Below are 58,805 nucleotides of genomic sequence, written 5' to 3'. Positions count from 1 at the left end.
CCCTGAATTGGCAGGCAGATTCTTAACCACTGTGCCACCAGGGAAGCCTGTAAGTACGTAAATTTTTTTTAAGAATTTAAGTGACTGCTTCAAGGTCACTAGAGGAAGATTTTCTAATGAGGTAGATTTTCTCTCTCTGAGTTCTATGCCCTGTTCTCTACACTCTGCTCTCATCTCATCAACCACCACTGTGTGTGTACGGCTTTGAGGGTAAAAGAGAGAGAACCAAGGTGACATCACCGAGATGATGACATAGAAGGCTCCTGACTTTCCTTCCTCCCATAGATATACTAAATATACAGCTACATATGGACCGATTCCCTCTGAAAGAAATCCAGAAACTAGTTGAATGACTCCTACACATTGGGCAGCTGAGAAAATACCCATATCGAAATGGGTTCAGAAGGCTGAGACACTCTCTCATCATAAACCCCACCCTTGGCATAGTGCCTTGTAATCAGGAGGGAGACCCCAACTACCAGCTTCCCCCAAAGGAACAAAGGGTTTGGAGCACACATCTAGTACTCCAACTTTTAAGGCTGCCATCTGAGGCACAGCCCCTCCCCAAATCACCTGGTTCTGAGGGCTAATGTGACTTGCATTCATAAGTCCCACAGGACAGCAGCAAACAAGGCAGTTGTTAAATGGTCACACAAGCACTCCCCCAGCTCTCTCTGGGCTCAGGGCAGAGGGAGCCTTTTCAATAAATGGTGCTGTGAAAACTGGATAGACACACGCAAAAGAATTAAGCTGGATCCCTATCTTACACCATACACAAAAGTCAACACACTGAGCCCACGTGCTGCAACTACTGAAGCCCTCGCACTTAGAGCCCGTGCTCCGCAACAAGAGAAGCCACCGCAATGAGAAGCCCACGCACCACAGCGAAGAGTAGCTCCTGCTCACCACAACTAGAGAAAGCCCGCGCACAGCAATGAAGACCCAATGCAGCCAAAAAAAAAATAGAGAGAGATGACAAATGCTGGCAAGGATGTGGAGAAAAGGGAACCCCCGTACATTGTTGGTGGAAACTGACACAGCCACTATGAAAAAGTGTGTAGATTCCTCAAGAATTTAAAAATAGGACTACCATATGATCCAGCAATCCCACTTCTGGGTATATATCCAAAGTAAATTAAATCATTGACTCGAAGAGATACCTGTACTCTCATGTTCATTGCAGGCTATTCACAATAGCCAAGGTATGGAAACAACCTGAGCATCCGTTGATGGATGAATGAATAAAGCAAATATGATATAGATATAAAGATATATATATGTATATATATACATAAATACACAATGGAATATTATTCAGCCTTTTAAAAAAAGAAATCCTGCTATTTGCAACAACATGGATGAAACTGAAGGGCATTTTGCTAACTGAAATAAGCCAGACAGAAAAGGACAAATACTGTGTGATCTCATATGTGTGATCTCACAGGCGTGTGGGGCTTCAGTAGTTGCAGCACGTGGGCTCAGTGGGTTGACTTTTGTGTATGGTGTAAGATAGGGATCCAGTTTAATTCTTTTGCATGTGTCTATCCAGTTTTCACAACACTACTTATTGAAAAGGCTCCCTCTGCCCTGAGCCCAGAGAGAGCTGGGGGAGTGCTTGCGTGACCATTTAACAGCTGCACATCTTTAAAAAAAAGGTTGAATTTGTAGAAACAGAGAGTAGAGTGGTAGTTGCCAGGGGTTGGGGGGTGGGTTAAATGGGGAGAGGTTGATAATAATACAGACTTTCCAGTATAAAATTAATAAGCTCTGTAACATAAAACACAGTGATTACACTCAATAATACTGCACTGTATAATTGAAATTTGCTAAGAGAGTAGAACTTAAGTATTCTCATAAAAAAAGGTAAATATGAAGTGAGATATGTGTTAATTAACTTGATTATGGGAATCCTTTCACAATGTATATGTATATCAAATCATCATGTTGTACGCTATATATATATATATATATATAATAATTTTATTTCTCAATTATACCTCAATAAAGCTAAAAAAAGACTGGAGTCAATCAAAAACTAACTATGAATGTTAACTAAGAAGGGTAGAACACAATATGATGTTTTTTAACTATTATATTACCATTCAAATATATATGTCTATGACAGGATGAATGGAAACAAGGATAAATAAACACATAATCTGCAATTATAAGAAAGAGAGGGAGAGAAACAATGATACTTTTGATACAAAATAGAACAGTCAGAATAAATATCCCCAAGTGGCAGAGTCAGCAAATATGGTCTCTAGGACAGTCTTAGAGGATATAACATTGTCTATAGTGGCTAAAAACAGTAAATGTGAAGTCAAGACACGTGAAAGCATGCTCCTTGGGACATAAAAGTATAATGCCAAAAAACACTGGCTGAGATTCTAGGTAGAACGGACCCATGATTCCCTCTCTGAAGAAAGGAAATGGAACATTTAGAATTTCATCACAATGTAGATTGCAAAACAAAGAACAAAAGATATGATAATACTTCCTGCAATAAAACATTCAGAATCTTTGCCTTTTCAGACTGTCCTGCTGTGTTCTAGGAAGTGAGAGCACCACTGTGATGGAATAATTAGGAAACAACATCACCAAGTTCACTGTGTCCTAGTTCATTTAAAATCACTGTAATGGGCTTCCCTGGTGGCCCAGTGGTTGGGAGTCTGCCTGCCAGTGCGGGGGACGCGGGTTCGGGCCCTGGTCTGGGAAGATCCCGCGTGCTGCGGAGCGGCTGGGCCCGTGAGCCACGGCTACTGAAGCTGTGCTCCGCGGCGGGAGGGGCCGCAGTAGTGAGAGGCCCGCGCACCGCGATGAGGAGTGGCCCCCGCTTGCCACAACTGGAGAAAGCCCTCGCACAGAAACGAAGACCCAACACAGCCATAAATAAATAAATAATTAAGTTAAAAAAAAAAAATTTAAAAAATAAATAAATAAAATCACTGTAAAAGATTTATAATAAAAACATGCTTATTTGGCTAAGTTACTGAATAAAATATTTTTACTCCTAAGCTTTATTGTTTTTCATGTTTCATGCCATACTTTCCACAAAATATGTGGGTATCCTAGAAAACTGCCCTCTATGAAAAGAGATGATGATTCCTTATGAGAAATTAATGATTGTTTTGCTCATTATTCATCATTTTGTATTTTGCATGCTTTTTCACTTATAAATTTCAAAGTATCTTTCAATACTTATTTAAAGGCTTATGTCTGTAATTGCATAAAAGAGATGTATTCATAATACATCAAAATATAAATTATTATCCCAATTTTATAAAAAATCATTTAAATGTCTGATATTAGCATTATTTATTTCTATGGATGCATATATATATATATATATATATATATATATAAATACAATTTTATGTGAGAAAAAAATGTCTGGAAGAAATAATGAGTGATAATGGTGGTTATCTTCAGATAATGAAAGTTGGAGTGATTTTGGAACTTCTTTACAATAGTCTATATTTTCCAAGTTTCCTAGAATAATCATAAATTATCAAAAAAGAATATTAACATTTTAAAACTAATAAACCACTTGTGATATATTTAAGTAAGGGAGACTAAATAACTATACTTTGTCTTCAACATTAACCTTGGCCTACAAGACCCTTTGATTTGAAACTAGTTAAGAATTGATTGATCTGGCATAGGGCAAGGGAAGGGAAGGTAGGATAGAACTGGTACCAGTATTCAAGGTCTCATTATTATGCAGAGTTGTATATTAATCTTCTGAAGACTGGCTTACCATTGCTTAGTTCATAGACTTATTATTCTCCTATGAACAATGGCCAAAAGGTGGAAGCAACCCAAGTGTCCATCAACAAAATGAATGGATAGGGCTTCCCTGGTAGCGCAGTGGTTGAGAATCTGCCTGCTAATGCAGGGGACACGGGTTCGAGCCCTGGTCTGGGAGGATCCCACATGCCGCGGAGCAACTAGGCCCGTGAGCCACAACTACTGAGCCTGCACGTCTGGAGCCTGTGCTACTCAACAAGAGAGGCCGCAATAGTGAGAGGCCCGCGCACCGCGATCAAGAGTGGCCCCCGCTTGCCACAACTAGAGAAAGCCCTTGCACAGAAACGAAGACCCAACACGGCAAAAATAAATTAATAAATTAATAAACTCTTACCCCCAACATCTTTTAAAAAAAAAAGAATGGATAAACAAAATGTGGCATATACAGGCAATGGAATATTGTTCCACCTTGATAAAGAAGAAAATTCTGACACATGCTACAACATGGATGAACCTTGATGACATCTGGGTAAGTGATATTAGTCAGTCACAAAAGGACAAATACTATATGATTCCACTTATGGGAGGTACCTAAAGCAATCAAATTCATAGAGACAGAAAGTAGAATGGTGGGTGCCAGGGGCTGGGAGGGAGAGGGAAACGGGGAGTTATTGTTTAATGAGTTATTGTTTAATGGATACAGACTTTCAGTTGGAGAGGGTGAAAAAGTTCTTGGGAATGGATGGTGACAATGGCAGCATAACAATGGGAATGTACTTAATGCCACAGAACTGTATACTTTAAAATGGTTGAAAGGGCAAATTTTATGTTATGTGTATTTTACCATAATAAAAACAAAAGTATTTTCTCAAAGAATATTTTCTGGGCACAGCATAGGTCTTAATCTTTTAAATTCGTGCTTCAATGTCAGATGTTGCTCTCGGTCTACTAGAAAGTATGCTGTTCCCTTAAAGAACAAAGACTGTCTTCTCCAGCGCCCAACACCTCCCACACAGTGGGCACTAAGGAAATATCTGTTGAATGAGCTTGATTGCTTCTCCTTTTTAAAATAATCTTTGTGTCACCCTTATACAAATTGCATTACTGACATGTTGTTACAGATGTTTTCAATATCTGGTTATTTGAGGAGACTGAGTTAGCAAGACTTTATATAAATGCTGTGATAATAGAAGCAGTAATGCTTGTATCTAGCTTGGAAATGCTGAGAAGAAACATGTATGCTGTACATACAAAAATGTTTTCAGTATTACTTGTTACAGCCCTGAAAGTCTGGTCTTGCTACTAAAGGTTGGTGATGATATAATAACAGATTAGTAAAAACTCAACCACAGTAATACATGTAACAAAAAATTTCAAACACAGATAAGGTAAAGTATGTCATTCACTCACATAAATACAGTCATTGGCTTTAACTTGAGAAATGCAGCTTTCCCCCTAGCTTCCTCATGGATTTCTCTATTCAGTACAGAGGAGTCCAAATGTAAATGCTTTCCAATTCTAAATCTTTGAACCAGATATTTTCCTTCTCCATTTGAAACTTTCCCGCAGTAAGATCAACAGTCTCCTTGAATCTGATCCCTACAGGATTGAATGGATCCTACTTTTGGTGCTGACCCAAACCTCAGGGCTCCCAACGAGTTTGTCAGCAGGGTAGGAAGCTACCAACCTCAAAAACGTAGTCCTAATCCCTTATTTTATGGAAACTATAGTTCTCCCTGAAGGCAGAATTTCCATGTTACTCTCAAAAATTATTGCACTTTAGTTCTGATGTGATATAACAATCTGATGACACAGGAGTCATTTAAAAAAAAACTGTCTTGAGAAAAACAGAGAATGAATACTATTATGTAAATAGTGTATTTTAAATAGTTAATTCAACCTCTTCTTAAAAACAGTTTAATTTTATTGAAAGAAAAATAAAAGTCCTAAAAAAAAACAAAACTGCCACCACCCCCACCCTGGCCTTGAGTTTCCATCACTGTAGTCCAGGACAAGTATTATTTATAGTTAAAAGATGCGTCAGTCAGCTTAGCCTACTGAAGTTCAAAAGGCATTCAGCTGCCCACTGCTAAAGCCCAGCTTCAAAAGCTTTTATCTGTTACTAAGGCCAACCATCCAAACCATTGGAACTTAGATTCATTATAAGCCTGTGACAGAGGCCTGCCCCGTGAGCAGCCACCAGAAGCCACATCCTGGCTCACTCCTGCTTCACAACTCTGATCTGATTTCAGGATTCATTTCCCCTCACAACTCTCCTCCCATGTGGGCCCTTGTTCTTGTGACTTTTTTAAATATCAAGATTATTGCCCTTCACCTGAGTGAATCACACAAGAGTGGCCAATGATACAGGCTATAATTCTATAGGAATTCAGAAAAGGAGGCCATTGGTGATATTAAGAAAAGTCAAAATCAAACAGATTGGGCTTCCCTGGTGGCGCAGTGGTTGGGAGTCCACCTGCCGATGCAGGGGACATGGGTTCGTGCCCTGGTCTGGGAGGATACCACGTGCCGCGGAGCGGCTGGGCCCGTGAGCCATGGCCGCTGGGCCTGTGCATTCGGGGCCTGTGCTCTGCAACGGGAGAGGCTGCAGTGGTGAGACGCCCGCGTACCGCAAAAAAAAAACAAAAACAGACTATTATCAAAGATAGATGGAAACTCCCTAATATCATGTATTTGAGACATATAAAATTTGCAGCGAAACATTTTAAATAATGTTAGACAACTGTGTCTGATTAATTTTCATTTTAGAATTCTCTCTACTGAAAACTCACTCTCTCTCTCTTTACTATATGAACTATTAGTACTTGACAATGGTCACTAGCTCTTAACTGTTCTATATTCCTCTAACTGGTTTAGTATGCTACATGGTAGACTTCTTGAATGTTTAAATCCTGCTTTCATATCCCCATTGCACTTAGCAAGGAGATCTATACCTAGACATCCATGTCTAGATGATCAATAAATTCTTGTTCAAATGTAAAGGAAGCATGGCAGCAATTACCTATAACAACAACTGCAGAAAATATGAAGACTGAGTATTACATTGGTGAACCAGCAAAAATCACTGAAGTGTCTGAATTTATAAGAGAATGCCCGTTGATGATCCATTCTCTAGCAGCCATAGTTACTTCTACAGGCACAGAAATAATGAAACTTTGCATTAATAAAGTAATCTAGGTAATTATAATAAAATAAGGCATTCATGTGTTCAACAAATATTTATTGTTTACCATTTGCCAGTGGGGAACAAAATAGACACAAATCCCTGTCCTTATGAAGTTTACATTAGATTGAGGGAAACAAATGATAAAAAAAATAAGTAAAATAATAATAACGTTAAAGAGAGAAAGCAGAGCAAGGAATAGTCTTATGGAGGATTGCAATTTGGAGTGGCAATGACAATGCCAGAAATAAGAGAGGGAGTGAGCCATGCCCATATCTGGCGAAGAGCATTCCAACCAGAGATCACCAAAGGCAGAGGCTCTGGGGAAGCATCTGCCTAGCAGTCAAGGAACATCAAGGAAGCCAAAGTGGCTAGGGCAGTGTGAGAGGATGGCAGAATTGCAGGAGACAGCTTCAGAGGTGTGAGGTGGAGGACAAAATCACAAAGGGCATTTTCGTTCGTCATGAAAACTTGGGCTTTTTACTCTAGGTTGAAAAGCAGGTGGAGAATCATGAAAGAGATGTGACATATTTTTAAAGGATCCTGTTAGCTGCTGTATTGAAAATAGACCAAAGGCAAACAAAAGCAGAAGCTGCAAAACCCATTAGGACACCATTGCAGTAAACCAAGAAAGAGATAATAGTGGCTTGCACTAAGTGGTAGCAATGAAGGTGGTGGTAAGTGGTAGAATTACAAGTTCATTTGGAAAGTTGAGTTAACAACTCTAACCCTAATTTTTTCAAACCCTATTGTCAAGGGCGGACTTTTAATAGATTGCAGTGAAGGAGATGCTTGTTGCATATGAAACCTCAACCCAAAAGCAGTTTATCTAAATATGGTTTAATGAAAAAATCCACAAATAATAAATGCTGGAGAGGGTGTGGGGAGAAGGGAACCCTCCTACACTGTTGGTGGGAATGTAAACTGGTACAGCCACTATGGAGAACAGTATGGAGGTTCCTTACAAAACTAAAAATACAACTACCATATGATTCTGCAATCCCACTCTTGAGCATATATCCAGAGAAAAACATGTTCCTAAAGGATACATGGACCCCAATGTTCATTGCAGCACTGTTTACAACAGCCAGACATGGAAGCAACCTAATGTCCATTGACAGAGAATGGATAAAGAAAATGTGGTATATATATACAATGGAATATTACTCAACCATTAAAAGGAATGAAATAATGCCATTTGCAGCAACATGGATGGACCTAGAGATTGTCATACTAAGTGAAGTCAGTCAGACAGAGAAAGAGAAATATCAAATAATATCACTTATATGCAGAATCTAAAAAGAAATGATACAAATGAACTTATTTACAAAACAGAGACAGACTCACAGACTTAGAGAGCAAACTTATGGTTACCAGGGGGGAAGGGATAGTTAGGAAGTTTGGGATTGACATGTACACACTGCTATATTTAAAATAGATAACCAACAAGGACCTACTGTATAGCACACGGAACAATGCTCAATGTTATGTGACAGCCTGGATGGGAGGGGAGTCTGGGGGAGAATGGATACATGTATATGTATGGCTGAGTCGCTTTGCTGTGCATCTGAAACTATCACAACATTGTCAATCAGCTACACTCCAATATAAAATAAAAAGTTTAAAAAACAATAAAAATGGTTTAGCTACAAGTCAAGTGGCTTAGCATCAGAATTGCTGCATGATTGGAATGTAAAATGTTTTGTCCAGAGCAACTAGAAGAATGGCCGCATCCTGAAACATGAAAAATAGTAACAGAAGCATACTGAAGTGAGAAGATGTCAGGGGTTCAGTTTTGCATATGATAACTTTGAAATGCCTGTTATACATCCATGTAGACTTTCAAGAAGCGTTATACAAATATAGATCAGAGAGATACAATCTGAAGATCAGACCACTTAGATCAAGCTCTCTAGAATCAGAGCCTATAATGGAGGTTCTTGTGCAAGTGATTTTTTGAGGAATTCCTTTCAGGAGAAAGCTATAGAAAATTAAGAGACACAAGATAGGACAGGGACTGCTGGTGGGAATGTAAATTGATACAGCCACGATGGAGAATAGTATGGAGGTTCCTTAAAAAAGAATAGAACTACCATACGACCCAGCAATCCCATTCCTGGGCATATACCCTGAGAAAACCATAATTCAAAAAGAGTCATGTACCACAATGTTCATTGCAGTTCTATTTACAATAGCCAGGACATGGAAGCAACCTAAGTGTCCATCGACAGATGAATGGATAAAGATGTGGCACATGTATACAATGGAATATTACTCAGCCATAAAAAGAAACGAAGTTGAGTTATTTGTAGTGAAGTGGATGTACCTAGAGTCTGTCATACAGAGTGAAGTAAGTCAGAAAAACAAATACCGTATGCTAACACATATATACGGGATCTAAAAAAAAAAAAAAGGTTATGAAGAACCTAGGGGCAGGACAGGAATAAAGACGCAGATGTAGAGAATGGACTTGAGGATATGGGGAGGGGGAAGGGTAAGCTGGGACGAAGTGAGAGAGTGGCATGGACATATATACACTACCAAACGTAAGGTAGATAGCTAGTGGGAAGCAGCCGCATAGCACAGGGAGATCAGCTCGGTGCTTTGTGTCCACCTGGAGGGGTGGGATAGGGAGGGTGGGAGGGAAACGCAAGAGGGATGGGACATGGGGATATATGTATACATATAGCTGATTCACTTTGTTATAAACCAGAAACTAACATACCATTGTAAAGCAATTATATTTCAATAAAGATGTTAAAAAGAAAAAAAAGATAGGGCAGGGGAAGAAGCCAGACCAAAAAAAAAAAGTGGTTTGAGCGTTGATCTAGTCTTGGTTTGATACTATAGGGAGATCTGGAGTATAGATTGCTAGAAACTTGAACCTTTAAATTCTGTCAAATCTTCTTTATCAGTAGAGGCAACTCTTCCTCCCTTATCTGAAGAAACGGGTCACTCCTTCCCTGCAGAGCCCATCATGGATGCCCCTGTGGTAGTTTCCTTGCAAGGCATTACTGATCCTACTAGTAACCCACTCTACCTCCCCTCATTACTTCTAGAACTATAACCAGACTCAAGTCCCAGCATGCCCAAGAGTGTAAGACACAAAAGGTGACCAGTAAGAAGGTAATACACACCAAAATCCTGGCGGGGGGTGGGGGGGATTGCTGATCAAAGGGTGTACACATTAGTAAATTTGATAGATATTGACAAATTGCCCTCCGTATTAACTAATTTATACTCCCATCAGCAATGTGTAAGAAAACATATTTCTCCCATAACTTGACAAAAAAGTATTTCCAAAGTTTAGGAATTTTGCCAAATGGATCGTTAAAAAAGGGTATCTCAGTATAGTTTTAATTTGCGTGTCTCTTGTTATAAATTAGTTTGACGATCTTTGCTGTGTTTAAGAACCGTTTGTACTTCCTTCTCTGTGAATTACATGTTCATATTATTTGTCTTTTCTTTTTCTTTTGGGTTGTTGATCTTTTCCCTAAAGATTTTAAGAGCTCTTTATATATTAGAGATTAAACTTTGGCTATGAATGCAGATAATTTCCCAGCTTGTTATATTTTTTTGTAAATTTCTTATGAATTTTTACCACGCAGAACTTTTTCATTTTAATTAATCAATCTTTTCTTTTACGAGCTTAAAACATTTTCCACACACCAAGGTTTTAAAAGAATCTTCATCCTCTCACTTTTTTCCAGTAACTCTATTGGGGTTTTTTTGGTTTTTTAATTAATTTATTTTTTTTTTTTTGGTTGCGTTGGGTCTCACTGCCGTGCGCAGGCTTTCTCCAGTTGCGGCAAGCGGGGCTACTCTTCATTGCGGTGTGCAGGCTTCTCACCGTGGTGCTCTCTCTCATTGCGGAGCATAGACTCTAGGCGTGCGGGCCTCATTAGTTATGGCACGCAGGCTCAGCAGTTGCGGCACACAGGCCCAGTTGCTCCGTGGCATGTGGGATCTTCCCGGACCAGGGCTCGAACCGGTGTCCCCTGCATTGGCAGGTGGATTCCTAACCACTGCGCCACCAGGGAAGCCCAACTTTATTGTTTTTAACATTAAAATATTTGATCCATTTGGACTTTATCCCAATGGCAGCACCTTAATTCTTTTTTTCAGAAGACTATCCTGTTATTTCAGTATCGATTACTGAATAATCCATTTACTTCTGATCTGAAATATTATTTTTATTTACTGAATTTATACTAAAGTCCCATATTATAAATATTTGTTTTCTGGACTCTCTATTCTACTGCTGTATAGTCACACACTCTTTTAAAATTTTGAGGTTCATACCACAAATCAAACCATGGTTTTTAATGTATGATAGAGCTTATCTACCTTTTTTTTGGCAGGGGGGATGTTCCTTCCAGCTTCCATAATAGCCTTAGATGTTAGCCCTTTTTAAAATAGGTTTATAAAGAGGGGTAAAGTTGGCATTTTTATAGGTCTTACATTAAGAAATTAACTTAAGAGTAGCTGACATCTTTACAGTACTGAGCCTTCTCATCCAAGCACATGGTATTGTATTCCATTGATTCATATCTACTTCCATGTTTTCCTGAGTGCTTTAAAGCTTCCTTCATGTAGGTCTTACATATTTCTCATAAAATTTATTTCAAAGTATTTTGTCTTTCTGTTGTTATTGCAAATAGAATCTTTTCTTTCATTCTATCTTCTAACTGGTGACTATTTGTATATATTAGAAAATTTTGATTTCTGTGCATTTATTTTTCTCCCCACGACTTTACAAAATTCTTACTGTTCTATAGTAGTTTTTAATGTTGATTATTTGGATTTTTCAACTACGCAAACATATATTTTGCCTCCCATTTCCAATGTCTATAACTAATTTCTTTCTCTTAATTACATTAGGTATTATCACTTTAAAATGTAAATAACGGTGATAGTACTCATTCTTTTAATATCTTGAGTCTTATAAGAATGTCTAAATTAATTAAATATGCTGCAGGTTTTGGGCTGAGATAGATATATGCATCATTATTGAATACATATATTATTGTTTTATCAAAATTCATATTAAATTTTTTCAAATGACGGCATTTTGGGAGGTGGTTATATTAATTTTCATTTAGATTTATTTATAAGATAATTTAATGGATTTGTTAACAATGAATCATCCTTTAATTCCTAGATTAAACTCTATTTGATAATGACTTAACGTACTGCTGGATTTTGCTTTCTAATTTTTTTTGTTTGTGAGGTTCGTTTTCATGACTATTCCATTGGTATTTGCAAAGAAGTTGTGTTTTCTGAGTGTGTACAGTTTGACATCTATCAATAAAAGCTAATTTATTTGATTATATTTATTTTTTCTCTATTTGATAAAGGTAAAGTCTTTTAGTGATTCTGTTTATATTTCTTGTAATTTGTACTTTATAAATAAGGCTGCTATGTTATTTATCATATATTCATACCAATTCTATCTTAATTTTGCATTTTACCTCTTAACATTAAAAACTTATCTTGTTATCTCATTGATCATTTAGGTTTAAATTTCTTTTGTTTGCATTTACTTGACATGTTATTTTTCATTCTTTTATTTTCAACTCTCTTTTTTATGGATCTTAGAAATATGATAAAGTTGTTTTTGCTTTTTAGACAATCTGAAGACCATTGTCTTTTAGGTGTAAAGCCCATTTTTATTTAATTATATATCCAATATGCTTAGTCTTTGAAGACCATTGTCTTTTAGGGGTAAAGCCCATTTTTATTTAATTATATATCCAATATGCTTAGTCTTAGTTCTAGCACATTATTTTATGTTTTGTTTTTAAAGGGTTTCTTTAGGATTTTTATATTTGTTGCATGTTTCTTCATTTTTGTTTGTGGTTCTATTAATTCTAAGGAAAGTATGCTTTTTTGTTCTAGTGCTTACCTTTATAAATATAATTTTATATAATTTTCTTAGTTCTCTGCTTCTTTTGAAAAAATCTATTTGTTACTACCTACGAGCAATAATGAAAAAAATAATTAACTATGTTACAATAGTCTGTGACTTCCATCTTGCTGGCACTCTCTCTTGCTGACACTTTCTGTGTCACCTTCCCATTTATTCACTCTGATCTATGGAAAAGGCTATGTGGCCAGGAACTTAAGGAGGCTTCCAGCCAACAGCTCATGAGGAGCTGATGCCTCAATCCAACAACCCAGGAGAAACTGAATCCTGCCAACAGCTATGTGAGTGATTTGGGAAGTGGCTCCTTCACAGTTGAGCCTGGAGATGACCGTAGCCTGTGAGACCCAGAGCCAGTTGAAATTCTCAACTGTATTATGATGTGCCTGGATTCCTGATCTACAGGAGCTATGAGTTTGTAGTAAAGGTTGTTTTAAGACACTAAGTGTCAGGGCAATTTGTTAGATAGATCATCAGTAGATAACTAACACACGCATACTAAGGGGCTTTTGCATTTCAAGGTGTCTCTTTTCTGCAGAAAGTGTATTTGTGCTGGAATATTATCTCTGTCCCCACTGGGCCCTCTCACTTCTCTTCATACTTATTTTTACCTTCTTTCTTGACTTCAACTGATCTTTTCTGTGATTGAGAGTGGTATCACATATTTTGAAATTTCTGGATTATTTGTCTCTTAGCTTCACTGAAAATGCAGTTTTCAAAGTCTTTTTCAACTTTCTATTGCTTTTATGTGCTTTCCAGGGAAAGAAGAGGGAAAAACATTGACTTATGCAGCTGTGTTTATAGCAGAAGTCTTATTGTTGTTTTAGTTTGCATTTCCTTGATCAACAGTGATGATAATCTTATTTTCACACGTTTACTTGGCAATCTTTATTATATATTTTCATCATTAACCAACATTCTATTAGTTTGCCTGTCTTTTTCTTATTGATTTGTAGAAGCTCTTTGTATATTAGATATATTAGATTTACCTTTCTGTTACTTGTCCTTTAAAATTGAAAAGGGGGCTTCCCTGGTGGCACAGTGGTTGAGAGTTCACCTGCTAATGCAGGGGACATGGGTTCGTGCCCCGGTCCGGGAAGATCCCACATGTCGTGGAGCGGCTGGGCCCGTGAGCCATGGCCACTGAGCCTGCACGTCCGGAGCCTGTGCTCCACAATGGGAGAGGCCACAACAGTGAGAGGCCCGCGTACCGCAAAAAAAAAAAAAAAAAAAAAAAAAAAAAAATGAAAAGGACTTCAGTGATCCTTACATTTATAGAATTTGTTATTAAAAAAGTTTAAAATTTTTCTGTAGTCAAATTTACCAATTATTTCCATTATGACAATATTTTGAGTCTGACTTAAGAAGACTTAAGAAAACAGGGGTTTAGAATTGTAGGAGCTGAAGGGTAATACATACTCTATGATGACACCCAAAAGGGTGAGGAGAAAAGAGTCAATATTTCTGTAAAATATAAAGGCAGTATTTTATGGAATAAAATATTAGAAAATTAAATTATCAAGAAAGGGGAGCTTTTAAAAAATTAAATAACATTTACATTAAAGTTCATCTATGTAGGATCTAGGATAAAATGTTGGCTCTATATTTGCTGCAACACTATTAAATGACTGTCTTTTCCCACACTGACTTGAGATGTTTATCAAATATAATTTTCCATGTAACTATTATCTGGATTGTCTGCTGATGTACTTACCTATGCCTACACCAATAACACACTGTTTTACATATTATAGCACTAAAGTATCACAGTTCTATTATACACTGACCATGAGACCTCAGTAAACTCTAAACCTCAGTTTCTACTTTGCAGTGTTTGTTTGAGAATTAAGTACATAAAGGATATAAGTAAATACATTTTCTGGCCCCATGCCTCACACAAGATAAGCATTCACAAATGATTGTTATTAATACCATCATAAAGCATGATGAAATTAGGTTATAGACAAAAATTAATGATAATAATATTACTAGGTATTTTTTAACATGTTTATTGGAGTATAATTGCTTTACAATGGTGTGTTAGTCTCTGCTTTATAATTACTAGGTATTTAAAAAATACAACAAATCCTACTTCCCTTTTATATTTCCCTGTGTGTTCAAGTTCCAAGGGAACTTCTCCCTGTGGGGAGATCATGCACATTCTGGTAGATGTTCCATCTCCTAGCCTAAAAATATAGAGTGGAAGGAACAAAGAGTAGTTGATAGTTTGCTTAGGAAAGGTCCACTGGGTCAGTAACCAAGGGGAGAAACGGCACTTCCCTTGTATTTCCAGAGGTAGGAGCTTCACAGTTGCTTAGCAACATGTAAATGCATAAGAGAGATGGAAGGTAAAGGTATCACAAAATCAGGCAAATTTTACTCTCTCATCCATTTATTATTCCTACATTGTGCATAACTCAAGAGAAACAGAATATTATGTTTGACCTCCAAAAATAAGCTGGCCAGACAGTGAATGGCATATAGCTCAAATATAACCATAAAAATATAACTGGTAGTAGTGGGTAGCCCAGATTATATATATACAGACAAAAGTACGTGTGCTTACAGCTGGATTCCAGATACAAGAGGACCATTCTGTTCAAAGTAGCAAGTATTTATAAGTGCTTCAGGGGACACATGGAAGACTATGAGGCAGCCCACACTTTCCAGAACTTTAAAATCTACTAAGGAGAATAAAATGAGTACACAGATCATACCACCACAAGGCAGAATTCATGTCACAACTGAGCAACACCCCACTTGTATGTCCTCTGAAGTGAGAGATCAAAGCTTGAGGTGTGGGGGGATCCAGAAAAGCTTCCCTGAAGAGAAGCCGTTTGAATTAACCTTTAAAATTAAACAGGAAAAAAAATTAAATAGGATTTTCACAGGTAGATGTAGGATAAGAGAACCCATTTCAGCACGCCATGGAGGAAGTTCCAGGCATGTCCAGAACAATGATAACCCAAATTTTGCTGCAAAATAGGGTTGGTTCTACTAGAATGGAAGCAGTGGAAGATAAAACTATTTCCACTTTGTGGAGGTCCACGAATGCCAATTTAGGGACATGTGCTCTAATTGACAGGCACTCAACAGTGATACGGGTGTGGGTGAAACTGTCAAGAGATCAATCTGGTAATGGTACTTTTGATTGGGGGTCGGGGGAGTATGGGAGAGAAGGCACTGTAATGAAGCAAGTGGTGAAAAAGAAATATAAGCAGTCTAGCTGGGAGAAGAGGACAGTCTCATCTAAGGTAGGATCTACAGGAACAGGAAGAAAGGAACAGATAATAGAGATACTACAAGGGTACCAACTGAAGACAAGTTGCTGATTAGATAGAAGGGTTCAGTGGAGAGTGAGGAGTGAAAACTATCTCAGAGTGGGTAAGTCTGATTTATTAGATATCAATAATAGAAAAAAATAGATTCAACAGGGCGGTGGAGGGAAAGAAAGAGGAGGAAGAAAAAAAGGACAGCTGTTACAAACCTGCTAAGTTTGAAGTGCTCATGGTACTATCAGATAGAAATGCTCAGCAAGCAGAAAAAAATATAGGCTTAGAGTTTTGAGGAAGGTCAAGGCTTTGGTGATTATTCACATGAAGGTCATAATTGAAACTACATGAGTAGATGTAAACATGAGGGGAAAAGGAGAAGATTCATGTCAAGGAAGGAAGAGGGCTGGTGAAGAAAAAAACCGAGTCAAGATGATGAACAGATAGCGAGGAAGACACGAAAGGAGCCGCAGAGCAGGGAACAGAACTTAGGGCAGCATCTGAGAGGCCAAGAGAAGGACTTTTAGGAAGACATGTGGGTAAGCAATTACTGGTGATGTTTATTTTCCTGCTTTAAAATCTTCTACCAAAATCAGGTATTACTTTTTGTAAAATATTTTAATCCATTTCTTTAAGAAATCATTTTTTATTAAGAGAGGCAAATACTACAGAGACGCACGAAAATGGGGCTGAGGATAATACCACATTTAGGGATCAGGAACTCATGTGCGTCCTTTAGAAACACATTTCAACAGAAAGCGCAGCAGGAGACTGTAAGTGCCCATGGGGAGACTCTCAGCAAGTGACTAATTAGTAGGATGATAATTTGAGGGAGTGAAAGAGTGGAGGGGATTTTTTTTGGGGGGGAAGGTAAGAGGCACATTGAAGAAGGGAAGGACAGTAAAGAGGAAAAGGCTGAAGACTGGTGTAGAAGTGGGAATTCTTGACTCAGCAAGGGATAGAAAAGAGGCAGGAGAGCATGGGGCTAGGATAGCGTGAATGCTAGCCTTGAAAAGCCAAAAGCAGGGACCTGTCTTCTAATACAGAGGGAAAGGGGAGGAAAAACAGGAAATGAGGCTGAGATATTTTAAAGCAAATACAGGGACATTGAGGGATCTCAGTTTGAATGATTCAAGAGGTCACTGAGCTTAAGGAAAGTTTGAGAAAATCTGTGAAAGGCAGAAAAGCAGTCTACATGCTTCACCAAACCAAGCCGGGAGCCTTCTTAAATCTTATGCATCAGAAACAGATGAACCTCTCCATGTCAAACATTTTATTAAGTCCCAATGGCAACATAAAAGAAGTTACATCTGGGTTCATGGACCTTAACATTTATAGAACAGACTAACTGACTGAGCTACTGTAGAGGACATAAACCATATATAAATCATAAACCCCTAGAATTCAGGGGGATCTCAAAAGGTAATCTGTGAATATACAAATCCCAGGTAACACACACAGCTGCAAACATGCACAAATCACACCATGCTCTGTAAAGAGAGTTCAGACACCAGGAACTCTTGCATGAAAGGAAAGAGAGCTTAGTGAAGCTGATGCACTAGGTGCAGTGGATTTCTAGCATTAGATGGCTAGAAATCAGTTAAGGATGAAAAAGGAAATATGGTTTTACAGGATGAAGCCAAAGGAAAATTGAGTTTCCAAAAATCTTCTCCAGTCTGATTCAACAGATAAAAAGTGAATCGTGGGCTTCCCTGCGGTGCAGTGGTTAAGAATCCGCCTGCCAGTGCAGGGGACACGGGTTCGAGCCCTGGTCCGGGAAGATCCCACAGGCCACGGAGCAACTAAGCCCACGCGCCACAACTACTGAGCCTGCGCTCTACAGCCCATGCTCCGCAACAAGAGAAACCACCGCAATGAGAAGCCCGCGCGCTGCAATGAAGAGTAGTCCCCGCTCGCCGCAACTAGAGAAAGCCTGCATGCAGCAACAAAGACCCAACACAGGCAAAAATAAATAAAAATACAATAAATTAAATTTTTTTTAAAAAGTGAATCATGTGTCCGGATCCTCGCATCCAGTTTCTAGAGGGATAATTTTAAACACCGAGTTTAGTCACAGGGAAATAAAAGTTTCCTGCTTCTTTGGCCACATCAAGTCCCACAGGGAACATTTACTATATCAGCTACACCCTTGCTGAGTGGAAATCAGTGACACTAGACCACTAGTTCAGTACATTCCATCTCACCTTGAAATCCTATTTCACTGAAATCATGAAATGCGTCAGAAGGAAAGAGCATTAAATGTGGCAAAGAGATTTAAAGAAGCAACGTCCCATTCTACCCAGGCCTTCTGCAGTAGAGTCTCTGAGGTTCTTCATCAAAGCAACTCAAGATGCCCCATGCCCTGAGGAGCAGCCCCTCTCTAGCACAGCTCTCAGCCTGCGGTTACTCAAGAAAAGAACAATGGGGTAGACTACTGTGCACAGATAAATCACAGCCTGCCACACCCAGTGCCTGAATTCCCGTGATGGAAACACACCTGAGGCACTGAGCACCAGTGACAGAAAACAGGAAACGAAGAGGACAGCAAAGGAGATGAGAGCCAGGAGAGCCTCGGTGTGTGCCTGGGTGCTGGGATCATGAGAGCCGGAGATGGACAGGGAGACCTTCTGGGTGTGTCTTCCCAGCGATGTAATGAGCAAAGCCATGCCAGCCATGAAGACAACAGTAGGGACTGTCCAGGTAGCATTCCCAGTGACGTTCCAACATTGCAGAGCCCTCTTTAAATAGTTCTGATATACTCTCTGGTTGCCTATGAAAACTAGAACGGTGCTAAAGCTGGAGAACCCCACAGAGCTGAGCAGCATCCATGGAACCAATGCAGACACCATCTGCTTTAGCCAGAGGAAGACAGGGTGGGTGAAGGTTGCGATTTTCACACAGTAGAAGACACTGAGCCAGGTGGAGAACCATAACGTGACGGCATTCAAGAAGTCCCACTGAAAGGCTAGGAACTGGAATACAGGGTTGTATGGGAAGGCTATTGGATTCAGGAAAATACAAACGTTCTTACTCATCACCACCCATCACAGACAGAAGCCAGAGGCTCCCAGGCTGACCAATAACTTATTGCAGGGTGACAAAGTTCTCTGCAGCAACCACTCCATGCCCAGTGCCACGGTGGTTAAGCCATTACCCACCACTGCCACCAAGCACAAAAGGAATAAAATGATAGCAAAGATAAAGGCTATCTTATCAGCCAACTGAGGTCCTGGAACCATGTCCTCTCCACTCATCTCTCCTGCAGACAAGATGGGTCCCAAGACTTCAAAGTCTATTCCTGTAGAGTGGCTCTGGAAGGTCCTGTATGATGCTGGTCTCTCCAGCTTCCCTACGTACAGAGGATAAAGTAGAGGATGTGGGCCATCTGAGGAGGGTGAAGAGGTTTCTTCTTCTCAGAATAGATGCAAATAGCATTAAAGCTCAGTTTCAAAAGCCCCCCTGCCTGCCCATGAATTTGCCTGTCCTTCCTCTGCCTACTGTCTGCCCATATCAACATTGCTGTGGATACTATATCAGGCCCTTGCATTTAGCATCCCTTACATGGGAGTTTATACCTCTCTAAGCTGACACCTAAGATATGACCACACACCTACTGGCTGCTCTGTGAGGAAATCCAGTGAGCACACCTGCTACTAACAGTCAGAGCTCACATCCTTGGTTGGTTGGTATGTTCTGGGCATTGTTCTAAGTGATCTTCATTGTCTTTAGTTCGCACAATGACCCTATGAAGCAAGTGCCTTTAGAAAACCCCTCTGACAGGCAGAAAACTGAAAAAAACCTCTACTGAGAGAGGTTAATTCAAATACTATTACTTGTGGTGACTGTTATCATCAAATAGAACATAGCAGACAATTATACATAATCAAGCAAGTGAATGTTTTAACCATATTTTATCAGTGACCTTTAAAGGGCAGTTCATACAGGAAAGCCTACTATGGTAGCTATAGCACTAATGGGCTATGGCAGGAAGAACTCTGGGCTAGGAATCAAGGCGAGTGTTAGTCCTAGTTCCACCATCACTGTGAGTTACTGGGTATGTGAGCAGGCCCCTCTGTGCCTCCGTTTCTCCATCTGTAAGATGTGAAAAGTATCATCTGTTCTAATTCACAGGATAAGACTAGATTCTAGGACTAGAATCTCAGTTTTCAGAGTGAAAGAAGACATTAAATGGATTGACATATATACACTAGTATGTATAAAATAAATAACCAATAAGAACCTGCTGTATAGCACATGGAAGTCCACTTCGCTGTACAGTAGAAACTAATACAACATTGTAAAACAACTATACCCCAATAAAAAAAAATTTTTTAAACATGAGAAACATCAAAAAAGGACATTAAATAATTTTATAATGAAGCCTCAAGTTATAGATTAAGGCTCCCACCTAAAGTCACAGTTTGGAGAAAAGACCAAGACCCAAACTGATTCCAAGACCAGAAATCTTTGCACAGTTAGCAGCACATCTTGTACTCCTATCTTCTTCATCCGCAGCTGAAGTCAGAAGACCAGGCTTTGAGTTTTGTCACAGTCACTATCTATGGATCTTTGGACTAGTCGTTTAACCTCTCTGAACCCCACTTTCTTCATCTATAAAATATGGATCACAAATATATGTGAATATATATACACACACATATATGGATGTATATGTGGAAACTAGAAATCTCTACACATGTATAAGAAATAAGTAAGGTGGTGATGACAAGTGTTATAATGATATCCACCCTGTGGAGGGACAAGCAGTCCAAGGAAAATTCAGGAGAGCATCAGGGATGCAGTAGAGATCCAAGGCACCAAATACTGGATATCTACTTTAATTAGAGGAAGGTGGAGTAAGCAAAGGCCACATTTTCAATAGGAATGAGGCTCAAAGAATCAAAAAAAAAAAAAGCAATCAGGTGAGTGCTTACTTACTCGGGTGCGTGCGAGCAGGTTAATGTGTCACAGAGAGTGAGGCAAGCAGAAACGGTTCTGGGTCAGCTATGGCAACAGTGAAGGCTCAGGATCAAGTAACATGAGAGTGAGGGAGTATTTTATAGAACACTCATCTTCTGACTAGCACCACAGCCTACTATTTCCATGCACAGAACCCCACAAAGACAGAACAGAATCCAGAACTCTCAGCATCTCTTTCTAGTGCCCAGTTCACCTGAGACAAAGGTCCAGGTAGAACTGACCTTCCAACACAGAAGCCTTGCTGTAGCGAACATGGTGATCTTGCGGAAAGGAGAGGTGAACTAAGGCAACTAATTCACTCTGCCTTTCTCAGAAGATGCGCATCTCCAGGGGACAGAGTTCCCAGCTGCTCTCTACCCTGCCCGTGTTCCTCTGGCTGACACTGGGCTGTTTGCTCCTGGAACATGGAGCAATAAAGCAAACTCTGAGCTCGTAGCTCTGGTGTCTGGCCAGCCACAAAATTTTCAATATGGAAAATTCGTATCTTTTCCCATCTACTTCCTACATATTTGATGGCTCATATAATGGGAAAAATATGCTGTTAACCCTCAATTTGACCAACAACAATTAATAAGCATCTCCTGTATATCATAATGATGCTGTGAAAGGCGCTGGGACTGTAACAGTGAACTCGGTATCTGCCCTCAAAGTGCTTTCAGGCACTAATCATAAACCACAAACATTTACTGGACATACACTATGTGCAGATTAAGTTAATCCAAGAGTGTGAACAACCATTCGTATTTTAATATGGAATATGTTTTATGGCGGCTCTTTTGTTGTTTGTGCTTTTTGTTTGTTATGTTTTGCTTTCTCAGACTTTCTTATTTGGTGGAAGCCAAGTCTGAGAATTTTGAAATGTTCACAGGTAGTCTTTGTATGTATGATCCTGAGGGTGGCAGAGGTAGGAATCCTGAGTACATTGTCTGTGTGGGAAACACTCAGCTCAGTTCTATCTCTCAGAGGATAAAAAAAGGAGCACTCCCAGGCTGTGGTTCTAAATGTATATGTCATCCTATTTCCATCCCAAGAATTCTGAGAAGAATTCAGTAACATCAGCAGCCCCTTCATTGTGGGACAGCAAAGGTGCTCTCTTGTATGTTGAAAGGACAGAGAGATGACACCAGTAAAGGAGATGGAAGTGTGATTATGTCCAGGAAACAGATAAGTTTGACTACAGCAGAGGGTTTCCATAAGGGAATGGTCGCATACCAGGCTGAAAAGGCAGGCTGGGGAGAGACCCCAGAAGGCTTTGAAAGTCAGGATGAGATATTAGGCTGTGTCTTTGGTCAAGATGGGGCCACCAAATGTTTATGGGCTCTTATGAGCTAGAGCCTAGGAAAGGGAGGTTGAGGACATCAACCAATTAAAAACTCCTGAGATAAGCCCACTAGTCCTGGCATAAATCAAAAGGCTGTGAAAATGCTGCAGAACATGAGAGTCGCACCACCATTCCCCTCCCACCCAAGACATTCAGTAAAGTTCTGGAGCTCTGTCCAGGGGAAAGCCAGTCTTCCAGGTGACATCCCTGATGCTCCTGCCTTTGCTGCCTCCACCCATCCCTCTTGTGGCTTAAACCCCAAAATTCAGTGCCCGCAATTTATTATTGCCCTCCCAGCTCACTCGTATTGCTGCCAAAAAAAAAAAAAAAGGGAAAAAGAAAAATTGCTTTATGATAGTCCCAGCTTTCCAGTTTCCTCTGTCCAGCTTCACCCTCTCTCTACTCTTTGGGAAACCCCTTGCGCTCCTCTCCTACAATTCGGGCATCTCCTCTTTTAAAGCCCTAATCATCTTCTTCCAGGTGAAAACTCCTCATCTTGCTACCTCATCTCTGTTCCTCTCTCTTGCTCTTCTTGCCGTAGCTCAGCCTCCAGCTAGCATTACAACAAAATGTTTTGGGGTCTCAGCTCCCAAGAAATGTTTTGGGGTCTCAGCTCCCAAGACTGTTGGACAGTTTATCATAAATGCAGTTATTTATTTGAAAATCCTTTGTAAACTCTATTCTGTTCTGTTGTTTATTACTCCTATCTTGATTAGCTCAGACATATAAATCTGTTAACCATGTATGGTGTTTTTCCCAATCTCTTCTGGTCTCTTGGTCTCCAAACTTTTTTATAGTAAACTCCATCAGTTAAAAAAAAAATTATGAACATGAATTCCACCATATGCATGTTTATTTATTTTAATTATATGCTTGTAATACTCTACTAATACATTATGTACATCATAAAACACATATCAGAAATAGGGATTAAAAGGATGAGATAAAAATAAATGGAAATGGAAATTGTCATGCTTTTCTTTCTACACCCAATGGATCATTTTGCACACACTCCGGGATGCAAACACCCTAATTTAAAGACTACCATCCTAGACATCGGCATCCAGGGTCCACCTCCTGGATGAGTGGACAGGAAGAGTAAGATTCTCAAAATTTAAAACTATAGCAAATTTCCTTTGTTTTCCTTTTCTATCTTCTGTTGGCCAAAGCATTTCCACATCAGAAAATTCCTTTTAATTCAACATATACCGAACACACAAAACCATGGGCAGGTCCTATAGTGGCACAAAACTCATACATGCCCTCAGACATCAATTGTTCAAAAGAAAAAGCTCCATGGGTGGAACTGGTCTTAAGCAGGGCACAAAAGAAGGGAATGGCAAAAAACAGCAGAGAAAGGAAAGAAGGAAGTTCCGGATGGGCCAAAAGACCACAGGCTGCAGGGAAGAGCATGCGGGGAGACAGAAAGCAGCTTTCCTGGGCTGAAGTAGAGAGACTGAGCTCTGAGAGCACAGCAAGGTTGAGGAGGGCAACTGATGTGTGTGGGATGGTGTGGGATGGTACGAGACAACCTATGTCACCATTCAGAAAAAACTTTAGGTTGACCACAGAACAACTGACAACCATTACAGGTCTCTGTCAAGGGAATACAGACCAAAATGATGCTTGGAGAATATATTATTAGGGCTGCTTGTGAAAGAGGCCTGTGAGGAAATGAGGCCACCATTCTAGTCCAAGGTGGTTTGGGACCCAGACGAGGGACCAGGACCACCAGAAGGGAGGGTAGAAACAGAGAGGAATGGAAAAAGAATTAATGGGGTGTAGAGAGAGTGGGGAAGAAAGAAGGAAATGAAAAGAGAGGACAACACCCAAACCTTGTGCATTCTTGCCACTCATGGGCTTGTCCAGTGACAGTAGTTACTGACACTGAAAAGACAAACTGCTCCTTGTCCAGGGCTCTCCAAAGCCTCTTCTTCAGGGCCTTTCTCAGCTTGACGCTGCTGTGCACCAAGATGCTGGAGTGCAGACAGATGCCTGCACAGGTCACCACTTCCCAGGCCCAGCGCCAGTGATTCCAGAGGGTTAGGATGTTTATAACAATAATCAGGCACAGGTAATATGATGGTAGAAGATGAGGAAGAAGGCAAGTGACTTCAGGACCACGGTGTGAGCCTGGGTGCTGGGATCACTCGGGGCCAGGTCTATGGTCCCTCATCTGCCCCAAGTGCCAGCGCAGCGAGAACACGAGTGAGAGGGTGGACACCGGGAACAGGAGAAATGGAATTGACCGCATAATAATTACATGAGGTAGAAAAAAGTACAAAGAGACAGTCTGCATTCTACCAGCCAGGGTGTTGTTTCCATGGGAACTCTGGGCAGCAACCATCTGCACAAGAATTGTATTCCCAGTGTCTAATGGGATGACTACCAGAGCAGATAAGATCAGGCAGCCCAGCAGCAGCCTGGGCCCTGACCGAGAAATCCTCCACTTCAGCCCAAAGAAGATGCGGTGAGAGAAGAATGAGATCTTCACACAGTAGAATGTAGCAAGCCAAGGAGTAAGCCAGAAAGTGAGAGAGTTGATGAAGTCCTAGGGGACGCTGAAATAGTAAATTTTGGAACCAAAACCAAAGGCGGCCACGAGGTTGTTCAGGAGGGCCATCCCATACAGTCAGAACCAGGAGGCGGCCAGGGAGGCCGCCACAATCATGTCGCCTGCAAGCAGTGTCTGGCATTGTACCCACTCCCTGACCAACACAGTAACTATGAAGCCATTCTGCAGCAGAGCAGCCAACAGCTCCAGGAAAAAGATGACCATGAAGATCAACATGGGTGAGGAAGGCACCTTCTCCAGGGAGGCTCTGCTCAGACTCAGCTTCTCCTCCGGGGTGCTGGGGCACATCCACAGCCTCTCTGGACAAGCCACACTCTGTTGTGACTATAGATTCAGAGGCTCTCCTTGGATTCAGGCAAAAGCGCAGCAACCAGCAAACACCACCACCTCCCCACCCCCACTCCCACCCCTGCCAGTCCTCGGGGATTTGAAAAGAGGATCCCTGTGATTTCCCTGGGCATGCAAATCCCTCCCAGCTCAATGACACCCTGTCTCTGTTTGCCAAACCTGTATTTGCCTGTTCTTCATTAGGGCCAGATGGAGGAAAATGGTAACAGAATAGAGGTTCCAAGTGTGATTGAAAATACTCATATTTTGCACTACAATTCTCACTATACTATTTCTTTTCTAACTTTTCCTTAAAAGTTAGAAAAAGTCCTTATCCCTGTTTGCCTCCCATGACCACAAACCTTCCCTGACCCTTCATGTCCCAAGTTAATATTTTATTCCATATCCTGCATGTATTATATATGGGTGGAATAAGAAGTCATACATATGCACAAGTCCTGGAAACACTAAGAAAAGGCTCCCTTTCCCTTCCAGTGACTGCTCATGCTGCCTAAAATTTCACTGGCGGGCTCCATATTGGAGTTCAAGGAGTCTCTACTTAAAAAGTGAGTTTCCCTAATGTGTTAACATCAAATCTGTTAGCCATTAACACTTTAGCTTCAATGTGTTTAGAAAACCAAAATTAATCATTTCGCAAGAAGCCTCTGAGGAAATGAGAGAGAGTAGATACGTCATAATGAGAAGAAGGGAAAGCAGAGAATGGAAATAGGGAGATCAGATCCAGAGTGGACATCACAGTAAGAGCCAGGGGAAGCAAGAGTTGGTGGGACGATAAGAGGAGCTAAGAATAAAGCTCAGAACAAGCCCCCAGGGAGGGACTATTGTCTGTGGGAGGAACCACTTTCTATAATAATGCTTAAGATAATAACAACCCACCTGTTAGAACATCACCTTACCATTTATCAAGTGATTTCACACATTACATTTTGCCTCCACTGCCAACCATGCAAAGGGACACTGGTTCAGATCAGCCAACCCAGGTTCAGGTAGCCACTAAGAAAGATCCAACTAAAGTGGGTTGTAAAAGGCAGGAAAGCCTGTGAACATGAAAACAGACCAAAAAGGGGAAAAACGAAGAGAGAGAGGAGGGTATAAGAAAGCAGAGGTAAAGGTGGTGAAGCAAGGAAGATCCCAGAGCCAGGGTCCTCCCCCATGACCACTCACAGATAACAGCCTTGCTTCCCACTTCACATGGTCTCAATCAAGATTCCAAAGGTGAGAGGTCTATGTGTAAAAGATTTAAAATAAATAAAACCAAGGTTATATTATTTACAGTGGAGACCTCAGGAGAAAGAGGTTACGTCACTTGCTTGAAGAGCTGCTTTATTTTTCTCAAAAGGCTATCAAGAGCAGATAATCCAACCTGACCAATGGTTCTGCATCACAGCTTCAGTGACATGATTTAGTTCTTTGCCTGTTTTCTCTGGCTTCTCAAAGACAGCAGCAATACGTGGTTTCTGCAGGTTTCACAACATTCTGGCGCTTCTCAGAATCCTTCAGTGAAAAGCCAGCTTCATGATGTCATCAGGAAGCAAGTTGAGGCCATGGTACACACGCCCTGTTGTGGTCACATGTAACCAAGTGTTCCCTGTGTGTTCACAGGCAACTTTCATGGGACTTGCACAGTCATCAAAACATATGCTTTCCCAGCAAGTCTTTCCCAAGACTTTTCCTTTTCTACAGTTAACGGCTCTACAAAGTGAATGTTTTCTCCCATTTTGATACTCTTCTATAAGAAGGTTGAAAGAGTACTGTTCCTCAGGTACCTGTTCATCCATCTCTCAGCGCTCCACTAGACATGTCTTAGAGAGGTCCCATGTCCCTGATAAATGGAATACTACCTGCCATAACAGTAAACAAAGGATGTCACTGTCAACAGCGATTGCAGCCACAAGCCGACTAAGGAAACTCAGGAAGGAAAAGCATACCTGCCATCTAGCAGCCATCAAACTGCAGCCATTCCCCATGGTGAGCCCTGAGGAAACTCAGGATATGAAAACACAGGACACTGGCCCCAGACAGCTGAGGTGCATTTCAAAGGAATGATTTCAGTGAGCCCAGACTCCGGCATCTTCCCATACATAGAAAAGCGCTGAATGCCTTAACTTGGGATATCTGGTTTTCCTTCATTAACAATCATTTTTGTCGTTCAGACGACCTGCCCTTTGTTGCAAAGTTCCTATATATCCTGGCTCCCCCCTCACCTCCTTGGAGCCGTTCTCAGGGTTCCTTGAGATGCTGCCTCCTGGGCCTGAAGACCTAAAAATTCCTGCCACATAAAACATAACCCTCAACCTCTAGGGTGTGAATAGTTTTTCGTCAACACCCCATTCATCGTCTGCCTCCAAAAGAGGCCACAGGCAGAGCAACTCTTTGAGTTGTTGTTAAGAGCCCTTTCAATACACAAAAGCAATCAAAAATACCAGGTGATTCTCACAAGAGTTTGGGTCGTGTTTCTCCTTTCTAAAGGTGCCTCGTGCTTGCAAATGAAACATATAAATCCTTCTCTGTAGCACAACTGGCAATATTTTTTTTAAGATGATGCCTGAGTCTTCTATGAAATGATGCTAGTGTCAAACACATTAACAGCAGAAAGTCAGCTTCCAAGTGTATGATTCCAAAAAGATCTATTTGTACTCCCTTCATTTTGGTACTCTACACTTGTAAAGGAGTTTTTTGGTTTCTATTCATTAGTTTGCTTCTTTGTTTTATTTTTTCTTATTACGTTCAAAAATTCACTGAGTCATCTTAAAGACATGTGAAAATACACATTTTATTTGGCAAGGTTTGTAAATCTTGGTGTCCATTCCCCACTGGACCTTTGAGTGACCTGCAGTGTGCAAATACTTCCATATTCTTCCATGGTTTCATTAGGTAACTGGTGGTCTGTGCCACAGAAAGGTGGAGAAGGAAGGGAATAACAACGTTTTTAATGGAGAGACTGCACATAAATATGAAGCTAAATCATGCACAGTTTCGATAATGCTCATATAGAATGAGTTCTAAATAGTATTTTGGCCCTACAGACATCCTCTCTCTCTTCTATTTAAGTAAATAATTTTGGATAAAACATTGGATCTGATAGCAACCCAATATAAAACAGCATTTTAGCTTCTCTAAGATTAAATGGGGAATTCCCAACATCCTCGATTATCAAAAAAGTTAAACATCTTTTAATATTCAGGTAAATGTATACAGTTTCCTTTCACATAAAAATAGCACTTTTATGATGATAAGGTTAGCCGGCAAGGAGGTCCAGAGTCCAATTTTATTTCAAATCAAAAATTTTTTGAAGAGTTCTTTCTCTGTCTTGCACCGTTTAAACAAATTGGAAGCAATACAATTAATCTTGTAAAGGGTAAATCAATGCTCCTTCCATACTGCCATAAAGTTCACTCTGATGTCTACTGGAGAGAGAAATCATGTTCAACAACTTGTAAATCTGTGGTTTAGAAGCCATGCCTTCCATGGGCTCCTTCTAGTAGTGAAGGGGCAAAGGAAAACTGAGAAAGTAGAACCACAGCTTCTCATCTTCTCTTCACACAAAGCAGCTCTGTTTATATCTACTTTCTAGACTGAGCTTCTGCATAAGATCTAAGTTAAAGACAGAACTCCACTGAAAAAACAAATTTGAAACTACTGTCCTAGATCAAAAGTTATCAAGAGGGAAAAAGACAGATGGAGTCAATGCATCTTCTTTCACTCCCTTCCAAAACTCTTCTAAATTGACTGTAAAGGAATTTTTTAAAAATTATTTTCAAGGGCTTCCCTGGTGGCGCAGTGGTTGAGAGGCCGCCTGCCGATGCAGGGGATACGGGTTCGTGCCCCGGTCCGGGAAGATCCCACATGCCGCGGAGCGGCTGGGCCCGTGAGCCATGGCCGCTGAGCCTGCGCGTCCGGAGCCTGTGCTCCGCAACGGGAGAGGCCACAACAGTGAGAGGCACACGTACCTCAAAAAAAAAAAAAAAAAAAAAAAAAATTATTTTCAAGGCACCAATTCACAATGACAGCACAAACATTTGGGAGGCTGGAAAGTATGTAGATGGAAGAGTGGTAAAAACAGAGCAGAGCTGAGGAAACTGAACTCTGTGCAGGCAGAAGGAAAAATCAAAAAATAACCTGACTTTTACTCAGGATTTGTGGTACCAGGTACCATCAAAGAAAAAATGGTAAAAATTAGCAAAAAGTCAGTTTAAGGTTCAGATTCCCAGATCACTTCTCCCCTTTTGCATAACTAAGCAACCACTCCTGCCTACCCCAGGAAAAGACTGGAGGTGTATCCTCTGGAGAGGGTTAAACAGGAACTCTGAGCTGGGTGCATATTAAATACATGTGAGGCAAAGGTATATTGAAAACAGTGAAATTAGGTGGACAAATGCTTTCCCCTCACTTGGAGTCCAGAACGTTGGCACCCAGGCCTTCACCCTCCAGGCAGGAGGTAAGAACAGCCTCTTTCCAAGAACTTGAACTTTCCCAGAGGAAGATATCAGAGAGTCCTCTAAAGACCCTGATATCAGAGAGTCCTCAAATAACTGGCCCAGTCAATCACTCTACAGTGAAGCCTATGGTCAACAAGTCCCATTCGTGAGCTTGGTTGGTTTCCAACCAGCCTTTCCATCCCTCACTCAACAGAGCAGACAACAAGGAGTTTGGGACATCTGAGAAAAGATGGAAGATAAAACCAAAACAAAGAAATAAAATAGCTACTTGGAGGGAAAAAAAGCAAGATAAAGAAATCTTCCCCCCACCCCCCAATATCAATATTCCCAGAGAATTAAGAGAAAATGACAAAACTATATAAAATAAGAGAATGTTGTTTAAAAGCAACACTCAAAAATTTCAAAAGGGGAGCTCTTTGTAAATAAAAGCACATGTGAAATTTAAAACTCAGTAGAAGAGTTGGAAGATAAAATTTATGAAGTATCTCAGAAAATACAGCCCCCCCAAAAAAAATGTAGTGAAAAAACAGAGAACACCAGTCCACAATATCCAATACCCAAGTAATAGAAATTCTAAAAAGAGAGATATAATAAATAGAGGGCAGAAAAGCATCAACAAAATAAATGAAGAAAAATTCCCAGAACTAAAGGATATAGATTTTCGTATTAAAAGGATCCACCAAGTATCTGGCACATCATCATAAAATTTCAGAATACTGAGCATAAAGAGCAGATCCTACAAGCTTCTACAGAGGGAAAAGAGGGAGGATACCAAATTCGAAACATTAGAAATTGAGTGGTTTTAGTCTTCTTGAAAGTAATTTTGGAAGCTAAAAGGCAATGTAACAATTATCTCTAACCTAGGTCCTCTATCTGGATACTCAAGTGCAAGGTGGAAATAAAGAATATTCAGACAAGACAAGTCAAGTCTCAATAAAAGACTTTCTATATACTTTACTTTCTATATACTTCTATATACTTTACTTTCTATATACTTTCTCTGGGAACTACTCCTCCAAAGCTAGAGAGTACACCATGATAAAGGAAGACATGGGGTACAGACAATACAAGATCCAAGATAAGAGAGACGCAAACAAATCACTAGGATGATTGAAAAGGCAGATATCTAAATGAAGGGAGGTGCACCAAGCATGGGGACACGTCCATTTAGAAGTAGGACAAGAGGCTCCAGGAGAGACTTTCTCAGACAAATAAAATCTTTGAATACCTGATGAGACCAAAATTGTTGAGAAAGATTTAAACCATTGATAAAGAGCTTGAGGGACTTCCCTGGTGGTCCAATGGTTAAGAATCTGCCTTCCAATGCAGGGTATGCAGGTTGCGGGTTCGATCCCTGGTCAGTGCGGATCCCACATGCGGCACTGTGCCTGCACACCCTAGAGCCCGCACGCCACAAGTAGAGATAAGCCTGCGCACCACAATGAAAGATCCTGCACACCGCAACAAAGATCTTGTGTGCCGCAAGTAACACCCGACAGAGCCAAATAAAGAAATAAAATAAATATTTTCTAAGAGTTAAAAAAAAAAAAAGAAATGAAGTGTTTTATTAAAAAAAAAGTTTGAGAGCAAAAGCAAACAAAACAAGACAATTACTAACTGAACAGAAAGCAAAAATCCGTACAGGAAAAAATACTGTTTAATAAATGGTTCCGGGCTTCCCTGGTGGCGCAGTGGTTGGGGGTCTGCATGCCAGAGCATGGGACGCGGGTTCGTGCCCCGGTCTGGGAGGATCCCACATGCCGCGGAGCGGCTGGGCCCGTGAGCCATGGCCGCTGAGCATGCGCGTCCGGAGCCTGTGCTCTGCAACGGGAGAGGCCACAGCAGTGAGAGGCCCACGTAACAAAAAAAATAAATAAATAAATTTAAAAAATAAATAAATGGTTCCATCATGAATAACATTTACATTTTCATGAAAAGAAAACTTGTTTGTCCACTCATAACACTTCTGACACCAAATGGGGAGAGGGTCTCACACCAACAAATTCTCCAATCTCCAGTCACCAACCAGATGGCCTACAGTTGAATGCTGGCACTGACCGCTTGAAGCCAGTGCAGACTCACAGGTTAAGGGCTCAGTCCCACAAGACTGCTTTCCACTTGTCACCTGTACTTCTGGCCAATCAGCTATAAATTGGGGGTTCCCACACCACCACCTTAGGTTTAATAATTTGCTATAACAACTCACAGAACTCAGGGGAACAATAAACTTACGTTTTTGGGTTTATTATAAAGTATTCAGATGAACAGCTAGATGGAAAACTACATAGGGCTGTTAAAAACAAAATTCGGGCTTCCCTGGTGGCGCAGTGGTTGGGAGCCCGCCTGCCAATGCAGGGGACACGGGTTCATGCCCCGGTCCAGGAAGATCCCACATGCCGCGGAGCGGCAAGTACCGTGAGCCATAGCCGCTGAGCCTGCGCATCCAGAGCTTGTGCTCCGCAACGGGAGAGGCCACAACAGTGAGAGGCCCACGTATCGCAAAAAAAAAAAAAAAAAAAAATCATCGTAGTAAAATTTAAGATCTAATTGACTTTATTGAACAATGAAGGAATCAGGCAGCATGCCATCTATCCCAGCAATAGAAAGGATCTCCACTCAGCTATAGAAATGGAAAGGTTTTTAAAGGTGGAGAGGAGGAAAAAGGAAATTACTGTATTAGAAAAAAAATACATTCTTTTAGGCAAAGTTGCCCTCCTAAGGGGAACAGAAGGGGCCCATCCAGTGGACTACCTCATTATTGCTGATCAGGTAATTCCAGGTTGACTGGTAAAGGTTTACGTTTCTCGGAGAGGTTACAACTGCAGTTAGGTTAGGTATTTAAGTCTTGGTTTGCTGATATGGGGCCTTAACACAAGTGACTCCACTAGGGGCCTGTTTCTTCTTAACAAGACGAGGTGCAGAAGGCTTTTGAGTGCAGTTCCCCACCCTTACAGCATATGGATGTGTTCATCAATGGCCTCTGAATCCCCTTGTTTAGGGTTTTTATGGAGGCTCTATTATGTAGGTATGATTAATTAAATCACTGACCACTGGTGATTAACCCAATCTTCAGACCCCTCATCTCCCCAGGGTTGGTGGTGAAGGTGAAAGTTCCAGCCTTCTAATCAAGCCTGGGTCTTTCTGGTGACCTGCCCCCATCCTGAAGCTGGGGCCCCCCAATCATCTCATTAGCATACAAAAAGGCACTCCTACCACTCCAGAGAAGCCAAGAGTCTTAGAAGCTCTTTTGTCAAGAATTGGGATCAAAGACCATATAGTAGAACAAAAGATGCTCCTGTTACCCCTAACACTCAGGAAATTACAAGGGTTTAGGAGTTCTGTGTCAGGAACTGAAGGCAGGGACCAAATGTATATTTCTTATCCTGTCACAGTCCTAATATTTCAAACACTGAATACTGAGCTAGCCAACATCACAATTAAGCTATATTGGAAAGTGGGATGAAAGTGTCTGCCATGGAAATGAAGCGAGGAAGAACTAAGTTTTCATATTACATCGTGGAATAAATGCCTGAGACTGAAAAATCAAAAAGTAGCAATACAAGCATATAATTTAGACAAAGACAGAAACATACACACACACACACACACAGACACACACACACGCACACACACATCAAAGGAAGTGAAAGTAGTTGCCTTAGGAAAGGGGGAGGAGATGGGAACAAGAACCACCGTTTTCCAAAACAAACTAGTAGAAATATCTGGCTCTTTAAACTAGATGCATATAGAACTTTGATTAAATTTTAAGGTAAAATGAGAAAAGGCAACAAGTAGAGGGCTATAAACTAAGATAGCCAAGTTATTCTTCCTTGGTTTTTGTAAGTGGCAGTGCCTCCTAGAAGCACGGATTCATTTTCCTCTTGCAGTTAAGTACTGGACTGCTGTCCTCCATAAACAGGAATTATAATGATCTAATATTCATAATTTTATTAAAATCTTCCAAGTATGTGTTTTTCATAATCATTTGGAGGAAGAAAGGGCAGAAGTCAATCTGAGTCATGTTTCTAAAATGGCTTAATCATTTTGTTTCAAAAAAATCATAATCTGGAGCGGCTAGGCCCGTGAGCCATGGCCGCTGAGCCTGCGCGTCCGGAGCCTGTGCTCGGCAACGGGAGAGGCCACAACAGTGAGAGGCCCGCGTACCGCAAAAAAAAAAAAAAAAAAAAAAAAAATCATAATCTAAGATTTCCATTTTTCAAATGGTGATCCTTCTCCTGATTTTTTCTTTCCAACTCCTCCATCTTGTGCCTCCTCAGACCCTTGAACACCGTCACCCCCGCCACTCAGCATCATACAGCTTCCTGGAGGCATAAGGGGTGAAGGGAGTGTTGGTGGTAGCCGATTATGAAACACTTCTTGGGATGAGGGCAAAATGTGCTGACCTATATACCACTATTAGTGGGAACTGGGGGATAAAATAAAGAGGCAAATGAAGAACACAGCATCCAATGTGCTCCCACAATGATGTGGAAGTTCACAGATTTCCTCTTAAACTCAGTGGAGAAGAGAAGGAGTTAAAAAAGAGCATAGCCAAGATATGGGAGCAACCAAGGTGCCCACCAAAGGATGAATAAAGAAGATGTGATACATATAATGGGATATTACTCCACCATTAAAAAGAATGTTGCCGTTTGCAACAACATGGATGGGCCTAGAGGGCATTATGCTAAGTGAAATAACTCAGTCAGAGAAAGACAAATGTTGTATGATTTCACTTGTATATAAAATCTAAAAACAAATGAACAAACATAACAAAACAGAAACAAAGTCACAGATACAGAGAACAAACAGGTGGTTTCCAGGGGAAGCGGGACAGGGTGGGGAGGACAGGTGAGGGAGATTAAGAGGTACAAACTTCCAATTACAAAATAAATGAGTCACAGGTATGAAATGTACAGTGTGGGGAATATAGTCAATAATTATATATTATCTTTGTGTGGTGACACATGGTAACTAGACTTATCATGGTGATCGTTGTGAAATGTATAGAAATACTGAATCACGATGTTGTGTACCAGGAACTAACACAGTGTTATAAGTCAATTATACTTCAAAAAGAAACTCATAGAAAAAGAGATAGGATTTGTAGTTACCAGAAGCAGTCAAAAGGTACAAAGTTCCACTTATAAGATAAACAAGTGCTGGGGATGTAAAGTACAACACAATAAATACAATTAACAGTGTGGTATGTTATATAGGAAAGTTGAGAGCAAATCCTAAGAGTTCTCATCACAAGGAAAAAAAATTTTTCTATTTCTTTGATTTTGTATCTATATGAAATGATGGATGTTTACTAAACTTACTGTGATAACCATTTCATGACATAGGTATGTCTAATCATTATGCTATATACCCTAAACTTATATAATGCTATGCATCAATTGTATCTCAATAAACCTGGAAGAAAAAAAAAAAAGCATTCCCAACTTTCCAGCTCCTCCTGACAATCCCCATAGAAAACTCCCATCATTTTGTCTGCATCTCCAGAAATGAAGGAAATAGGGGGATTTCAGTTGGCTGCAGTGGTCGTTTCCAACTGGGTAAACATAGGGAAGGATTGCAGAATGGTGGCAGGAACACTGAGTGTGGAACCAGTAGGGAATGGGCACTGGCCTCCCAGGCAGGTAGGCTGGCGGAGTAGTTAGTTTTTGCCCATCAGACCATGGCAATAAAAGTAAGAGGAAAAGGAATCCCCTGGCAGTCCAGTGGTTAGGAATCTGTGCTTTCATTGCCAAGGGCATGGGTTCAATCCCTGGTCTGGGAACTAAGACCCTGCAAGCCACGCGGGCAAAAAAAAAAAAAAAAAGTAAGAGGTGAGAAATAATTTTTAAAATCACAAGTTATTAAGTAGAAAGTTCTAGGAAAGAAATATAATCTCAGGCTTCCCTGGTGGCGCAGTCGTTGAGAGTCCACCTGCCTTTGCAGGGTACATGGGTTCGTGCCCCGGTCCGGGAGGATCCCACATGCCGCGGAGCGGCTGGGCCCATGAGCCATGGCCGCTGAGCCTGCGCGTCCGGAGCCTGTGCTCCGCAACGGGAGAGGCCACAACAGTGAGAGGCCCGCGTACCGCAAAAAAAAAAAAAAAAAAAAAAAAAAGAAATATAATCTCAAATTGAACCATCATTCACTGAAAACCTAATTTGTGGCTGGCGTTAAGCTAAGCGCGTTTGCATATAGCATTTTCTCATTTAATCTTATTTAAGGACGCCATATGTGCTCCAGATTTTGCTCTTTATTATTAGATACACTGTCTATGCCTTTGTTTTTTTCCTGCAGGAAAATATCAAGAAGCTCCTGCAACTCTGCCTTTACCCTTGATGGAAAATCAGGAAGCCACGTGGCTTGACAGGGTTTTCCATTGCCCGGTGGGGCCAGAAGAAACCAGCTCTACCTACCTGCGATTTTTCAGTGTCTGAATCTCAAATTTCTGAACCAAGATTGCTGTTTGGAATAACTAACAAGTGCTTTGTCATCTCCCTGTTTCTCCTCTTCCCCATAGTATTTCTTAATTACCACCAGGTGGCAATGAATAAATATGCCCAAGCAGGCAAACATTAGGGAGAACCTAAGAAAATATGACATTCCAAAGAAATTTACAAAAATAAATGCTCATCTTAACATTCTACAAGTTTAAATTAACTTAGAGCCAGTTTGTTGTAAAGGGTATGTAATTAACTTTCAGAAGACTTGGACTTGGTTTTATTTCTGTCATTTTCTCAACATGTAACCTAGGACTAAATCTCCTCTTTTTCAACCTCGGTGTGTACAACTTAACAATAAAAACTTGGCAAGTGTGTGAACTGTCACCAAGCAATATATATATAAAAATATTTTGTCCATTGCTGAGGCCTATATATTAGTTATTTAGTAAAACAGGCACAACCCACAAAAGATGGTGCCGACAAAGCAAAAGAAACAAAATGCAAACTCAAGTTTTCTGTCTATTGTTTTCCTTTTCTGAAGGGAAACTTATTCCCACAACATTCCTGCTCCAATACCTTTCCTCATTTAAAAACCAAAATGCCTTTTGTTTCTTACTGATGAATAAATCTCAAATCTTGTAACAGCTTCTTTGTAAAGTTCTGAAATTCTGTTTCTTTCTCTCAGAACATTCAGCAGCACCTGCTTCATCCAACGCTTTCTAAAGGGGTCTCTCTTGTGGAATGGGCATCAAAGACTCAGACTAAATGTCCTCAAAGTTCTCTGCCAGCCTGAGAGTCCCTGTTTCTGACTCCTCTCTTTCCCAGTCACTGTGGGAGAACTTTTTATCTCTTTCTTTTTCATCAGTCTCTCTGAGAAAAAGTCCAACTTCACCATCTCTCCAATGCCTTAAAGCTACTCATAATTTTCAATATGCACAATTAAGATACCTCATTAATCAAAAAATCAGTCTAATAACAATTCTAATTATTTTGCCCTGTTCTGAACCTGATATGTGGGAAGAGTGGGGTGAGCTCGTGGAAATCATGAATGTGACACCTCCATTAGAAGGACAGGTAAGAGCAGCTGACCCAGAGCACGGCTGCCTGCCTGGAGATGGAGGGGCGACCATGGCTCTGAATTCTCCCAGTGAATGAGAACCAGCTCTGATCCAGGTCTGGGAGCTAACTGGGAAGGAGAAAAAAGTGGAACAGAAGGAGCCATCCTCTAGAGAAGTCATACTTCCCACCCCAGCCAAGGGGTGTGAGGACAACTCAGTTGAAATCGCTTGGGGATCTATCTTGCCCCCAAGACCTGTTCTGACACGTACGTAAAAAGGCAAATATAAAGATACTCTTTGCTACTTTGTTTATAATAGCAAAAAATCTAGAGAAAACAATAAAAGCATAAATGTCCTCATTAATTCATTAGTTCTCAGTGCCACCCCCCAAGAGACACCTAGGAAATTTATGCAGGTGTTGATTGTCATGATCTCTGGGGTTACCACTGGTATCTACTGGTTGGTAGCCATGATGTATCTCACGCAAGGAGGAATTTTCCTCATCCAGCAAGGACTCTGGGTGTCTTGCCACATTACTGTCGGTGAAAAACATCTAAGCCAAGAACTTAACTCCACTATATATAAACACAAAGCAAATTCTGCACAGTTTTAATATATGTTGATTTCTAAGAATGGAACCACCAAATAAACTGAGGCACATTGTAACTTTGTTTAGTTTGAATCTTTACCACGAGTTGTTCATCATCTCAGAAAAATCATGAAGTCCATGGCAATGTCATCCAGGGTATTTAATTCAGCAACAAATCACACCCAGATCTGTCTGCATTTGGGAATGTAGCACTCACTTGAGTCTATATTGGTACAAGCATCTGTCTACTTGATGATGTCATCTGCTGCAGTGTGCCCAAGTCATTTATATATCAAAGTACATGTTAATTTATTATAAATGTTTTTTCTTTATATCCTTATATTACAGTTAGAACATTATATTGATTTTTAATCATATTTTAAGTAACTTGTATTATTTATGAATTTCATTTCAGGACAGTATGGGGGTATTCTCTGATGTTTTTATAAAAAGGAGTCATTGGTCCAGAGTATCTTTAATAATATATGATACATTATATTATGGAAAACTCTGCAACACTTAGAAGAATTAGCTAAATCTGCATATATTGATATGGAAAAATTGTTAAGACAGATAGTTGAGTGAAGAAAGCTGTTTCAGAGAAATTTATACGGTATGTACAGCTAATACCAATGAAATAAAAATACACACACACAAAACCACACTACGTATGATGATATACGTATATATAGAGAAAAAGTGCATGGAGGAAACATCTGAAAGTCTGTAAAATAAACTTATAGCAAGGGGATGGAATCAGGAATGGTAGTCAAAGTGGATTTCCACTTTACTTGTAATGCTTAAATGTGTACAGAGAATATATGCAGGTATTCATTACATAATTAAAAACTGCTAAAATTAAAATTTTGAAAAGAACTGCTGGGAAAAAAAGCTATGCTTGAGTTCTCACAGTTGTCACTCCCTATTCTTGGCTTGAACTTCAGGGAGGCCGTCTGCAAGAGCAGCCTGAGTATAGCTAGGCCACTGCCCCTGGAGCCAGCTCTCCTGCTGGAGGAACTTCACCCGTGCCAGGCAATCTGAAGGCTCTCCCTCGGCAACAGTCGGCCACGTCTGGATTCCTGCATCCTGCACAGGAGACTGGAATAGAAAACACTTTGACCCGGGTCCCCACCTAGCCCAGGTGGACCCTCCACTGAGCGCGACACCAGTGGGAAATGGGCTTTCCAACTCAAAGGTCTGCCACTCCAGGGAACAGCGTTGCATTTTCACCATCAGCCATAAAGGCGGCCCTTGCGTAAGCCTCCTTGCTTTTGGGCTTTACACACAGGAGAGTAGGGCCAATTTCATGCAGCCGTCAAGACGGGACTGAGCCAAACTGGGCTCCCTCCCTCTGTTTCAGACCAAGACTCAGTGAAGCATTAGGAGAGCCCAGACCCATGACAGGAAGAAGACAGGAGCATCAGAGAAGGGTTACAGTGAACCCCTGGGCCTTCTGCCGTCACCATAGGATCCAGGGCTCAATGTACTCTGAGAAAGAAAGTGGGTACCTGATCCCACAGTGCCATGGGACTAAGTCATAATGATTTGTGGTTATGGTCAGCATAAAGGGCCCCCTCTCTGAAGTTCACTGGCCTTACTGTCCATATTAAATACAACAGGAAACTTGGAACTCACCTTTTGGAAAGGCAGCTATAGCAGTAGAAGAGTACATTTAGACAGCCCAGTTTGGAGGAAGATGTTCTAAACATAACAGATCCACCTGCATGCATGGTAACAGTCACTTCCCCAAGTCCCAGCAGCCTGGAGGACAGGTGACGCATCACAATGGCACTAGGCTCTGGGTGCCCCAGCCTGCTCTGTGGATCTCCACACCCAGCCCCCCGGGCCTCCACGTCCCCACACAGCTGTGCAGGGCTCTGTTCCCACGGCTGTCAGGCTCCCCACTGCTGCTGGCCATCCGGCCGCCGCTCTGCCTGCCCATGTCCTCACGTCACCACCACGCCCTGCGGTTCCCAGAGGAATGCTCCTGCCTCAGAGGAACATGCTCTTTCCTCCAACTTTCAACCTCAGACACACCTCAGACAGATAGGTCAGGACCAGAACACCTGAGAAAACTTCCCTGATGACGAGACCAGAGTGCTATGAGAGGTCTCACCCCTTCACTCTCCCCAAACCCCGATGGGAGTTCCCTGCCTTCCAGGCGTCCAGTTAGGTGACATTCTTCACTGCTTCTTTATTTTTTACCCCCAAGTCCCCAGAACCTAGCCATCACTAACAAACTCTTCACAGACATAAGATTCCTGGTGTCTACACAGACAAGCATTAAATGTGATTTAGAGTGTGAGTTCTGGTGTCAGGCCCACTGGGTTTGAAGGTCACCTTTACCATCACTTAGCTTGAGCTAGTTAATTTCCTGGATTTCAGCTTCCTCATCTGTAACTGGGCACACCACACAAGTTTCTTCTCAACGTTAAATGGCAATATACGTGAAGTGCTCAGCAGAGTCCCGGTTCACGTAAGACTCCAAAAGAGCATCAGTGTTCTATCCCGGGGCTACATGGAAAGAGTGCAGATGAAACCCCCACTACAACTTCCCGGCGCAGAGATGCACATTTTAGAGACCTGTATTCTCATGTATATACTATCTCCTTTCTTTAGCACTGTTTTCTTATCTCATAATGCTTCTGTGGAGAGTGGGAATTCTAAAATTATGCTGGATTGTGACTTTCTTTGGGGGACTTCTGAGTAAAGAGTATTCATAGGATTGTAGCTCTTAGTACCCAGGGGCCTTCAGAGATGGTGTGGTCCTGCCCCTGACTTCAGGTAAGATCTTATTAGCCCCAGTGGAAGCCAAGAGAGCTCAAGACAGCTGCCTAGGGTCTCATAGTAAAGGATGAGGGATCAAAGGCAGAAAGAAGTTAGGATTAATCCAATGAAGTTAGGACATTTGGTCACTTCCATTGTATGAGTGTCCATGGTTCTTGGTATCAAACCCTCAACTTCCTAAGAACCTAGGGCATTTCTGTACAAAAACTATGCTTGTTCACTGCTGTCCCCAAAGGCCAGTTACAATTAGATGCTTCCTCAAGACTTAGCTATAAAAGGAACAATAATTATAATAACAGGTTGATGCCATTTTTCTATTTTCCTACTGGTTTTCTTTCTAGTTCTGAGAATCGCAAAACGACAGTGAGGGATGTATTTCAAGCTGGAAAAGTGACGAAGAGGGAACAGAAACAAATCCTCACCAAGAAATAAAAGACAAGTAAAGGGGCTTCTCTGGTGGCGCAGTAGTTAAGAATCTGCCTGCCACTGCAAGGGACACGGGTTCAGAGCCCTGGTCCGGGAAGATCCCACATGCCGCAGAGCAACTAAGCCCGTGCGCCACAACTACTGAGCCCGCGTGCCTAGAGCCTGTGCTCCACAACAAGAGAAGTCAGCACAATGAGAAGCCCACGCACCGCAACGAAGAGTAGCCCCCGCTCGCCGCAACTAGAGAAAGCCCGCACGCAGCAAGGAAGACCCAACGCAGCCAAAAATAAAAACAAACAAATAAGTTAATTAATTTAAAAAAACAGAAGTAAAGGACAAAGTGAGCTTCGGTGCCTCTCGGGACAAATCCCCGCTTTGGGCAGAAGGCCAGGCCCACGGGGAGGATGCTGAAGACCCGGCCCGAGGGCGGGAACTGGAGGGCAAAGGGGCGGGAAAGGGTGACCTTCATTTTCAATCCCGCTGGACTCCCGGGAGGCAGAAGCAAAACCTCCGTCGCAGAGCAGCAGCAGGAACCGGACACATTAGACAGAGGACATATCACTGTGTGCTTGGAATTTCCATTCGCTTCATTCTCCTACCAGGCGCCCAGCAACACGGCAAACAGACTGGCCTGCCGGTCCTCGGCACCGGCACCCGCTCCTCCCAAGAAAACCGAGGTCTGAATCCAGAGCCCCACACCATGACTTCGTTTGCACGGAGCCTCTCTGGGGACACAGAGGCGGCGGCTACATCCCCCATCACACCTCACTGCACAGCTTCACAAATGTCCCCTTCAAGTATCTGGGCCGTTTTTAAGCAATGTTCTGCCTCAGAAGTGTCACCAGGTTAGCCCATTAACTATTTCCTGGCAATAAAAATAAAATCTGGGTAATAAAATAAAGCCTAACCTTTTTTTTTTCCTTTGTGCTTAGTCGGGTTTCACTTGCACACAGAGGGGCTACGTGCTGAGGCCCCGCACCCGGCTCTTCCGACCGGAGTTCCTAGGGCAGAACGGCTGCCGCCGGAACCTCGCCTCAGGTAGGCGTGTGCAGAAGTGAGGCGAACGACACTGCATCCAAGATGGCGACCGGGGCCCGTGTGCAGAGAGGCTGCACGTGACAGTGCAATCCAAGATGGCGACCGGGGCCCGTGTGCAGAGACGCTGCACGTGACCGTGCAATCCAAGATGGCGACCGGGGGCCTTGTGTAGAGAGGCTGCACGTGCCGGTGCCGTCCAAGATGGCGACCGGGCCGTGTGCAGAGAGGCTGCGCCTGGAGCTGACATCTGGAGCCGTGAGCAGCACTGCTGCGCTGGAAGGGGGAGAAGTCTGTCCCGCCCCGTCCCCTCCCCTCCCCGCAGAGGAGATCCCTATAAAGCAGCCCCACCCACGGCCTAGGTGGGGAGCACTGTGCTCTAAAGCAGAGCTTGCATCTCTCCATTTTTTGACCAGATAATAAAGCTTTCCTTTGTTCCTGAACCAAACTTGGTCTCATTCTACGGGCTCGAGCGACACCAGGCAGGAGGACCCTTGTTGGGACCTGACTGGAAAGGGTCAGTAACAGAAGGTACCTGCCGCATGTCCGCCTACTCTCTTGTTCTCTCTGGAGCCACCTTCTTCCAAGGCCTCTCTGGTTCTCTGCCTCTCCCTCGCCACCGCCAATCCCGTTTCTCAGTTTCCCCAGCCCGCACGCCCCACTCAGCCAAACAAAATCCTCGTTAACGATTCTGATTCCATCTACGGTCCTGTTCCCAATTCCTACGTTTTTTCCCACAGCACCAAACAATTCCTCAACACTGGCTGAGTGTCCTACAATTCAACAGAATTCTGACATTATCTACCCCAGTTTAAGGGCTCATTCCCACCAGACTGCCCCCACTTCCAACACCAACAGCAAGTCTATAGATCAGAGGCTCCCATGACCCCCTCCTCGGGTTGGATTAATTTGCTAGAGCGGCTCACAGAACTCAGGGAAAGTTTACTTATTAGATTACTGTTTTATTATAAAAGGATATAATTCAGGAACTGCCAGATGGAAGAGACGCACGAGGTAAGGCAGGGGGATGGAGGCTGAAGCTTCCTCTCCAGGCACCAGTCTCCCAGAATCTTCATGTGTTCACCAACCCAGAAGCGCTCCAAATGCTGTCCTTTTGGGGTTTTACGGACACTTCATTATGTAGTCATGATTGGTTAAATTGCGGGCCATTAGTGATTGATGGAGCCCCTCTCTTCTCCCAAGAGATTGGGGTGGGACTGAAAGTTCCAACCCTCTAATCACATGATAGGTTCTCCTGGCAACCAGGCCCCCTATCCTTAGGCTACCGAGGGGCTTTCCACAAGTTGCCTCATTAACATAACAAAAGACACTTTTTATCACTCTCATCAGAAGAAATTCCAAGAGTTTTAGGTGCTGGTCAGAAACAGGGACAAAGACCAAATATATATTTATTAAATTACAATACCACATTGATTCATCACCATTATCTCTAAAGCATTTAACCCAGGGGGAGGGGGAGGAAAAGAGCAGACATTCATTCCAGAACACCTACTTCCACAACGAGATATGTCTTTTAAATATCAAAAATATGGGACTTCCCAGGTGGCGCGGTGGTTAAGAATCTGCCTGCCAATGCAGCAGACACGGGTTTGAGCCCTGGCCCGGGAAGATCCCACGTGCTGCAGAGCAACTAAGCCCGTGCGCCACAACTACTGAGCCTGTGCTCTAGAGGCCGCGAGCCACAACTACTGAAGCCCACGTGCTGCAACTACTGAAGCCCACACACCTAGAGCCCATGCTCGGCAACAAGAGAAGCCACCGCAATGAGCAGCCCGCGCACCGCAACGAAGAGTAGCCCCAGCTCGCCGCAACTAGAGAAAGCGCACAGCAACGAAGACGCAACACAACCAAAAATAAGTAACTAAATAAATAAATTTTTAAATTCAAAAATATGCCTCTATCAACGATTATACAGTTGACCCATGAATAACCCGAGTTTGAACTGCCTGGATCAACTTCCATGTTGATTTCTTTTCAATAAATACATACTACAGTACTACACGATCTGAGGTTGGTTGAATCCTCGGGTGCAGAATCGCAGGTATGGAGGGCCAACTATAAAGTTATATTTGGATTTTTGAGTGTGCAGTGGGTCAGCGCCCCTAACGCCCAGGTGGTTCAAGGGTCAACTGTATATCAGTTGGTTAACTTCCCTCAGTTCCCTGTTGTTCTACTAGTGAAACATCACTCATACATCCCTTCCACTCACTGCCTAAGTTTGAGCCTTATTATTCTTACCAAGGCCATTGTCTCTGATTCTCTCCTTCCTCTGTAGTCTTACCTCCATTGGCCACCAGAGCTCAAAACCCTCTCTGATCACGTGGCTTTAACGTTCAAAGCTGTTGCTGCCCCCAGATTATATAGAGAAGAAAGTTCGAACTCTGGAAGCTGTTCCCCAAAGCCAATGCCAACCTGCCTTCCTCAGCTTATCTCCCATTTCTCCCTCCTCACCCCAACCCATCACACTGCATTGCAGGCCGTTTCCTGGACAGACCACCATTTCCCACACCGTATATGTATCCAGCTGCTGCCTGCCTGGACCTAAAGCAACCTTTGCTACACACCTGACTCTCCCCAGCCCCTGCACAGCCCATCAACACTCTGCCTCAAGCCCTCTCCTCTCTCCCTGGGACTAAGACTCAGCCTCATGACTTGACCCTGCTTCTGCCCTTGGCCCTCCTCCCCAACCCCACTCCCATCTATTCTCTGCACACAGGCCAGAGTGACCCCTTGAAAAGGTAAGTCAGAATGTGCATCTCCCTTAAAGGGAACCCTCCTGCACTGTTTGTTGGTGGGAACATAAGTTGGTACAATCATTGTGGAGAACAGTATGGAGGTTTCTTAAAAAACTAAAAATAGAGCTACCATATGATCCAGGAATCCCACTCCTGGGCATATATCCAGACAAAACTATAATTCAAAAAGATACATGCACCCCTATGTTCGTAGTAGCACTGTTCACAATAGCCAGGACCTGAGAATAACCTAAATGTCCATTGACAGAGGAATGGATAAAGAAGATGTGGTACATATATACAATAGAATACTACTCAGCCATAAAAAAGAATGAAACAGTGCCATTTGCAGCAACATGGATGGACCTAGAGATTATCATACTAAGTGAAGTAAATCAGACAGAGAAAAAGAAATATCATATGATATCACTCATATGTGGAATCTAAAAAAATGGTACAAATGAACTTATTTACAAAAGAGAAACAGACTCACAGACCTAGAGAACAAACTTATGGTTACCAAAGGGGAAAGGTGGTGGGGAGGGATAAATTAGGTGTTTGGGATTAACATGTATATACTACTATATATAAAATAGATAATCAACAAGGACCTACTGTATAGCACAGGGAACTCTACTCAATATTCTGTCATAAGCTATATGGGAAAAGAATCTGAAAAAGAATGGATATATGTATATGTATAACTGAATCACTTTGCTATACACGTGAAACTAACACAACATTGTAGATCAACTATAGAAAAAATAAATAAATAAATGTGCATCTCCCTTGACTGACCCCTTCCCTCAAAGGAAAGAAAGGTTGCCATCTCACTTAAAGGAAAAGCCAAAATGTCTTGGAAGGCCCAATATGTGCTGTTACCTCCCAGTACCTCTCTATTACCCCTCTCCCTCTTGCTCTCTGACCTAAAACACCAGCCTCCTTGCCCTTCCATGAACTTCTGCACAAGCTTGCCCACAGCTCTGGGGCTGTGTCCTCCATGTGGGTTGCTTTTCCCTTGCATCTGGATCTACCTCGTGCCTTGCCTCCCCTTCTCCAATTCTCTGCCCCAAACTCACCTTATCAGTATAAAATCGAGACTTCCTGGTATAACGCCTATCCCTTTACACTGCTTTAATTTTTCTCTCAGGATTTCTCACTATCTGAAAAACATATTTTGTTATTTATTTGTGTATGGTCTGGCTCCTCCCCCTAGAATGCAAGCTCAGTGAGGGCAGTTTGTTTGTTTCTGTTTCCTTGTTTACAGGTGTATCCACAGCACCTAGAATGGTGCCTCGCTCATAATAGGAGCTCAATAAATAGTTGTAGAGTGAATGAAACAAAGCGCCCTATTGAAGTCACACTGCCAGGCCCAAACCAAAGTCCACCCTTTTTCCCGTATTATTCCTGTCAAAATCAGCATCCTGTATTCCATGGCTGTTTGCTTCTGCCTCCGCCTTAGGGCTTACAGGAGCTGCCTTCCACTTGGGGGCATACCCCCAAAATAAAAAACACACAGAGAAGTGCTCCGAGAAGGTAAAGGAATCATTTCCATGTGAGGAAGCTGAGTCTCAGAGAGGTTAAAAAAATGCCCATGGCCTTACACCCAGGAGGCAGAAAGCCAGAATTCTACTCTAGGTCAGTACGGATCCAATGGTTACTAAATATCTCTTCCACTAACCCTCAGTGCCTCTCAAAAACAAACAAATTTCTGAAGTAAACTAAACACTCGATACAACGAGTACAGATCTTAACTTTAGTCTAATAAATAGCACTTTACAAGAATTATTTAAAAAGAAAGAAAGAAGGGAAGGAAGGAGGAGTGGAAGAAAGAAAGAAAAAGGAAAGAAACAGTGCTGCCCCTTTTGCTTAGTCGGTGCTCTGTCCAGATGATGGGCAGCTTGTCAACAAGAAGGCTTAAGCAGAGTGAAGCCTCTCCCTCTAGCTCGTATCAAGAGACACTTTCAAATAATGGTCGTTCTTTCTTCCCAGCCAGCACCTCCTAGACGATTTGGTTTCTGCTTTTCTGTCTGTGTCTAGAACTGAAGCCAGAAGGTAAGGCAAACCCTTCATCATACCACTATGAGCCCCTCCCTCTCTTCCTTTCCCCCCTGGGTCTTACCTTCCCTCCTCTCAAAGGCTGTCATTACTGGGATGACACCGACAAGCTAAGAAAGCTACTTTCTAGCCTAAAGCCTACCCATTATCATTATCATAATAATTAGAATTTTTAAAAAAATAACTGTCACCTTCATATCACGCTGATGAATATCCCCAGGACATTCTAAAATTTTATAAACAGTAATTATCTGCTGATAACATACCTGGAATTTGAGGATACAGATGCAGTTACCCACTTTCCTCACCAGGTGGCGCTCACACTTTATGACCTGTGGCCTGGGTACCTTCTAAACCCAGGGATGTATTTGGAGAAGTGTACATTAACGTTTTAACAGAGGTGGTTGGTATCTGTACCATTCAAACATGTATGTTTCTGTGTGTATACATTTATAACAGTAATTTCCTAACTAGAACTTGTTGGAAGAAGTTATAGATTGTCCTATTAGAATCCCTTTATTAAAAACTTCTTCAAAGCAAAATTTAAAAGGAATCAAATTTATGCTCAATTAATAGGCCCCATACTTATCTAATACTTCTTTTATAAGACAACAATAACTATTGACTTCAGACCATAGGACCAGTAAATGAAAACTGTAAGTGTGGGTTATAACCATCTACATCTCAGCCCTCTCTAGAGCTTAGTTCCCCAGAACTCCCAGCCTAGACTAGCAATAAAATTGGAAGCTTTACAAGTAATCTTGGTTAACCAAAGCTGACGGTTTATTTCGACCTTCTCCTCTCTCATACTAGCTAAACTAAAAATGACTTGGAAACATAGCTGGTTTACCTCTTTCGCTTCTCTTCCAGCGGTCTAACCCGCAAACATTTTTTGATGAGGACTAAGCTATCTCTCTTCACCCAGGGGATCCTGGTTTAGCAGTTGTCTCGACTTGTTCTTATTAAATTTCTGACATGCCCCAGTTCACTGAGACTCATTTGCTCTCTTCCTTCTTTTCCTCCCTCCTACCTGCCCAAGCATTCATGCAGCATATTAATTTCTCAGGTGAGCAATGTTATCTTCTCAGGCAGTCAAGCAAACAGGTTAAGGTAGAAACACAACAATTTCTCATGAGACACACACAAATATCAGTATCAGGAATTCTGAGTCTTCATGTGACTGACCCTTCCACAATTTCATGTCACTGCTCCAGAAACCAAAGGAAATAACAGGATGGTTGTGGATTGGTTTTATTTTTACTTTGGAGTGAGATCACTTAAGAATGGGAATGAGGAAGGTGTGGTCAAGCTTGTACCCTAAATGCGTGCTTGGATGTAATGCATAACCCCAAGAGAATTCCCATTTCACCCCCTTTGTCTCTCCCATCAGCACCAGAAACAATCTGACTTCCTTCTCTGTGTCTGCTACTCTCCATTCTTCAACTCAAGTTTCCTCTTCTCTGTGGCCCATGCTGCAATGCAACGGAGGCTTACAGCTTCTCCACCACCTTCTTGCCTCTAAGACAAACAGAATGCTTTGGAGGGTGTTAACATTGCAAAGAGAGACAGGATTTTTTTAAGTGCAGGGAGAATTGCAATACGACCTGACAATGTTAGAGTGGTTTTATTCCCATAGTGCCTCACAGTCTACATGGCTCCAGAGCGACTTCTCCCAGCTCTTTCTTTACACTTCTCCTGCCTCTTCGTGAGATCTGAACTTCAACATAACATCCCTTTTAATTCAGGGGCTGATGCTACTCAGACTCCACTGTCCTTCAGCAGACTTTTCCTTTGATTCTCCCAAATCTGTCTTGCAAAGAACACTGTATAGGAGGACACGAAAATGAAAAGGAAGTGGCCTTAAGTTATGTGGGGTACCAGGAATATCTGTTTGCACACTTGATCATATTTATACTCTCATTTACCATGAGGTAGGTGTTTAGAACCAACACCATTCTCACCATTTTGCCCATTTTATAGATGAGGAAGCTGAAGCTCAGGAAAATTAGATGATTTGCCCAAGATCGCACGGCTATGAAGTGACAATATTAGAACTTTCTAATAGCCAGCTTTGCTCCTGACATCTCAGAGAAAACTTCAAACTGCCTTTATCTCAAAACAGTCCTACTTCTGGTATGAAGAGTTGCAGCTACTTAAACATCAGGTGTTTTCCTCTTGGTAAAGTGACAAGGAAGAGGGCAGGGACATGGCGGGGGGGAGGTAACCAGGTCAGCGGCATTGCTCACAGGCCACCTCTGCAGTATTTAATCAATTAAGGAGCCATGGGGCTAGTAAAAAGTCTCCTCTAGAAACGGACATACCGGGCTTCCCTGGTGGCGCAGTGGTTGAGAGTCCGCCTGCCGATGCGGGGGACGCGGGTTCATGTCCCGGACCGGGAAGATCCCACATGGCACGGAGCGGCTGGGCCTGTGAGCCATGGCCGCTGAACCTGCGCGTCCGGAGCCTGTGCTCCGCAACGGGAGAGGCCACAACAGTGAGAGGCCCGCGTACCACAAAAAAAAACAAAAAACAAAAAAACCCGGACATACCTTCTGGGCAGGTTAAGCAGCTTTCAGAGACACCCAGACAAGCTGGATCAACTTCGGGGGTTGCCCAGTAGATAATTCAAGTGCAGTACTTTAACCACCAGTCAAGAGGTCTTTAAAAATAAATGGAATACCACACAGCGATAGGAATGAATCAGTACACAACTACATGAATAAATCTCACAAACAGCAGAGGAAATGAAAGAACTCAGAAACCAAAGAATACATATCAGGTGATTCCATTTTATGAAGTTGGAAAAAGGTAAACCTAATCCATTGTGTTTTAAGGGGTGGAGTGGGGAGTAGGGGGAGTAATAAAATAAAATGTAGGTGTCCCTTACCTTCTTTGCTTCTGGAAACCCTGAGTAGAGGCCATGGACCCCTGAGTCAGACAGACCTGGGATCAAATCCTAGTTCTGCAACTGAGTGATTTTAAACAAGTAACTTAAATCCCTGTGCCTCAGGTTTTTGCATCTATAAAATGGGACTAATAATACTTCCTCAAAGGGTTGGTGTGAGAAGTAAATGAAATAATGTACGTGAAATGCCACGGCAGCGTGCGTAGGTGCCGTAATAAATGGTAACGATGATGATCCTGCCCCTGTCGCCTGATGGTAAAGCAGGATCAGAGAACAGATGAGTAAGAGCGCAGACAGAAGGAAAGGGATCAAAGATGTGCAGAATCCACTCGAATGCCACACGGAGAGTGCTGTTTCTTCTCTTCCCACTGTCCTCACAGTCTCCTGGATAGGGCTGCCTGCAAGTGCAGGCCAGCCAGATGCAGCCAAAACAAAGCTGCTTTGGTCCCATCCATGTTGGCCCTTGCTAGGGACCTGATACTAATCTGATAAACCAATTTGTATTGATGCTCTCATAGTGGTCACTGGCAGCTTACTGGGTTACCCTCCTGGTTAAGCTGCATGTTATCCAGCGACTTATGGATGTACAAGGCCCTGACCTAGGCTGGGTGGATCTCACCTTATGCCGGGTCAGCAAGGAACCAGGTGTGATGGGGTGCAGCGGACAACTTCAACAGGGTAGTACTAAGGTTGGTGCTGTAGGAGAGAAGCCAGAGCCCAGAAGCTCCAGGCTGTAGGGATGTGCAGGCTTCCCTTCCTGACTACAGAATGAGAACAGAGCCAGAGAACTTGGGTTCCCCTCCACCTGAGAGAGGGGACAGCTGTCCCTCCGGGAAGGCCTATCAGCTAAAAGATCTATGGCTCCTGGGAGAATAGAGCTGGGGAAGACTCTTTGATTTGCATTTTGTATTGTTAACTGACATCCAAGGGCATCCCTACAGGAGAAGCAAACTGTGGTCGCCCACAACATAGATGGACTTGGGGGTGTCAAGATGAAGGGGGAAAGCCAGACTCAGGAGACTACATGAAGTTCTGAACCAGGCAAAACAGAAAGCCTGGGGCCAGAGGCGGGATTGACAGAAAAGGGCATGAACGTTTTTGGGTGACGACAGTATTCTGTAACTTCACCGAGCCAGTGGTTACCAGGGTGTATGCATTTGTCAGAACCCATTGAACTGTACACCTGGGATGGGTGAGATTTATGCAAATTATCCCACAAGAAAGTTGCTTTTTTTAAATACATTTATTTATTTATTTATTTATTTATTTATGGCTGTGTTGGGTCTTCGTTGCTGTGCGCGGGCTCTAGGCACGCGGGCTTCAGTAGTTGTGGCATGTGGGCTCAGTAGTTGTGGCACACAGGCTCAGTAGTTGTGGCGCACGGGCTTTGTAGCTCTGTGGCACATGGGATCTTCCCGGACCAGAGATCAAACTCGTGTCCCCCACATTGGCAGGCGGATTCTTAACCACTGTGCCACCAGGGAAGTCTCTAAAATTGCTTTTAAAAGAAAAAAAAAAATTGATGTCTTAGTCCTCGCGGTTGTTCCACTCTGGGAGTAATTGGGGAAGCCTGTAGGAGAAGGTCAGGAAAGTCCTGGCCTCTATCATTCTTCCAGCACACTAATGTTTGCTGTTTGCTCAGCACCTTACAGTTAGCAAAGCACTTTCTCCTCTTTTGACCGTCACAACCTTCCTATGAGTTGGGTGTGACGATTAACCCCATTTTGTAGCTAGGGAAACAGAGACACACACATGCTAAAAGAGCTGGCCTACGTCTTCTAACTCCATATCCCAACATCTTTCCTGGAAATGGCCTCGGAGATCACCTAGGTCCTAGAAAACTAAGGTTCAGAGAGTGGAAATAACTCTACAAAGCTGCACTCTTCGTTAAGGAGAGAGGCCAAAATTGAAGGCGTGCCCCCTCCTACAACAAAGGGAATGAGGAATTGTCCAGTTGGGGTCATCCTGAATACAGGTGGCCCTTTCCTTCCCCTTCTGCAACACTTCCAGACCTGGCACAAAGAGACAGACAGAAAACAAGAGCCAGGCTCCTCTGGGCTCCACCTCTCCCTGCATGGGGCTGCCCCCGCCCTACCCCCTTGAGTCCCAGGGGTCTTGTTACTGTAACGAAGCACAGCACCGAGCCCATGCATTACCTCACCACAGTCTGGCTTATTTCCTAGCACGATTGTCCAGAGCTTGCTCCATTTCCCCCCTCTGTTGGCTGTGCACCCTTAGCCCATTCCTCCCTGCTGAAATCACAAAGCTCTGTCCCGAGTGAGCCTGCAGGAGCCTCCCCCCCGCTTCCCAAAGTCCTTTACTTTAGAAAGAGGCCCCTGGGGCAGAGCCTGTGTATCCTACCGCCCCTCTGTATATACATTCTAAAAGCGTGCGTGTGTGTTGGGCGGGGGGAGAGGGGGTTAGAGCGAGACATATATGATGGTGTGTCCATAGGGGAAAACATCCTGGGTGAATCACAAGAGACAACTGATGGTGTGTAACTTTGGGGACAGGAATTGGAGGGTGGGAGGAGGGAGGATTCTACTTTCCATTTTGTTTCTTTGCTATTCAATGTGAATTTTCCAACCAATGTACTTGGATTACATTTATTTATTTATGCCAGTGAGGCTAGTCTGGGCCGGGAAACTATGAGCCATTTTCTTCTTATACTTATCTGTATATAAAAAAAGAAACACGAGAAGGATTAATTTTTGAAAATAAAATAAGCACCTAAAACGCATCACCTCCCTTCCTCCAGGGTGACCAAAACATGCAACAATTTAAATGATAGAAAAACTATGAATAATTCACCCAAATGAGACGGAGCCAGAGAGGGGTGTAGGAAGGAGAGGCCCCAGGAGTGGAGCTGGCCACCGTTCCTCAGTGGATGGATCACTCCCCTTGGAGCCACTGTCACCCCTGATTTTTACCTCTGCTGGAGTCCTCTCCTACCTGTCATTTTAGCCATCTGTGTGCTTGCTTTACGCCCTGGCCCCCGACACTCCTCAGACAACAATTTGTTTAGGGCCAAGACTGTCTTAATCTTCTTTGAAGCTTTCAGAGCTTGCTGCACGCAGGGTAGAAACTGAAGAAACATGTATCGAATATACTGGAAGCCAGTGTCCAACAGGTGGGAGGGCCGTGGGTGTACACCACTAGATTCTCTACCACTTGCACTCAGAAGCCCTCACCAGTTTTTCATGTTGCTTCGTAAACTCCTTAGCATGTTTACCGAGACCTTCCCTGCCCCGGCCCACACCTGTCTTTCTGCCTGGTTCCCAAGACAATCCTGAGCCCCAGCAGTCAAACTGGTCCCTTCACCACTCCCAGAGGCCCCTTGAGGCTCCCTGCCTTCAGGCCCTTGCTCACGTCTTGCCCAATCTCTACCACCGAAACCCGGCTCACACAGTCTACTACTCCCTGGAGACTCAGTGTGCTCCCGGCTGGGCTTGCTTCCTCTGCCAACCAACCTCGCCTTGCATTATGGTCATCCAAGCCTCCCCGACGGGAACATCAAGATGTGTCGCTTACCCGGCCTTCCCTGTGTCTATTACAGTGCTGGGCCCTGAAGAAAGGGAGAGGGAGGAATACAAGTTCGAGGTAGAATTAGGCGAAAGGCTGGATCAAGACAGGGTTGGGTTTAGGGTCAGAATTAGCACTGGGTGAGTCAATTCCCAATCCCACCCACTAGGCGGCGCCCGCAGTCTCATTCCGGTCAAGACGCCTCCGCTTTTTGAAGTTTATTACCTGTTTTACAAGTTTCCTTCCTGCCCTACTGTCCCTTTAAGAAGGTGATCCAGGTGAGGCCTGGACTCCGCCCCGGGCTCTGGCCCCGCCCCCCGCCCCTGCCCGGCCGGCCCGGCTCGCCCACTCCTCGCACCCAGGCCCAGCCGTCCGGGCCTCGGTCCCAGGTTCCGGCCCCGCGCCATGGAGCGGCGCTGGCCCCTGGGGCTCGGGCTGCTGCTGCTTCTCTGCGCCCCGCTGCCCCCGGGGGCGCGCGCCATGGAAGGTACCGACCCCCGCCCCGCCCCTCCCCCTCCTCCTGGAGTCGGCATTCCTGAGGAGGCCCTCTCCAAGAGCCCCTCTCCAGCGCTCTTGTTTTGCCCGGCTGCCAGGCGATCGACTGGCCAGGCCAGTCTTTGGTCTTTAACCCCAAACAGCCGCTTTCCCGGGTCAGTCACCCCCGCCCCTGCTGGCCAGCAGTTTTCTCCTGGGGATGGGGAGTGAGTTTCTGGCGGAAGCAGCGTCCAGACCTCCTACCCCAGCAATGGTGGGGACCCCTCATTCCCAGGGAGCCCCGGCCTCAGGCGCCCAACCCAGAGATCTGAACCCTCTGAAGTCAGAAGTGGAAGTCGCTTTATGCCAACTTAGGCTGGGGGACAGAGGGGCCTCCCGCTGGGGGATGGGTTAGGACTCGGGAGGCAGGGGCTCCTGGACGCAGGGGTCAAGCCTTCCATGTGGACACTTGCATGCTCTCTAACCCTACTACCCCCGCTTCCTGGACTCTCCGCTGTGTCTCTACCCCCAGTCCACACCCCCGATCAGGGGCAAGGCAGGCCCTTTGCCAGGGAGAGGGAGCCTCTGCACCCAGGACCCCCCTCCAAAGTCCCCTGTCCACACCCAGCCCACTCATGACCCCCAGAGGCTGAGCTCCTCTCTCGCCCATCCACCCTTCCAGTTCTGCGGCTGATGGGTCCCCCAGGCTGCACCAGCCCCGCGGAGTGCGAGGCTGGCTGCCCGTCCTCTCTGGGGCTGCTCTTCCTGACGCTTCCTGCGTTGACTTTGGTCAAAGGTCCAGCCCTTCAACCCTTGCCCCACTCTGCTTTCCTCCCTTCACACCCGGGAGGAAGACAGACTAATCATCGTAGCCCCTTCACTCCTCCTTCCTGGGCCGGTTTCCTCCCCTAAATCTCAGGAACTCACAGCTGTTAACAGGATGCTGAAGCCTTGGGGCTGGGGGACCCAGGAAGAGGAATGTGGGTTGCACGTGTGCGGGGGCCTTCTCCCCCAGAGCTGACAGGCCCCCTTTCTCTCCACCTTCAGTCACTCTGATGGATACTAGCAAGGCACAGGGAGAGCTGGGCTGGCTGCTGGATCCCCCAGACGATGGGGTAAGTGTCAGGGGAGGGAAGGACCTAGGGTGGCACAAGGCTGAAGGCCAGTGTGAAGTGGGGCGATGAGGTGGGTGGAGGAACATAGAAAAGAGCAGGAAAAACTGGAAGCGTCTCCTCTGTGAGGGGGAGGGGAGGGGAGGTGAGTCAGAGCCTCCTGAATGTGTGGAGCCTTGTGTGGGGGGGTGTCAGGCTTCACCCCATGGGGACCCATTCAAAGCCTGGCTGCTCCTCTCCCTGCCCCAGCGAGGGAGGGCTGAATACTTGTGAGGACCCCGGGGGAAGATGAGAGTGACACCTCCTGGGAAGAGAATGGACCATCCCTGGGATGGTTGAGAGCTGAGACCCAAACATAGAAGAGTGTCCTCAATCTGAGGTCTGTCCATCCCAATGGAGTTTCATAGACAGGTTTCAGGGGGTCTGGGAACCCCATAAAAGAGTATTCGAAGTTGTGTAGCTGTATGTGGACTTTTTTTTTTTTTTTCTGGAGAAGAGAGCCAGAATTTTCATCAAATTCTTCAAAGGGTCTTTGACTCTCCCAGAGTTAAAAGCTGCCCCATTAGAGGTCCCTCAGCCCTTGACACCTCCTCCGCCTTCCCCAGCCCAGGCACACCATGCATTTCAAGCCCCTTCCCTCCTTGGATATTCCGAAGACCCAGTGAGCAGAGGTAGGATCTTGTGAGTCCCATAGAGCACCTTTCTGTCACTCAGCAGAGCTGGCCCTGGAAACACAGGAGCCTCCAGACTCTGGCCTCAGGCCTCTTCCCTCTGGTCCCAGACCCTGTTCTCTGGGTGTTCCCTTTTCTCTTTCCTACTCCAGGAGGAATCCAGCCTGTATTTCTGGGGTTGGGGTTACTTGCTTTCTTTCCCTTGGAGTCCTAGGGCCCTGGCTCCATTCTTGACTCTCCCATGGAGTGGCCTGTAATTGGAATGAATAGACTAAACCATAATGTATCCTACAGGAGGGGCTGCTCAGAAAATCCTGGATTAGGCCAGCTCTGATAGGCACCTCATCTCATAAAGCGGCTAATCACTCCACAGTGAGGGCTGCAGGTCCATCTGCTGGCTCCCACAGGCCTCCCCTGCCACCCCACCCAAATAACTCTTCCCTAATTGGGCTGGAGTGGAAGCAAGGCCCCTTTTGCAGCTCAGGCTAAACAGCTTTGTACTAGGAAGGCAAGGAGACAGCACCAGTCACATTCCCACTGTCTGCCTTGTCCCCCCCACCCCTCCCCATCTTTTCAAAACATACACACACACACACACACACACATTCAGATTCACGCTCCCCAGAATGTACCCATGTAGCAGCCAGCAGCCAGAGTGATAATTGAAAGGATCCTTGTTGCTGATCCTGGGCAGCTGCTTCTCCCCCATCTGTCACTGCTGGAACTAGGGGAGGCGAGTTATAGCTGGGAACATCTGCTGCTCCTGGTCCAGCTGCAGCCCTGGTGGTCTAGCTAATGAGCTGCGCATGAACCCCCACCACCTTTCCACCTGACCTCCACCCCAAGCCTTCCACTCTGGCTTCCCCGTCACAGCTGCTTCCTAAGAACAGGCTCTAGGTGCCTTCTGTCATTGCAGCCTGGACACCCCTTGTCTGATCTTTGAACTCCCTAACGTACTACAAAAATACGTGCCTCACAGCAACATATACTTCTGGCCCTGCCCCCATGCCACCCCAGACTTTAGTTAATGGTGCTTTTTCTCGCCTTTTCCCAAAGCTGCGAGTAGCAATGAAAACCCTTGGGAAAGTGAACTTTCTATGGGCCTCAGTCTCTTCTTTATAAAATAAGGGGGTTGCAACCAAAATATCAATGGAATATTTTATAGAACTTGAGAGCTTCTTAAATTCATCTGGCAGAGAATATACTTAAGAATGTCTGAGAATTCTTTTGAAAAAAGAATAATGAAATAGGAAACTTGTCCTACCAGATATCAGAAGGTACCATACAGTACATCAATTATAATTAAAACATTTGGCATTGCACGAGAATATTCAGGTCAATGGAACAGAATAGAAAGTCCCCAAACAAACCCGCATATTTGAGATTTTAGTATGTGATAACATTGGAATTGCAAATCAATGTGGAAAGTATAGACTAGTCAAAAAACTGACAATTTGGTGTCCATAATTTTTTTTTTAAAAGGAAGAAGGTAAAGTTACATCTTCACTCTCTACATACAAGAAAATTAATTCTAGGAAGATTAAAGTCTTAACCTAAAAACCAAACCTAAAAGAATGTTAGGAGAAATATAGAAGATCTTTATAAGTTTGGGATGGGAGAGCTTCCCAAGCAAAATACACAACACAAAAAGGAAAGAAGATAAATGGTATTATGTAAAAATTTTAAAAGTATGTCAACATCACAGACATCATTTGCAAAATTAAATGGCATGATGGAGAAAATATATGAAATATGCATTTCAAGCAAATGATTAATGTCTATAATTAAAAAAAAATCATCCAAATGAACACTCAGAAGATAGCAGTAGAATATCAGGCAAAGTTATAAATACATAACTGCATAAAAATACAAGTAGACAATGAACAAAAGAGAAATGCACAACCTCCTCCTCAAAGAAAGGTAAATTAAAATGGCCAGAAGCTGTTTTATCCATAAGATTGCCTAAAGTAAAAAGCTCATTAATATCCAGTGTTGATGAGGTTTTGAGAAGATGCGCCCTCCTGCATTGTGAAAGTGTAAATTGATAAAGCCTTTGTGGAGGACAATTTGGCAGTATCTTCTTATAAAATTTTTACTATATTTATCCTTTGATTCAGCAGGTATACAGAAATCTTACAGGAATCTGTACATGTTTACTTAAAAAGTAAAAAAATCACTAGAAGTTACTTAAATGTCCAACAAAAGATGAATGATTAAATAGGTTATGGTACACCCATACAGTGGGATACTATTTTATGGATTGCTAAAAAAAATTAGGTAGATCCATATACTCTTGTGGACATCTTTCAAAGACTTTTTATTCGTTAAAAAAAAAAAAGTAGGGCTTCCCTGGTGGCGCAGTGGTTGAGCGTCTGCCTGCCGATGCAGGGGACACGGGTTCGTGCCCCGGTCCGGGAAGATCCCACATGCCGCAGAGCGGCTAGGCCCGTGAGCAGTGGCTGCTGAGCGTGCGCATCTGGAGCCTGTGCTCCGCAATGGGAGAGGCCACAACAGTGAGAGGCCCGCGTACCGCAAAAAAAAAAAAAAAAGAAAAAAAAAGAAAGTTATAGAATAACACTTGTATATTTTTTTAAATTATGTTAAAAACACACGCACACGAAAAAAAACATTCAAAGGTTTCTCTAGAGGCACTGAGAATGATCTGGAAAGTTTTACTCCAAGTTGTTAAGAATGGGTGGATGGATGGGAGGACTTTCGCTTCTTGTTATATGTAAGTTTTTATTCTTTGACTTTTTGTAATAAGCACATACAGGCATAATGATTAAGAGCATAAACTCTGGAACTTAGAGTGTCTGGGCGCACCTCCCAGCTCCTCCTCTTAATAGCCGGTGCCTTGGGCCATATGTCCTTTAACCTCACTGTGACTCAGTTTCCTCATCGAAAGTGCTTAGAATAGTGACTGGCCCATGGTAAGCGCTACATTAGTGCTGGCCGTTATTATTATTAAGATTAAATGTGAAAAGTTAAGGAGTCTGGTCTGGATGGTATCTAGGGGTCCAGCCAACTCGTTCCGTTGTTGATTTTGATAGTGGCTGTAACTGGAAGGAATTTTGTAGAGAGTGAGATTCCCTCATACAGAAGAGTTTTATGCTTGTTCTCACCCTCCAAAGGTCAGAGACCTTAATGTTAAATGCAGTCTCCTCGTCTCTGAACAAA

The 58,805-nt window shown here is 43.1% G+C and overlaps 2 protein-coding genes and 1 pseudogene across 4 annotated transcripts in view; 1 reads left to right on the top strand and 2 right to left on the bottom strand.

Moving 5' to 3' along the window:
- Positions 1–18,474: 18,474 nt before the first annotated feature.
- TAS2R60 (taste 2 receptor member 60) lies at positions 18,475–19,383 on the bottom strand (the record flags this gene model as incomplete). Its single annotated transcript, XM_081243690.1, is given in 2 exon segments — positions 18,475–19,173; positions 19,177–19,383. Coding segments are annotated over 2 exon segments (906 nt in total).
- Positions 19,384–21,418: 2,035 nt separating this feature from the next.
- LOC308622328 (taste receptor type 2 member 134-like) lies at positions 21,419–25,293 on the bottom strand (annotated as a pseudogene). Its single transcript has 2 exons — positions 24,317–25,293; positions 21,419–21,506 (listed from the first exon to the last, which is right to left on the bottom strand). The product of its transcript is annotated as a taste receptor type 2 member 134-like (transcript).
- Positions 25,294–53,713: 28,420 nt separating this feature from the next.
- Positions 53,714–58,805, top strand: part of EPHA1 (EPH receptor A1) — a 15,072-nt gene continuing 9,980 nt past the window's right edge. For both annotated transcript variants that reach the window (XM_081244533.1, XM_081244532.1), the window contains exons 1-2: positions 53,714–53,858; positions 54,893–54,960. In XM_081244533.1, coding sequence (XP_081100659.1) covers positions 53,777–53,858; positions 54,893–54,960 — 150 coding nt within the window. In that variant the 5' untranslated portion in view covers positions 53,714–53,776. The remainder of the gene's footprint in view (positions 53,859–54,892; positions 54,961–58,805) is intronic.

The sequence above is a fragment of the Mesoplodon bidens genome (assembly GCF_964165515.1).
Source record: "Mesoplodon bidens genome assembly, chromosome: 9".
NCBI classification, from domain to species: domain Eukaryota; kingdom Metazoa; phylum Chordata; class Mammalia; order Artiodactyla; family Ziphiidae; genus Mesoplodon; species Mesoplodon bidens.
Note: the sequence above shows the minus strand (reverse complement) of the source record. Positions and strands in the feature narration are given on the sequence as shown.